The sequence below is a fragment of the Theropithecus gelada genome, chromosome 3 (assembly GCF_003255815.1).
Source record: "Theropithecus gelada isolate Dixy chromosome 3, Tgel_1.0, whole genome shotgun sequence".
NCBI classification, from domain to species: domain Eukaryota; kingdom Metazoa; phylum Chordata; class Mammalia; order Primates; family Cercopithecidae; genus Theropithecus; species Theropithecus gelada.
Genome location: NC_037670.1, coordinates 142461689 through 142533777, shown reverse-complemented (window position 1 = coordinate 142533777; position 72089 = coordinate 142461689). Strand labels below are relative to the sequence as shown.

Sequence of the window (72089 nt, the reverse complement as noted above, 5' to 3'; positions counted from 1 at the left end):
ATTTTCTTCCATTTTACACTGGGGGTGAATTGTAGTGCAGGAGTCTGCTAGTGAATACAGAGGAGAGTTCTAAAAGTTTCTCTCATCCAATAAAACAAGTCAGTGTAAAACATACTTGTCAATAAAAACTATTTTTTACAGACCTAAATAACTGTATACATTCTTGAAAATGAATAACAAAATTTTATTTTAGTTGATGCACAGTAAATTCTTTACAAATATTGTTTTGTTTTAAATTTTATATAATTATTTGGTATATCTTATATCAACTACTATCAACACTGCTTATTTAATGTATTTTTACAATAAAATTAAAATTTTAATGATAGCTTTTCATCTATTAAAATGTCTATATATGTGCAAAAATTTTGTTTTTTATAGCTAGACATGAGACAATGGGTTAAAAAATGATCTTAATCGTTAAGCATATTTTTACATTACATCTTTACATTTTCAGCCAACACAATGTCGGAATATTTTAAACACAAATATTATTTAGAATAGTTCTTAAAAATATTTGACATTTCAAAATAATACAAAATTTCATTTTAAAATTAAATGTTACTTAAGAAAGTTGTTTCCTTTCCTAAAAAATTAACAAACGAAAAGCAAGGAAAAAAACCCTAATCCAGTTAGCAATCTTCTTACCTTCCTTTAGTCACATGTAGTGCCAAGAATAAGGTGTCTATTTAACATGTTTCTTCTTTCCATGACTTGCAGTGAATTGTGGATATCTATCCATAAAGGAAATTATGTGTGAATGCCAACATGCATAGAAATTTAATTCCTAACATATAAGTATCAAATCAAAACCTTAGACACCAGCCAATGCCGTCCCAAGAATGTAACACACTTGAGGACAAGCTTCCTCTTCAGCCAACTCTGTCAACAGACACCACTTTTATTTCATGTACTCCCATTCTCTGGCACCTCTTTTCTTCCTGCTATCACAAATACGATTTTTTTAAAAGCCACTATCAAGGTAGTAAAAATGGCTTTTATACTTGGTGTATTCATTTGCTAGGGGTGCCATAACAAAACACCACAAATGGGGTGGGTTAAACAGAAACTAATTTTCTCATGGTTCTATCGGCTGCACATTTATTGAGGTGCCAGTGGGGTAGGCTTTCTCTGAGGTCCTTAAGGGAAAATCTGTCCCAGGCATTTATTTGCCTTTTAGATAACTGTTCTTTAGATTAGTGATCCCAGGGCACCAGGGACCAGCGTTGGGGAAGACAATTTTTTCACAGAAGTTGAGGGACAGGGGTGTTTCAGGATGAAACTGTTCCACCTGAGATCATCAAGCATTAGTTAGATTCTCATAAGGAGATCACAAACTAGATGCCATGCAAAGCGGTTCACAAGAGGGTTCGCGCTCCTATAAGAACCCAATGCCTCTGGTGATCTGATGGGAGGCAGAGCTCAGGTGGCATTGCTTGCTGGCCTGCGGCTCACCTCCTGTTGTGCTGCCCGGTTCCTAACAGGTCTGGTCCATGGCCCAGGGGTTAGGGACCCCTGCTTGAGGAGACTGCCCTTTAGATGACTGGCTTTTTCATATACATCATCCCTCTGAGCACAAGCACCCCAGTGTCTCTCTGCATGTTCTAACCTCCCGTTTTCATAAAGACCCAGGTTAGATATTAAATTAGGACCCACCCTAATGTCCTCACTTTAACTTAATCACCCCTTTAAAGGCTCTATCTCCAAAAATGGTCACGTTCACAGGTACTAGGCCATGGGCTTTCATGTGTGAATTTTAGGGGGAAATTCAGCTCACAGCACTCAGGTTTAATAGTAAATTAACAAAGTGAAGACAATTAACTCAGTCAGGGACTGAAACACATCCAGTGAGGAATATACTTTTTCTCCATGACAGAAAAAAGCCATATGGCTTCTGAATTTTAATGTGAGAAATGAAGAAAGGCATGGGTTATGTCTAACCATAAAAAAAATACTTAAATATAATTCCTTCATTTGAAAGTGTTTCACTAATTTTTTAAAACTATATAAGGAATATTATCTATGCTTCCACTTTACTAAGCCATAGAATCTATGTAGATTCTACATAGAGAGTCAACAAATGATGCTACGAAGCAGCACATGCTTGAGTACGTTAGATAGGCAACAGCTACTCGAGCAACAAAAGTCACAATTAGAGAAAGCTTAGTTCCCACTGCAAAAGAGAGGCAAATACTGCAAAAGAACAAGGGGAATTAGACTGTAGTTTTGAAGAGTCACTTGCAATTTTTATTAAATGCTGATCATTTCCACATCCTAGAGGTAATTGCTTAATTATTAGGAAGTTGCTGCTCTTCCCTTTCACCTCTTTGAAAAAAAAGAAAAAAATATGTGATTCTCTTAGAATTTTCAACATTGAAAAAGTAAATCGATTAAGAGGACAAAAACTTCATGGTCAATATGTTTTTATTTTTAAATTAATGATGGAGAAATCTACAAAAAGAATTTTCTGTTCTAAAACCATTTGGGGTAGATAAAGGAAGATTGTAAGATTTCCTTCTCATCAAACTATCCAATAATGCCTTCATAAGACTTGCTTACATAGATGTAAATAAATTTTAATATACAAGTACTGTTTTTGACCAATAGATACATTACTAAACAGATACATGTGTCTTGCAGTTTCATATACCTAAGCTTTTTAAGTGATGGAAAAAAATTTGTACATAAAAGAAACATTAGGGATCCCTTTTATAGAGTGAAGAATCCTTTTGTAGTTTGGATATTCACCAATAATTTACGTGTTTATTTCATTTAAGTTTTTATGCATATGATCTGCTTAAACCAAAGTAAAACAAAGTACACATGTTCCATATTACAAAAATGAAAATACTATATTTATTCAATCATGGTTCATACATTTAATAGAATAAAAATTCTTTTGTGTCTAAAGTTAAATTAAGACTAAACATCTTTATCTATATGTGATTATTTTTCTTCCTTCCCACCTATGCTTTTCATATGGAATTAATGATTAACAAGTATTCCTAAAATGTGAATAAAGCAGTGAAAGAAGAAGAATAAAAACTGAAAAAAATACCTACTTATAATTTTAAATTGCTCTTAAAATAAAATTATAGAGAAAATACCTTGTATGCTATTTAACTTCATTAAGCTATAAATTAAGTTAGCTATAAATTATCTATAAGTTAAATTCATTAGCTATAAATTAAATTTCTCTACATCATATCTAATTTTCTCATTAACTATTAAAAATCCGAACTTCGTATTCATACATGAAAATAGTTTTTCTTTTGGGTGTAAATAGAGTGTACTTTAGAATTCTGAACACTTATCAAACTAAAGTTGGCTAATGAAATGTTAACAATAATATTCAAAACATGAATAAAATCCATACATTAATATCTAAGGCAATGAAAGGCTTTGTGTGAATGAATCATCTTTTGTCCAACTCTATCACCTTTTGTTTTTTAATGGCTATGTTACAAGTGTCTAAATCCCTGTCCTGGCAAACTTCCACTGCTCGTGCCTCTGGTAGTTTATTTGCATATTCAGCCCATCTGTAGCCCTTATATTGATTGAACTCACAAACAGAGAAAATCAAGAATCCCTGCACAGATTTGTATGTGGTTACCCCTACTTTTGAGCCTATTCCAGGCTTGTACTTTGGGGTTTAGGCTTTAATCCTTATAATCAAACCCCACACAGTTGTTAAAAGACATGCAGTATCACTTACATAGTAAAACCATTGAAATAAGCATATTCCTCAGCTGTGAATCCACAAATATCTTGGCAAGATAATTCCACACCTTGCTGAAGAAGAAGCTTTACTAAACGTGTTGGTTCATCACTGACAGCAAGAATAAGGGCTGTTCTGGAGCAAGAAATAGAAACGAATGCCCATTTAAAGATCTTAAACATGCCTCATTTAAAAAAGTCAGTCTTCTCAATTTACTACTCAAATGTAGGACCTCTGTCAGAAAGAGTCAAGGCAAGAATGTAAAAAGTACAGCAGATCTGCTCAAAAAAGTGTGCCAGTCACAGATCATATCATGGAGTCTAAACATGAACAGTACCTAGGAAGCAGCTAGCTCAGTCATTTTCAATCTCTTCTTCCTGGAAGCGTAGTGTTTTCAAAAACATGTCTCAAAATTCCATGAAGGAATGTGTCTTAGGACTTTGGGTCCCCTGATCCCATTTAACTACAACAGTTGGTCATCTATGTAAGAGTCTAACGTTAAATTCTAAAAATAAATGATAAATAAATAACAACAATAATAACAAATTAGTAGTTGGTCCAACTGTTTGATTTTACAATGGGAAAAACAAATCCTGAAAGTTCAGATAATCTGTCCAAAAGCATGTGAGCATACATCCTATGGGTCTTATGGTTCTATATTTTCTCATTATCATATACCTGTGTTTTGTGGACATACACACACACACACACACACACACACACACACAATGCTATTACATAGCTCTAGTTATGTGCTATCTTATTTATTAATTATACCTTTGATACTTATCTGAAGCATTCACATCAGCCCCTTTCTCCAGAAGAAATTTTACCATTTTTGGATTATTGTTAATAACGGCAACCAACAGTGGAGTATAACCATCCTGAAAAAATTATTTCAAAATGATTAAAATATTGTAGCAAATTTTCATGCTCTTTAGATTTAAGTTCAACTTAAAATACGTGTGTATAAAAACTTCTGAATATACACTGTAACCCTTAAAAGATTTTAGTACATAAAAAAATGTGATTTCAAAGACCAATAAAACAAATCAGGGTTGAGCCAGACAAAAAATTAAAGTTGCTATTTTAGGCTTATTTCAAATTGTAGGTAAGAGCAGCCTAGAATAAGTAAGTGATGAGCACCTAGCATTTAATGTAAGTATTGCATACCATCAATTCACACTTCATAATATTGTCATATTCAGATTTCCGCTGGGTTTCATTTAAACCTCCAAGGCTGGCACTTATTTTGGATGTCATGTAGACAAAATATCAGTAAAGTATCAATATGCTTTTTAAAAAAATTCATCGGTTATTCATAATGCCTTAATGGAAGAGTTAGATTAATTTTAATATTATGTGATTTGCTATTTCAACCCTATTATTATTATTCATGAGTATATCAATAAAATAGAAAAAAGGTGGGTTTTATGTTTTTATCAATACCCAGTTATAAGAGAATTAAATATTCCTCATTTGTTATGGCCTGTTAAACAATTATAATTGTTAAATATAGTGTTTCTTTGGAGGTCAGGATTACAATCTGCAATAAAATAAAGAAAGACTTTAAGAGAAGAAAAATTTTATCAGTTTTTGATAATCTCTTCTCATTCTCCCCAATTTCAGTTTGGAAAATTCATTCTTTATATAACATATATTTCAACATAGATGAATTATCTGAAATATACTCTTCAGTTGCTTTCTAAAATATAGGATTTTTTTCTTTAATAGAAAACTACCTTATTTTTCGCTTCAAGATCAGCTTCGTAATCAAGCAGTTGTTCAACTAATGAGAAACTCTGACCACAAACAGCATAGTGAAGAGCAGTATTATAACGAATATCCCTCAGATTTGGGTCTGCACCACAGTTTAGAAGAATAGTAGCACAATCCTCATTTTGAGACTGTACCGCCTGTTAATGCAACAAGAGTAGATGAGTAACAAATTTACTATTTGGGATATGATAAATTAATGTTTGATACTATGTTTTAAAACATGAAAAATCAACAAAAGTTAACTAGGAGAACTCAAACACATTCCAATTGAAAAACAAAAATTATGGCATACCTTAATCAATGGGGATTTGTTTTCACTATCCCGGATATTTATTTTGCATTGTTGCTCAATTAGGAAAAGTACAACATCTCTATGTCCATTCGCACAGGCCAGGTGCAAAGGTGTTCTATGTCAATAAAACAAAACACAAAGTTAGAGATAAGTCTCCGTTTGAGAAGTTACTTATTTTACTCAAAAACAAGCCAGATTGTACATTGGTAAAGTACTTGCTGCATGCACATATTTCTATTTAAACAAATGTACATTAATTACAATTACCTTTTATTGAACTTTCAGGGCTATGCAAGTGTGTTGAAGATTAAATATTTAACTGATTTCACTTCAAGGAAAATGTAACTAATTAGATGAAAAATAGATTTTTAAAAAAGTACCAAAATGATGTCTGGGCTTGGAAAAGATAATAAAGTTAGGTATCACAATAAAATTTAGAAATTATATTTAAAACCTGAGATGCATCTAATAGGTAACAGGAGGAAAGTATATTAATCAATGACATGCTATCTCTAATTGTGTGTTTTTCTTTATTTACTCAGTGATTAAAGTTGGCATTTGTATCTGAGAAGTAAAAGGTGAATGCCTAAGGACTCTCTAAGTTGTAGATCTTAACCCTATTTTAAGTTATTATACTAATTTCCACTTCTAAAGAACCGTATTCTAGGTAGCCTGCCAGAAACCAGACACACATTCATGAACTTTGACAGAAGACTAATTAGAGCCATTTAAATTTTGCAATTTTTAGCCTGGACTGGCCCTCAATAAACATTTATCGTCTTCTAAGGTGATATCATTATAGCCTTGTTTTTAGATAATTTTATAATACCAAGGCCACATATAAATAATCCATTTAAAACAAGAAGCTTAAATATATTTTCCTTGTTTCACTCTAGCTCCTCAGAAGTACTCTATGGGTACCTAAATAGACCCGCTATTGACACACAGGAGTAGCAAAAAGATGAACCTCAAAAATAAGATAACTACTTAAAAATAAGGCAATTTTCAAAAAGATAAACTAACAAAACCTATTCACAATAACTTACCATCTCTGGCAGTAAACCAAGAAAATATAAAAACAGTTCGAAAAAATTGGAGAAAGCTAAAAATCTAATTAAGTTTACCTGAATGTAATCTCTGGAAGGCAGAACTGTAATATAACTACAATATAAAAAGCTAAATTTTAACCAATTATATTATTATTTAGCTAAAGAGAGAGCACAGTCAGGAAGAGGACAGTCAGCTAACATAACAGAATAAAACCAGAAGTTATCCATAATTAACATACTTCATGGAAAAGATAATCTGAATTTAAGGAACAAACAAAGAAGAACTTTGTTGTAGGACAAAAGTGATTCATCAAACACCATGGTCTAAATTATGTTTCCCTCAAAACTATCCACCTTACTTTACTGTGATTCTATCCTTACCAAGCATTTCTGATGACTAATTTCTCAGTAATCCTGATACAATGAAGCATTGATTAACCTTTCTGCTCACATTTACAATTTGGTTTAAGGATGAAATTCCTTATGTAATAGGAGTTTTCAGAGCCCTCAATCCCAACACAACACAGGGCTAAATAGCTTTAAGCCCACCAAAGATAAGTCTTTGCAGTAGATAGCAAATCCTGGCAAACATTTTGATGTGTCCCCTTCATCTGCCATTACACCTATCTTGAGAATTAAGTTCCAAGAAACTTTGGTGGTTTCCACCCAATTTTTAGATCTGCCTCTCCCTCCAACTCCAGTTTTATTTTTTACCTAATTTAAAATAAATACATAAAATTACATACACACACACACACACAGAGAGAGAGAGAGAGACTGTTCTTACTAAGAGAAAGTAAATGGATTCCCAATAGGTCCTCCAAAAATAGCTGCTGCATCCTGCTGTATACCTCACTCTTCTACCAACTGAATCTAAAACCTTCAGTAACAAATCTACAAAAAAATTTCATGGCCCATATTAAACTCCAAGAACTTAGGAAATCAGCCATAAATTCAATAAAATAAAATAGCCTTGAAAGATTCCACCTTCAAAGGAGGTATTGAACAATGCAGCCTGGGGTCATTTATACAAAATCTGAAAACAAGAGCTAATCTAGCTTGAGCATGCACAAAATACTAAAAAGTTGACAATATTCGCTCAAACTGTCAGTCTTGTAAAGAAGATTTTTACTTAGAATATTTGACATCCTTTTAAAGCAGTTATCTTAGTTTAAAAAAAAATTTTAAAAACACACAGATTTAACATTTACATTGATTTTATTTTAAATTTTAGATTTAAGTGTAAAATTTTAGAGCTCACAATTGGAGCAAGCAGCAAAAAAAAAAAAATTGTCATGGCCACTTCTCTATATGTTTACACATATAATGTAAATGCCTCAAGGCCAATAGGAATGCTTTTCCACTTAATGTCAAAAACAAAGGCCATTCTATTTTTTGAAATAGTTGAATGCAAAAAGTATATTTACAGATATCTTGGAGAAACATTTTTAAATCAATATTATTCCATTTGTCAAAAATCCTTAACTTTCATCAATACATTATACTCCAAATTTAAGAGTTTAGTTTATATTGTTACTTTTTAACTCATGGTACTTAATCTAACCAGAAATCTAAATTCCTGTGAAGCTTAGTATTGGTTACTAGGTTTTCAGGCTAACTGGTGTCATTTTGTTTCATTCAAGTTCTGTTTTCTCCCAGACTCCCACTCTCTTTTATACCAATGGAAAAATTGTCAGCATAGACTGTGGACAGGTGATGAATGATCAGATACCAGAAATCTCAAATTGAACTTCAGCAAAAGGCATGACTCAGATGAGTGTCAAGGCTGAATGATTACTTTGAAAGCTGAAGTGAAAAGTGTTATCTGCTAGACAGAGTACAGGGTCAGAGCATAGCTGTAGCCTTCAATTGAGTCTCATCATGAGAATGTCCTTTTTAAGTAATATTCTTGGACTCTTGATAACTTAAGAGTTCAGGGTGAGTGAAGGAGAAGTAACCAAGGAAGCTAACTCACCCTAGGTCATTTATTTTCAACTCTAGACTGGGCACTTTCGATGTAATCTAGGTTTGAGTAGTAAGGTTGAAGGTATTAATTTAGAATTGGGCCTCCACTCACCAATTTATGAAGGTGATCTGAAGGGCTTTTTTATTAAAAACCATAAAAGTGATTTTATAGCAGGAGAGATATTAAACATCTCCAATTCATTTTCAAACTTATTAGGCACAGTGCTCTTAAAATAAAAACAAAAATAGAAGCTAACTATGCAGAGCACATTAACAGGGAGCTATTCTGATTTAATAAGATGCCTGTAACAGAGCTTTGAAGATCTTTGTTTAAAAAACACTAATCGAGTAGTAGCTCTAGTTTGAAAGATGAGACTGAAGGTATCTCTGCATTATACAGATGTAGAGAAGGCCTCAAACTCAGATCTTGACTCTCAGAACAATGTTTTTCCTACTAGGCCACTATGGCTTCCTGAACGATCTGCTTATGCTATTTCCCCTGTCCCTTTTTTTTTTTTTTTTTTTTAACCAGAAATTCCAACTTTCAGTATCATTATTTTTACTAGAAAACATATATAAAAATACTACTTCATTAGGCCATTAATATGCACGTATGTTTCAGAGACCTTAAGCACAATGCTTCCAAAATGAGTCTGTGAAACATTTGATAAAACATTGTAATTTACCTCATTAAAAATTCAAACAAAACGAATAGTTCCCAATGACCATCTCACTCTATCTACTTTCCTCTCCCCACATTTCATCTCTTTCAGAAATAGCAATTTAAGTATATGTTCTTTAAGATTTTATCTTTCTCATTTTCGGTATCTCTCTCTTTACACACACACACCCAAATGTTCAAACAGAAATATACAGTTTGAGATTTTTTCATTCAGCTTTATTGAGGTGTAATTTATAATAAAATTAAAGTATACAATTTTATGAATTTTGACTAGTCAATTTACAGTCAATTCTCTGCAGTCAATTCTTTCACCTGCCCCTATATCTAAAACCACTGGTAACTATTAATTTGCATTATGTCACTATCCTTTTTTTTTAGATTCGGGGTGTACATATGTAGGTTTGTTACATGGGTATCTTGCATAATGCTGCGCTTCTGCTGAACTCATTACCCAAATAGTGAACATAGTATCTTATAGGTAGTTTTTCAACTCTCATGACCATCCTAACATTCCCCCATTTGGAGACCCTAGTGTCCATTATTTCCACATTTGTGTCCATGTGATAGAGATAATTTCATATCCTCTTTGACAATTTTGGATGCCTTTTCTTTCTTTTGCCTGATTTTTCTGGCTAGGACTTCCAGTACTACGTTGGATAGGAGTGGTGAGAGCAGACATCTTTGCCTTATTCCAATTCTTAGGAGGAATGCTTTCAACTTTTCCACATTCAGTATGATGTTGGCTGTGTGTTTGTCATAGATGGTCCTTATTATTTTGAGGTATATTTCTTCGATGCCTAGTTTGTTGAGGGTTTTTATCATGAAGGGATGTTGGATTTTATCAATGCTTTTCCTGCAACTATTGAGATGATCATCTGGTTTTTGCTTTTAATTGTTTATGTGGTGAATCACATTTATTGATTTGCATATGTTGAACCATCCTTGTATACCTGGAGTAAAACCCACTTGATTGTGTTGAATTATCTTTTTGATGTACTGCTGGATTTGGTTTGCTAGTATTTTTGTGTCTATGTTCATCAGGAATATTGGACTGTAGTTTTCTTTTTTTCATTGTTTCCTGTATGCTACAATGCTTTACCTTTTCTAGAATTTCATGTAAATGGAGTCATTTGTGTCTGGTTTCTTTCAGTCAGCATGACACTTTCAAGATTCACCCATATTTTTTGCATATATCCATAATTCATTGCATTTATTGCTGAATAGTATCTTTAAGTTATCCTATTTATATATGCATGTATGTATTCATCCTTTCATTCACGTATTTTAAAAATATTGAGCACTTACTACAGCTAGGCAGGGTTCTAGCTGATGAGGATATATCAGCAAACAAAATATGTGCAAATACCTGCTTTTATAAATCATACATGTTAGTAGAAGAGGTAAACAACAAACAATTGAAAAGATGAAAAGTATATCAGACAATATTAAGTTCTAAAGAGAAAAGCAGGGAAGAAGGATAGGAAATGTCAGTGAGGAGAAAGGGTACAATTGTAGGTAAAGAGTAGCCAGGGAAGGCCTCACTAGTAAGGTACCAATTGAATAACACCTAAAGGTAGTGAAAGAGCAAGTCATACGACTATCTGAGGGAAAAGCACCCAAGGCAAAGGGACCAGCAAGTTCAAAAACCCTAAATGCATGTCTTGCATTTCTGTGGAACAGTAAGAAGACCAGTGTAGCTGGAGGTAAATGAATGAAAGGAAGAGTTGCAGGAGGTAAGATCAGAGAAGTAACAGGGTGAGGATGAAGATCATATAGGGTTGTATGAGACACTGGATGGATCTGGCTTTTACCCCTAATAAGATGGGAAGTGATTCTAAGTTATGAAAACAAGGAATAATATCATTTGACATACATTACACAGGATCATTGTGACTGTTGTACTGAGAATAAGCTGAAAAGGGAAAAGTGTAGTTAAGTGGGCACTGTAGTAATTCTAGTTAAGACATAATGGTGGCTTTGACTATGGTAGTACTTATAAAGGTGGTAAGAAATGCTTGGATGTTAGATATATTTTGAAGGAGGAGCCAACAAGATTTCCTGTTTAATCAAATGAAGGATGTGAAGGAATTAGAGGAATCAAAAATATTTTAGAATTTCAGCCTAAAGCAATTGAAAGGCAGGTCAGAAATGAAATAACAGGATCTTAGTTTGGGAATGTTTGAGACCTCAGTTTGAGAAAGCTAAGTAGTGATGGGATGGAGCTCGTGGTTCTTGCAAGCTAACTGTTAAATTTTCAGATTGCAAGCCAGTTGATATCACACTGGTAGCTTAAAATTGGCCACTATTTACAAACCCTATGAATCAGGGTTTTCCCTCTTTCCCTCCCCTACCCATTAAGGGCCTGTTATTAAACATTTATTAGCACACCAGTGAATATTAGATATCCAAGTATAAATATAGGCAGGCAAGAGGTCTTGTTGGCTGGAGATTAAAAGTTGGAAGGCACTGGAATATATATACTTAAAGCTAATCTCTCTTCACCAGGAGAGTGAAGATCAAAATACAGAGAGAAATAATTTCTGGTGGAACTCCTTAAGTGTTTACAAGTCAGGAAGATGAAGAGAAACCAGCAAAGGAGTCTCAAAAGAAGTGTCCACAGAATTAGGAGAAATGCCAGATGGCCCCAGTGTTCTGAAAGACATTAATTCAAATACCGCTGATATGGCAAATAAAATACTTTGCTGACATGCCAGCAAGGTAAGACTGAAAAGTGACCCCTGAATGAAGTCATGTTGAAGTTATCGATTACCTTATAAAGTCATTCAGTGGAGTGGTGTAAGATAAAAGCCATCTAGAAGATTGGACAACACTGTTTTTGTCACAAAAAAAAAAAAAAGACATAATACTACCAGTAAGCTAAATACAAATATTTTTTCTAACCATATAGTTTTCACTTAGCCTATTGTGATGAAAGATGATGCTTTTCATACCCTTTGACTTGAAACTCCCAAAAATATTTTAAGGCAGCCACAGAGAGTACATATTTACTGTTACTAATGCCAAACACATAACTTTTTTTCTTAATATGTATTAATTTTTGCAGCAAGTGGTTGTTAATGGGTTTGAAGATATTAGGTAATTGAGGAAATTTTTCATAAGTGATACACATTAAAAAGATTAACCAGAGGGATGTCAGCAATATGACAGAGTAGGAAACCCTGAAGTACCCTTCCCCACAACAAACACACCAATTCAGCAACAGCATAAGGACAAACTCCCTTTGTGAAAAATCAGAAACTAATTGAAAGTCTCCTGCACCCTGGGAGAATACAAAACCAGAGGTAGTAGAACTTATAGACAGATTCAGAACACCCTCTTGCTGAAGATCCTGCCTCCAACACAGTGCCATATGATCAGAAAGAGACTCACTAGCTCCCAGCTTTACCCAAGGGAGCAAAGGGGGTGGCTTGCCAGCACCCCAGCTTCCTCATAAACTATATGAATACATGTTAATTATGACAACAAAGTTTGTGGAAGAGATAAAATTTAGAATTCTTACATGCTATTGGACTTCAATTGTTAGCAACTTAAACTACTATGAGCTATTTTATGTAAGTCCCAAAGTAACCACAAAAAATCTGTAGAAGTTACACAAAAAAAGAGAGAGAAAGGAACCAAAGCACATCAATATCAAAGCACAAAATCAAGAAAATACAAAGGAAGACAGGAAGAAAGAAAAAGACAAAGGAACTATAAGAGTAACATGAAAGCTAACAAAATAGCAATAGTAAAACTTTCCCTATCTATAAATACATGAAATGTAAATAGATTAAGCTCTGTAATCAAAGAGTGGCTGAATAGATAAAACACAAGGTGCAACTACAGTTGACCCTTGAACAGCAGGTGTTTTAACTGTGTAAGTTCACTTATACACAGATTTTTTTCAATAGCTATATTAGAAAAATTTTGGAAATTTGCAACAATTTGAAAAAACTTCCAGATGAAACAAGTAGCCTAAAAATACTAAAAAATTAAGAAAAGGTTACATATGCCATGAATGCATAAAATATATGTAGATACCAGTCTATTTTATCATTAACTACCATAAAATACCAGAGATACTATGATCAACCCCTCCTCTTCCTCCCCCTCCACCTACTTAATGTGAAGAAAACAGGATGAACAACTTTATGATGATCCACTTCAACTTAATAGTAAATATATTTTCTCTTCCTTATAATTTTCCTAATAACTTTTTCTTTTCTTTTGCTTTTATTGTAAGAATACAATGGGTAATACATATTACATACAAAATATATGTTAATCAACTGTTCATGCTGTTGGTAACACTTCCAATCCACAGTAGGCTATTTATAGCTAAGTTCTGGGGGAGTCAAAAGTTATTAGCAAATTTTTACTTCACAGGGGGTTGGCTCCCCACCCCAATCCCTATGTGGTTCAAGGGTTAAGTGTATATGCTCTCTATCAGAAACTCACTTTAGATTTAAGGAGAATTTGATTAAACAGCGAGTTCAAATGCCTGTTTGGAAGCAGCCATTGTGCTCTCAAGTATGCCAAGATAGAGTCTAAAACTGTAGTTGTTATAAAGCTAACTTGGGTGTGAAGCTATCTGTGGAGTCCCTCTCTTTGTCAACCCCAGCTCAACAGCAATTCTGAGTTTGGAGACTCTCAAAGTCTCTTTTAAATTGCAACTAAAGTAAGGACAGTGGTTTAACAGAGTTCATATAGCTGATTGTGTTGCATCAAGGCCGCAGGGGGCTGCAAGGGACCTTTGTGATTTGACAAGTTCAATGGTAATGAGTGTGGTTAATGAATAGTACGGCTTATCATATTATCCCAGAATCTGACACGTTTATACAGTTATTACACATATTTGCAGCACATATTTGGTGAGAAAATGAAATCAGATTTAAGAAAATTGGTGATGAGTAATGGGTAGCAATGAAGGGAGAAAAAAATCATCCTCTGTCCAAATAAGTTTGCTAAGCATCAATAAACTCAGCAAGCTTCTTTTTCAAAAAATTAAAAAGTTACTTGTTTTGATGTTTCCAAGTGTTAAAATCTGACTAACCAATGTTCTAGGGGGTCGTCTCTACTCTTTTACTATTCTCCAATTAGCAAAATTGTGCATCTTAGTGCCTGGGGACAATCAATTACCAAGAAGCAAAACAACAAGGTGGGGAAAAGATGGACTGCCAGTGGAAACCAAGCCGGTGAGAGGAGGGGATGGATTCAGGAAGGGCAGAAAATATTCAAGTAAGCATTCTTTTTTTTTTTTTTTTTTTTTGAGACAAGCCTTGCTGTGTCACTCAGGTTGGAATGATGCAGTGGTCCAATCTCGGCTCACTGCAACCTCCACCTTTTGGGTTCAAGTGATTCTCCTACCTCAGCCTCCCGGAGTAGCTGGGATTACAGGCACCCGCCACCATGCCCCACTATTTTTTGTATTTTTGGTTAGAGACGGGTTTTCGCCATGTTGGCCAGGCTGGTCTCGAACTCCTGACCTCAGGTGATCCTCCCGCCTCGGCCTCCCAAAGTGCTGGGATTACAGGCATGAGCGACCGCACCCGGCACAACATTTAAAAATAAATAAATAGCCGAAAGTTGGAGTGGGACCCTCTGCCAATAATCACCAGACAATCTTTCTTCTTTGGGAAACCCTGAGTGACAATCAGGGTCAAACAGCCCCTACTTGTCTTATTTCTGGTTGAAGGGCCCAGGCTCCAACCCGTCCTCCCCCGCTGGCTCTTCAATCTGGTCACCTGTATTTTTTGTCCTGCATGTTTACATCGTATTTCTTGAGCTGAAGATATTCCTTCAGCTTCTTCAAATCCCCGACTGAAGCAGCTCTGTGAAGTTTCTTTAAATCCTTTTCTCGAAGGTTGTAGCCCTGGCCTATGGACGGGTCTGAGGAGGTACGGCTGCGGGTCTCATTCTTCCTCTTCCAGAAGCTGAAAAGCTTATTCATGGCGGTGCAGGCTGCAGTCTTTCCGTCAGACCAGGATGTTCCTTGGCCTCCTACCCGTCCGCCCTGCCACTCTGCCCTAGCACCCGGCCAGCGGCTCTCTCCAGTACCTGACGAAAGTGGAAATGCTGGAAGGGCCTTGCGCAGCCGGCCGTTATGGCAGTTATGGTCGTTATGGCTGTTAAGGTCGTTATGGTCCGGTCCCAGGGGCTCGCAGACCTGCTTTCTCACCTAGGACTTGGGCCTGACAGCCACACCTGCAGTCTTCCTATCTTGGAATAGAAACTTACCAACTTTCTTACAAATAGCCTCTTCTCCTTCAAAAGTAGATCTAAGGGCTTGAACTCTTGCAAACTAATATTTACCTTCCTTGTGATGGGGATGGGGATGGGGATGGGGATGGGGATGGGGATGAGGATGGGAATGAGGATGGGGATGGGGATGGATCTCTTCCAGTGATCTTCCCTCCAACCTACTCCCAGCCTCTCACCTCCCTGGCCACATGCTACAAATTGTCTTCATAATAACTGCAATTCCTCAATAACCTCAATTTCATACACACTTTTTAACACCACTTCTCATATTCCAGCTCATTTTGTCTGGTCATAAAACTCCAAAAGTCCTTTGAAAATCTAACTCACTGCGCCTACAGTCCATGAGTCTCATATCCTTTCGCTGGCCTGGCCCACCACACCCTGTGTCCTCACTTCACTACTTAACTAAATTCCACAGTCAATCATCATAATCACTCCCATGCAGATACCTTCAATAAGTTTTCCCCCATTCCCTTTCTTACCTATCTGTGCCTAAACCAAAACCCTCATTAAATCTAAACTGTTTGGTCTGCCCTAAGCCACTGAAATGTGACCGAAGGAAAAAACAGTCCTGCCATCATCTTTCATTTCCAGTTCAGGAAAATCCACCTCAAATTGTATGTTATTCTTCCTCTCTCTTCACACCTCCTTGGTTCATGGCCCTTTTTCCTGATCCATTGAGAAAAAGATCCAGTCAAAAGAGAAACTGTACCTGCTCCCAAGATATCTACCCACTTACCTGCAAAAACAAAACAAAACAAAACAAACAAAAAACCCTTTACCTCTCTCTTGTTCATATAGATGATATGTTTATGTTCTTAGCAAAGGTCAGCACCATTCTTGCATGTACTAGACCCCATCCTCTGTAGCCTATCCAAAAACATTATGCAGTAAACCCTTCTTCCCTGCTTTCATATGTATTTTTAAAGTTTCCCTCTCTGTTAACCAATTCTTATTAGCTTAAACACATGCTAGTATTTGTCTCATCCTAAAAAAAAACAAACAGGAAGATTGACCACATCTACCCCTGAAATCATCACTGCAATTGCTCTCTTTTGTGGCAAAATTCCTCAGTAGGATTGTCTAAAATGTTATAATCTCTGCTACAATTTTTCTCCTTCTGTTCTCACTTAAAGCAGTTCCCATCATCATCTTTTTGCTCCCATCACTCCAATTGACACTACTTTTAAGCCAGATTGACTATGATGTCTATCACATGAAAGCTAATGGTCATTTCTGAGTTTTCATGTAAATACAGCAGCATTTGACACAGCTGACCATTGCTAACTCCTTGAAAATTTTTTTTTTTTTTTTTTTTTGTTTTTTATCTTGGCTTCCAAGATATCACACTTGCCTGGTTTGATTCCTACCTCTTTAAATATTTTTTCTCAATCCAATTTGTTGGTTCCTCTTTATCTTCAATTATTGGAGAGCCCCAGAATCAATCCACCAATAGCTTTTTTTTATTCTTTATAAATCCTTGGAGACATTCTCAAATTTTATCTTTTATACCTACATTTAGACAGCCAGCAAATCCTGTCAATTGTAGCTACAAAATACATTCAGAATTTTTTTTTTTAAATTTTATCCATATTCCCTTCTGGGTTATCACAGTCTTATGGCTTTAAATGGCATCTATATGGTACTGACACTCAAATTGAGAGTTCCAGTCTGGTCCCTGTCCTGAACTCCCAACTGGTATATCCACTTGCCTATTCAATACCTGAATTTGGTTGTTTCTATTGTAGACTCAAAAAACATCTCACTCGCAACAGATCTAAACTGGTCTCCTGACATTCCACTCTTACTGTCTTTCCTACTTGAGATCGAGTAATCCTATTCTTCCAGTTGATCAAGGCAAAAGCTTTGATGCCATCCTTGACTTTTCTCTTTCTCGAAGGCCACATCTAATCAGTTAGCAAACCCTAACTGCACTATTTCCAAAATATAAACAGAATTTGACCACTCCTGTCAATGTATCCCAGACTAATACCATCTCTCCCATTTGCATTACCTTGCTTTAATATTTTACACTAGAATCCTGACTGATCTTCATGCTTCTGCCTTTGTACACTTCCCTTGCCCTGGTCTATTCTCAACCTAGCCACCTGAATTATCCAGTTAACATACTGTCAGATGAAGTTAATTATTTGCAAAAAACTCTCCAATCGTTTCTCAAATTCCTAACAGTAAGAGCTAAATTTCTTATACTGATCCACATGGCCCTATGCAATCTGTGACCCCAATCCCATATGCCCTGCCTCCACTTTTACTTTTCTGACCTCAAGTTCTTCTTACCCAAGCTCAAATAGCTTCAATCACAGTGATTTCTTTATTTCCCAGCACACTAGGCATGTTCCTGTCTCAGGGACCCTGACCTTGTTGCTCCCGTTTCCTGGAATGCTGGTCCTGCCACAATAATATAAGCTCTGAGAAGGCAGCCATTTTTGTATGCTTTACTCCAGGCTACTTTTCAACTCTCAGAACAGGTCTTGGCACATTAAGTGCTCAGTAAATGTATGTCAAATGAACGGATAAGTATATGAAAAACAGCCTCTGCTTCTGTTTGCCCTTTGAATTCTTGGATGCAATTTTGGGCACAGAACTTTTCCTATGCTCAAACTTTTCCTACTATGGAACAACGCTAAAAACCAGGCTGTAGTATTTAATAAAAAACTTGAGGGTATCAGATGCAATGAGACTACAGAATTTAATGTAAAACTGGCCCATCAGATATGTCTACTTTCCAAGACCCCAGACTCCAGTCCATCTCCATAAGTGCCTCCAGAAGGCAGTGTCCTAGCCATGGGAGACTGCCAGTTCCCATTCTACCCTTAGGGTGCTCCTGAGAGCAGGAATCTTTAAAGAGCAGTGCATAACACTCAAGTGATAAAAAACAGTGATCTGCCGGGTGGGAAAAAAGTATCAGAACTTCTTCATACCTATTTCTACATCTTCCTTTGAAAATAATTTTGTGTGCTCTACAATAGACATGATATATTAGTGCACTGACACATGAACTCATATATTTAGTATGTAAATCAAAAAAATACAATCATGTGCCTCATAATGACATTTCAGTCAACAAGGGACTGCATATACAATTATAGGCCCATATGATTGTAGTGAAGCTGAAAAATCTCTGTGATCTGCTGATGTCTTGGATGTCTTGATGATCCTGACCCTCTGTAGGCCTGGGCTAATGTGCACAATAAATAGACAGTTTAAAAAGTTAAAAAAAAAATAGAAAAACCTTGTAGAATGAGGATGTAAAAAAAGAAAGTATTTTTTTACGGCTGCACAATGTGTGTTTTAAGCTAAGTGTTACTACAAAAAGTCAAAAGGTCAAAAAATTTAAGTTTATAAAGTAAAAAAATGACAGTATGCTAAGGTTAATTTATTACTGAAGAAAGAAAAAGGTTTTTCTATAAATTTAGTGTAGCCTAAGTGCACAGTGCTTATAAAGTCTACAGCAGTGTACAGTTATGTCCTAGGCCTTCACATTTGCTCACCACTCACTCACTGACTCACCCAGAGCAACTTTTGGTCCTGCAAGCTCCATTTATGGTAAGTGCCCTATATATGTGTATCCTTTTTTATCCTTTATACTGTTTTTTTTTCTGTATCTCTTCTATGTTTAGACAGCTTAGATACACACTTACCATTGTGTTACAACTGCCTACACTATTCAGTACAGTAACATGATGTACAGGTTTGTAGCTTAGAAGCAATAGGCTACACCATATAGGCTAGGTGTGTAGTAGGCTATACCATATAGGTTTGTGTAAGTGTACTCTAGGATTTTCACATAATGACAAAAGCACCTAACAACATATTTCTCAGATAATACCCTGTTGTGAAGTGGCACATGATTGTACCTATGAATGTGTTTTGTTTTGCTTTTCCAAGGCCATCAACTTAGAGAATATGCCCTCATTCATGTCATAGAATCTTCTGAGTCCAGCACTAAGAGACTAGTGAATTGTTCTACCATGTGATAAAGAGCCGCAACTCAATCGTTCATTTCCTCTTCCAGGATGTCTTTTATTTGGATGATTGCTTTTTAAAAATCCACTATGTTTAGGGCAATTTACCCTCTGCTTGACAGAACAAGTCATCAGAACACAGGAGTCCAACATCCATATGAGGGATATAAAGACATATGGAAGGTTTCTTTCCCTCAGGAGCTCCCTTCCATCTCTTCTACTCGGAAATAGTCTCTCCTATTTCCAGTACCTTAATTTAGTCTCTTTATCTCTTGCCTAGATTACTTCTGTGACCTTTTAAATAGCTTCTGTACCTTCACTTTAAACATCATTCAAACAGTGGTGAGCTGGAGGTCATTCATATCATACCTAGGGTTAGATTGCTAAATATACAAGAACTGTTGGAAGCTTACACTCAGAAATGAGAGTATTTACATAATGAAAATAGGTGGCCAGTCTCGGTAGCTCACGCCTGTAATCCCAGCACTTTGGGAGGCCGAGGCTGGTGGATCACGAGGTCAGAGATCGAGACCATCTGGCTAACACGGTGAAACTCCATCTCCACTAAAAATACAAAAAAATTAGCCGGGCATGGTGGTGGGCCCCTATAATCCCAGGTACTCGGGAGGCTGGGGCAGAAGAATGGCGTGAACCCGGAGCTTACAGTGAGCCAAGATTGCACCACTGCACTCCAGCCTGGGTAACAGAGCAAGACGTTGTCTCAAAATAATAGTAGTAATAATAATAAATAAAAATAAAAAATAAAAATCGGTGTAAATTCCAAATGTATATATTGACTTATATATTGATTTTTACCAGATGACTCAGTCCCAGAGTGGACAGTGTGGACAGTGGTCATCAAGAAAATTGATAAGAACTACATATCAGGGCTTATTTTCAATACTTACAGTATGCCTATTCCAAGAAGTATTAAAAAACAGATAATATAAATTTAGAAAGAATAATAATTGAAATCAACTGTTGAAGTATCCAAGCAAGATTTATGAAAAAAAATGATTCTTAATAAAAGTGACAATCACTTATGTGTGTTTAAAGTGATAAATGGTTGTTTTTCACATTTGTTTATGGTCACTATTTTTATCTTTCTTCATCAATTTTCCTACTTTCTATAATCAACATTAATACTCATATACAAAATTTTCCTAAAAGTTTAGTATAAAGAAATTGTTCTTGGGAAGTACAGGAACAGAAATCTCATAAACCTAAAGATTATATCTCTTTTGTTATAATATTAGTAGTTTCTTTGAATTACTTGAAAATATATAATTCCTTTTCCAAATTAAAGAATGTATTTTTTAGTATACTCTGTAGATTTTACAAAGATTAGAATCAAGTCCTACTTAAGAAAATTGGAAATTAAAAATAGCAAAATTGTGAGATATTTCTACACCAAAATTATTACTTTTCTTTCTGAATTTTCTTTAAAAATAGTCCTCTAAGGGCCTTTATCCATTAATTCTTTCATTCATACATACCTCAGAGGTGAATTGAGCCCTGTTGTGACATTTACTCCCATTTCTCAGGACCTATCTATACTTCTTATATAGATACCTCCTTGCTATAAACAATTTTTATCTACTTCTGATCAGTGTGATTGAAAAATGTAAAAGTGGCCAGGCGTGGTGGCTCACACCTGTAATCCTGTAATCCCAGCACTTTGGGAGGCTGAGGCGGGCAGATCATGAAGTCAGAAGATCGAGACCATCCTGGCTAACATGGTGAAACCCCATCTCTACTAAAAATACAAAAAATTAGCCAGGTGTGGTGGCGGGCACCTGTAGTCCCAGCTACTAAGGAGGCTGAGGCAGGAGAATGGCTTGAACCCAGGAGGCAGAGCTTGCAGTGAGCAGAGATCAAGCCACTGCACTCCAGCCTGGGCCACAGTGCAAGACTCCATCTCAAAAAAAAAAAAAAAAAGTAAAAGTATTAGTACTAAGTGCCAGTTGAAGATTTCTCTGTTTCTCTTCAAAGTAAAGCATTTCTGAATAAAGGCTATTATACTAGACGATCTTTCAAAGCTCCATTTACAATATTATTAAATTCTAAGTGAGTCATTGAAAATACCTGATGTGTGTATATTTTGTGAAATTTCTCCTCTACTTAGTTTAAATGTCACTTGGCTAAAATGATAGTTCCCTGATCTACTGACACTTCCATCCTTGCAGATCACTATTTCTTATCTTCTATATCTGTCTCCTACTCTGATGACTATGTATTTCACTGACGTGAAAAGCCAGCAGAAGGCAACTTACACAGGCTTCCTGGACCACTCTGACCCTCTTGACTGCACCTTGCCCATTGTTCCTTTATTCCTCTTACTGTGGATGAAATGCTCCTGCTCCTAAGTAGGCCAGCCCTTGAGAAACAGGTCATCACCTCTTAACTTCTGAAGGATATTGCTCTACTAATTCTCCCTTTTCTGATTTGAATATGATGTTTTCTTTTTCCTTCATTCAATAGATACTGCAATTTCTCAATGCTTTATGGTGTGCTTATGCACACACGCGCGCGCGCACACACACACACACACACGCACAGCTGCTGCCTAGATCTCATTTTCTCTTAGCACAAAAATTCCTTAATGGAGTTGTGTGGAATTATTTTTCTAGTTTTTCTCCTCACATTCTTTCTCAAACCTGCTTCCACCAGATATCTGTTCCTTCTCTTCGGGAAGATAACACCTCTATCCTATAGGACCGCCCATCAGAACCTAGAGCCCAGGAGATCTACATTTATGTGAGAGGTACACAGACACAGAGAAGGGTATGGACTTCTACCTCTAACGAGCTGTTTTTTATCTTTTCCCTTTTTCCCTTGTCTCCCATTCCTGTTGCCTTAGTCCAGGCTCTTCTTTGTTCCTTAAACTATTACAACAGACATCTAAATGATCACTGAGCCGCAACTTTTATGACTAGTCTTGCCCATCCTCCACACTGCTGCCAGCATTAACTTTATTAAAAACTTTGATGAAAACTTTCCAATATATCTTCACTTCCTACAACTCAAAATATAAACATTAGCCTGATGTAACATAGAGCAATTTCCCCAAGCCCTGTAACACACAACCTTGAACACAGAAGAGATAACACAGAAGAGACAGAGCTGGTTTGGAGTATTTTTCAGATAATTTATTGAGCTCTTGATATCTGCTTATCTTATAAGACTAGGCTGTGCCTGAGAGAAGAAACCTTTTAGATAATTCTTATATAGATCCTTCTTTCAAAATATGAATCAAATTGTGTCACTCTCCTTGCTTAAAATTCTAAGTTGTTTCTTCATGGAGAAAAATGAAAATTTCTTAGCAAGTATATTTAAGCTTCTACATGATCTATGTTCTGAGTATATCTTTAAACCATTCTCCCTTGCTCATTTGTGCTCATGCCACAAACCATTTGTGATCTCAGGGCTCTCACACATGTTGTTCTCTCTGCCTGGGACATATTTTAGCTTCAGTTTTGTACTATCAGTGTTTTTTCTACCATGGTTTAAAAGTGTACATGTAAGAAGCAGCAGCTTTTCCTGGAGAAGGAGAGAATTTTGATTTAGATGATTCCATCCATAACAGCTGGCAGCAGTCAGTCTAAAGTGAGGACTAAAAATAAAATCCTAATCCCTGCAACTGACTGAATGGACCAAGGGACCCCAGAGAAACCTTAAAAACTGAGCTCCCAGCCATGACAGTACAGGAGGCTCAATATGCCTCATTATACCCCCTCCTTTTTGTGGTGCAGACACAATAACTGATCAGCATTAACGTCAAAACAGAGATCATAAGAATGACAGAATGGACTCTTTGTAGCAATAAGATATCAAATTGGAACAAGATACCTAAGCAATAAGATATCTATGTCCTGTTTTTAATTTGGTATCTTATTGCTAGAGTCATGCCAGGCAAGGGTTAAGTGACACACCGCTACACCTAAAGAATAAACTGTTCTGTCAGGAGACGTTTTTTTTCTCTAGCAGCTAAACAAGCACTGACCTCATGATAAGCAATATTCAAACAATTGCATTTCACCAACCGACAGATACTGAATAACTGACTCCTCTGTTCCACAAGCCATAACCTCTGCTTTGATTGGACAAGAGACTGATTTCAGTAACTTTCTTCTGATAAGAGATCGCTGACCATAGACTGGCTCTGGCCAGTTTACAGAGGCTCTGTGCTTGAGTGCCTTTATATCCCTGCTTCACCTTTTGACATATGGGCCTAACTGTAATGCATTTAAATGCAAAGTGAACATGGAATGCATGTAGCATGCATGTATGCTCCTCATTCATGTGTCAGGACCCCTTTTATGATTATTCACAGCTCTTCCTATCACCTGTTAAATATGTAATCTTTAGCCAACCCGTGCAACATAAAGTTCCTGCCCCAACACTTCCTCCTTCAAAGTGCCTGCAAACAGTCTTTGCTAAAGGCTAGGCTTCCCAGCCTGTCAGAATGGCCGGCCAACTTTATAGGCTGCAACCTTTTATAAGAAATAAAGTCTCCTTTCTTAATTTATGCATTTGTGATTCTTATGTTGACAAAAGTGATGCTTGTACACTTTGTACCTCGGGTACCCGATCTGATGGTTGACCTGCTCCAAACACAGATTCTACCATGTGTCCCTCTCCCAATCCCCTGACAGGTGGAAAATCAGAAACAGTACTCAAACTCAAGATCTCAGGATAAAAAAAAATTGACACCTCATCCAGTTTTATTGGTGATCAAAAACAAAGTCTGTCCAAATAGGATGCCAGCCTGGTGCATTCACTGGTCTGTGAGACCAGCTTAAACACCAGGCTTACAAAACATTGGGTATGTTTTATCTTGTGATTCTCCTTCTTATGACAAACAACACTTTAGACAACACAATGTAAAATGAAAGTCCAAATACAGAGCAAGAAGGAATAAAAGAGAATGGCCTGATTTCACCAAAGATGCCAAACAAATGAGAGTCAGTAGCAAAATCCAGATACCAAACGAAGAAACCAAGAAAATCGAAGAAAAAATAGTAGAGGAACTGAACACACACACATAAAGCAGAATGCAGACTTGTGCTGACTTAGTCACATCAGCAAAGACTCAACAAGCCATGAAAAGCAAGGTGCAAGGAGTCTCCACGGGAACCACTGGTTGAAGGATGGGGTCTGCAGTAACAAGCAGTATAGACCAAATCTCGCTGGTGGTCTAGGGAAACTGTGCACATAAAGATAACCCAAATAAGAATATTTATTCAGAACCTATTTATTCAGAGTTTGCATGCCACCATTACTTGCATCTGACAGAGACTCAAAGGCAAAAAGGAAAATGAAAAAACTTTAATGGTGAAAAAAAGAAAAGACTCCCGGTGTGCCCTGATTGGGGGTTTGCTGGCATGGGGAAGCTGGAAGTTGGCGAACTAGAAATGGGACAACTTATGTGATTGGTTTGAGGATCTATTTGGTTTTCTCTGGTTGGTTCTGGTTGGAGCGAGGCAAAATATTGGCAGTCACTGACCATTCTGGGCTGATGGCTTCAGAGGCTGTGAGTCAGAGTTCTACTTTTATACATGGTCTGGCCATTGTCTATTTGTACATTCACTCTCTGACACATATTCTAATATTATGTCTTTGCCTCCTGATTTTTAAGTTTTAAATCTTTGGAAAATGTGTCTATTTAATGAGAGTTATTATTAAAGCTTTTAAATTATTTTTCTGTCCTCTACAAACATAAGAGAAAAACTCTCCATATCGTATGCCTCCTTAATATATTTACTATTTCCATTGATAATCTTAGTAATAGAATGAAAATGATATAGTAGATTCAAATTCCTACCTAGTCACTTAGAAGCATAATAATTTTCAAGCTTCTTAACTGCTAGGGTTTGAATGCATCCCCTCCAAAATTTATGTTGAAACTCGCTTCCCAATCCAGCAGTATTAAGAGGAGAGGCCTTTTGGAGGTGATTAGGCTATGAAGGCTCTGACCTCATGGATGAGATTACTGCCTCATAAAAGGTCTGGAGATAACTACCTTGGCCCTTTTAACTCTTTCCTTCTGCCTGTCATGCGAGGACAGTATTTATCCCCTCTAGAGGACACAGTGTTTAAGACATCATCTTGGAAGCAGGCACTGGGCTCTCAGCAGACACCAAAACTGCTGGCACGTTGATCTTGGAATTCCCACCCTCCACAACTGTAAGAAATAAATGTCTATTGTTTATAAATTATCCAGTCTCAAGGAATTTTGTCATAGCAGCACAAACAGACTAAGACATTAACCATAGCTCCACTTCCCTCGATGTAATATAAAGATGATGTACTGGTCACTTCCCAGGATTGACCTCATAAAGGAGAACCTTTTCTCCTCTACCCTATGTGTATGTTACTTCAGCATCCTTGGAACCATGTATCTTTGATATGAATTGCATTCGTTGGCTACAAATTTGAATTCTTCAAATCTTGTATGTGTATCTCTGTGACTGAATTCATGACACTCATTTGACATTAGGGTTAACATTTAAAGGTAAGGTTTTATGGAATGAGACAGAGCCAGAAGAGGAGAGGAGGAGTGATTCTGCAGAATACCCTTTTTTCTTTACATCTAGACTGCGTACTTCTCTTCTTTCTTATAAGTTTCCCTTGGAGATGTACTGCCACACTCTGAAACCACAGCCGCGACATGGGTTGCGGAATGGGCTCTCAATCATTAATAATCTCCTTTACCTTCTAGAAACACATGCGGAAGAGCCCAGAGGGAAGTGGAAGAGAATATGCTCCGGGACTGAGGTGGCTGCTATTAAAGTGGGATAAGAAGACTCTTTAAAAAAAAAAAGTTAAGTGCGAGATGCCAGGGGAAGCTTACTGCGACGAGACTTTCAGGGTCCTGGAGCCCCGGTCGGCACGGTCCAGGTCCTGTGCAAGCCTGCTTGTCCACAGACATCAGCCTCCCTTTGAACGCCTCCCCACATACTCTACCTCCAGACCTAGCAATGACCACCACCGCCACCCAGTTTAGAGCCTAGAGCCGGCGTGCTTGGTCTGCGCGTGCGCGCTGGGCCTGCGCCGACCGAAAGGGCGCGCGCATGAGCAGACCTGCGGAGTTGTCTGTGACGTCCTTTCCCGCCTCTGAAGCCATGGTTTGTAAGCTGCAGGGCTTTGCTCCGCGCGGGGGGAGGGTACCACAGCGAGACCTGCTTCTGTGACCCAGCGCTAGTGTAGGGGTTCCTGCGAAAAGCAGAGAGGAGAACTGCGCGTCTGGACTTGTCCAGGCTATCCTCAACCCTCTCCCCAGAGACATGAAACGGTTCATTCTCCCGCAGAAGAAAGGGACAGTGGCTCTCTGCTCCTCCAGGGCTAGAGGAGAGGCCTCAGGGCGCTGGCTGGAGACGAGGGATGGGAACCGTGCGCCATGACAGAGCTCGAGAAAATCCACCGGGGTGCCGCTTGGGCAACGTGGCGAAAGTGCAGCACATGTTTTGCTGGGGATCTATGGTCTCAACCTAGGAGTCAAAAAGGACAGGTAACTGGACGGCGCGACAGGAGGCACACAGGCCCCGTGGGTCTGAGCCCGGGACAGATTCTGGGAGAGGCGCGCTCTGACCTCGAGTCCACCGCTGCGGAGCTGGTCAAGTCCTCAAGTTCTGAGAGGCCTGTTCTGTCCTTCTAAGGCTCCTTCAGTCAGGGGCACTGAAGCACCTAAAACAGTAACTGCACACAGACTCCAGGCCAAGTGTGTCTGTCAGTCTTTCATAAATCAAATCTTTACAAACAGCACGAAGAATGGGGGGTGGAGAACCGGGGGGTCGGGGGACAACACACTTTTATCTGGATCCTTGTCTTTTTACAACTCACCATTATAGACCACTTGATTGACAACTTTAAAGTGGTTTCATTAAATATAAATAACAATAGAAATAAAGTATATATACTGTCATTTCCATTTTAGTAGACACACTTCTGATGATCAAATATTAGTATATTATAGAAAAGTATGTAATAAGAGAAAAATACTCCAGTAACATATTCAATTCTGAATTTAAAATATTTTTGACGAAGTCAACATACTTTTTTCTTTTTTTAATAGCCTTTTTTTTTATTTTGAGACAAAGTCTTGCTCTGTCACCAGGCTGGAGTGCAGTGGCGCGGTCTCCGCTCACTGCAACCTCCGACTCCTGGGTTCAAGCGATTCTAGTGCCTCAGCCTCCCGAGTAGCTGGGATTACAGGTATGCACCACCACACCCAGCTAATTTTTGTATATTAAATAGAGATGGGGTTTCACCATGTTGGCCAGGATGGTCTGGATCTCCTGACCTCGTGATCTGCTCACCTCGGCCTCCCAAAGTGCTGGGATTACAGGCGTAAGCCACCGCACTCAGCCGATAGACAATTTTTAAAGCAGTTTTAAATCCACAGCAAAATTGAAAAGAACATACAAAGATTTTCCATATGCTGCTTGGTCTCACGCATGCATAGCCTACACTATTATCACCCCATCAGAGTTGTACATTTGTTACAGTTGATTAACCTACATTGAGACATCATTATCACCCGAAAGTCTGTAGTTGACATTAGGATTCCTCTTGGTCTTGTACTTTCTATGGGTTTGGACAAATGTATAATGATGTATCCTCCATTATTTTAGTGTCATATAGAATAGTTTCACAGCGCTAAAAATTCTCTCTACTTTGCCCTTTCATCTCTCCCTCTCCCCAACCACTGGCAACCACTGATCTGTCTCCAGGCCCTTGCCTTTTCCGGAATGTCATATACTGTAGTTGGAATCATACACTATGTAACCTTTCAGACTGGCTTCTTCCACTTAGCAATATGCATTTAAGTTTCCTCCATGTCTGCATTAGGTCGTTCTTGCACTGCTATAAAGAAATACCTGAGACTGGGTTATTTTTAAGAAAAGGGGTTTAATTGGCTCACAGTTCTGCAGAATTTACAGGAAGCATACCAGCATCTGCTTCTGGGGAGGCCTCAGGAAGCTTCCAGTCACGGCAGAAGAAGGCAAAGGGGGAGCAGGCATATTACGTGGCAAAAGCAGGAGCAAGAGAGAGAGAGGGAGAGGGAGAGAGAGAGAGAAGGGAGGTGCCACGCACTTTTAAACAAGCAGGTCTCATGAGAACTCACTCACTGTCACCAGTACAGCACCAAGAGGGTGGTGCTAAACCATGAGAAATCCACCCCCATGATCTAATAACCTCCCACCAGGTCCAACCTCCAGTACTGGAGATTACAATTCGACATGAGATTTGGGCCCAAACTGTATCACTAACCATGTTTTCATGGCTTGAGAGCTCATTTCTTTGTAATACTCAATAGTATTCCATTATCTGGATGTGCCACAGCTTAAGTATACACTCATGTGTCAAAGGACATTTGGTTTCTTCCAAGTTTTGGCAATTGTGAATAAGGCTGCTATAGAAACCTGTGTGCATGAAATTATAAACCACAAACAATAGGCTACCTAATAATCAATGTCAGGATTTACAACATTTTGTGAAAACTGCAGAACTTTTAAATCATAAAACCTATGTTAAAATAGCCAGTGGGTTTTATTTGGGGTTCTAGAATAGTTTCAGTAGTAAAGCTCAAGAGCAAATTCTTCTGTTACTTCACTACCTCACAAAATAGTAGTATATGCTATCTTGTTAAATCCTTGCAACAACTATTGTAAGTTAAGAAGTACAGATAAGATCTACACCTGATAGAAGACCCTGAGCCTAAGAGAAAATACTTAAACAAGAAAATACAGCTACGTGTAAGAGTCAGGGCAAGAATTACTAAACTATTTTGACTTCAGGACTCTTTCCATCACATCATGCCACCTCCACTTAAAGAGTTATACCAACTTCAGTTTAGGACTACTCAGCCATAATTTTTCAATTGCATACTAATATAAAACTCATACAGCTCAGAAATTTGAAGTGGATAGATATATACTAATGTTATATAATTATTAATATGGTTATGAGCTGCTGTCTCTTCTGTCAGAAATGAGTGTTATGTAATGCGGTTGTTATGTTAATATCAGTATTAAAATAGTAGTGTTATTTATCACACTTTTTTTTTTTACTTAGCAATCACCAAGTAATTTCTCAGGAAAAATAAGAGACTCAAATGTTCTTTTTTTCAGACACAGCAATCTGGTTAAAACTTCTGATATAGGTTTTCTTTTGGTAGTCCTGCTAAAGAGGAAAGTAAGATTATGAAAGTTTTGACAATCAAAGATCATTTTTAAAATCATTATGTAAATTTATTAGTTTCTCTTAAAAGTCAAGAATTTTGGATTATTTAAGAAGTGATTTGTCAAATTATGAAATAATATCTGAAGCCAAACTTACTTTCATAATAGTTGAAGATTTTAATCATTCCTCTCCCAATAAACAACTAGACGAAAGGAAATCAGTAAGTACACAGAAAATTTGAACAACACTACCAATCAGCTAAACCTATTAACATATATAGAACATTACACCTAATGCCTGAAGATTATACATTATTTTTATATAGTCATGAAACATTCACCAAGGTAGACTATTGGACCATAAAACAAGTTTGAATACATTTTAGAGGTCTGAAATGCAACAGTAAATGTTCTCTGATCACAACAGATTGAAATTAGAATTCAGTAAAACATATGTTTCTGGAAAACCCACAAATATTTAAAAATTGTATTTTAAGATCATTTTAAATAAGCCATGGATCAAAAAAGAAACCATGAAGGGAATTAGAAAACATTTTAAATGATTAGTAGTTAAAGCATAACATACGAAAATGTGGGATGAAGCTAATTCAGTGATTAGAGAGAAATTTGTACCTTTGAATATTTATATACAAATGAAGAAAGACTTACAATGAATGACCTAAGCTTCCAACTTAAACTTCAAAAAAGTAGAAGGAAAAGAACGAGAGTAGAAATCAATGTAGCATAAAATGTACAAAAGGTAGAGAAAAATAAATGAAACCAAATGTGGTTCTTTGAAAAGAGTAACTAAATTGATAAACCATAGCTAGCCCATGTAAGAGAGTAACAGAGACAGAGAGAACACAAATGACCAATATCAGGAATGAAAGGGGAGATCTCCATAGACATTTAAGAAATAGTAGTATTATGAAAAACTTAATACCAACAATTTTAACAAGTTAGATAAAGTGGATAAATTCTTTAAAATCTAAAATATACCAGAACCAGAGTGAGTAGAAATATAAAATATGAATATCCATTAAATAATAAATATTTTTTCCATTTTTTCTACCTCATGCCTTTTTTTTCCATTATTTTTGATGCTCTTGTTCTCCTGTCAGTGAGTATGCTTGGAAGATGGTACAACTTTTGTGCTTTTTGAGGTTTTTTTAAGTTTTCAATTAACAAATTATAATTACACATATTTATGGGGTACAATGTGATGTTTTGATGCATGTATTTATTGTGGAATGCTCAAATCAGGGTAATTAACATATCTGCCACCACAAATGTTATCATTTATTTCCGGTGAGAACATTCAAAATCTTCTTTTATCCATTTTGAAGTATAAAATACATTATTATTAACTATGGTCATCATACCGTGTAAAAGATCACCAGAATTTATTCCTCCTGTCCAACTGAAGCTTTGTACACTGACCAACATCTCCCCTTTTTCTCTGTACCTCCCAACCACCAGGAGCATGTGGTAACCACCGTTCACCCTCTACTTCTGTGAGTTCCAATTTTTTAGATGCCACTTATATGTGAGATCATACAATATTTGTCCCTTTGTGCCTAGCTTATCTCACTTAGCACATGCCCTCTAGGTTGTTACAAATGACATCTAATTTTTAAACTATTTATTATACTTATGAATAGTTTTAATTTATAAATTATATTTATATTTATAAATAGTTTTAAAAATTAAATGCCAATGTTGTTTCCTGCTTTTTAAAGCCTGGATAGTATTCCATTGTATATATATACATTTAGAGAACCTCTTAGGTTCTAAAGTTCACTATGTTCAAAAAGCCCATGTAGTACCATTATATAAGTAAAAAACAAATTTAGTATTTGTTTTTACTTAAATTAAGTAAATTATTTTAAATATATACTTTAAAAATAAGTATATTATTTGTTTCTCTATAACATTAGATTTGTTATAAAATGGATCTACTGCTTTTAGACGTGAATTATTACTGATAAATAACCATTAAATATAATATAATGACTTATTCATAATAAAAATGCTTGTCTATTTAAACTAAGACTGTAAACAAACAGAAGAAAATATGAACTACAATAAGAAATGTCAGATTTAAAAGAAAAAAAAGACATGTCAGGTTTAGACAGTGTACATGAATGCCAAATTATATTTTCAGTTTACTCCTGTGGATTCTTATAGAAATTAAAAGCAACTTTTTACTGAAAATCACAAGTTATTTTACACATGGTTGTAACATGTTGTATTAACAGTCTACTAATATCCTTTCCCTTTCATAAGTTGAAAGGAATGATATATGTTGACTCCCATTGGAACAAAATACTTTTATTTCATCTGTTGGTTAATCGTCATGATTTACTAATTTTGTACAACAAAGATACTTTATTGGCATTAGCCAGAAGATGTGCATTTGTTTAATAAATATACAAAGAGACCATCTCTGGACTCAAAGTTTTAAGAGATGTACAAAAATGTGTCACAAAAACAAAAATATAATACTACAGTGAAAATTGTGTCTCCTTAGGTGTGGTAACTTGTGTAGTGCATGACCTGAACAACTGCATGAGGCCACCATGAGTTTAGCCTACATTTAGTGAAACTTCTATGAGTCAGGCATTTTGCTAGATGCCAGAAATGCGAATGTGAAATAGGTGTAGTTCTGATCTTCAAGGTATCCATACAGAACAGTTAGTTTTAATGGTTTTTCAAATTAATTTCATTCACTTACTCATTCAACAAGTAATTATTAAGTATCTTTCAGGGGTACTAGGTTATGACCTAATATTGGGAAATAAAACGTATTTTTCTTACCTAAATATACTTTTAAAATTACTTTATGTATTACATATGCTTCTACTTTGAGAGTGATATCTGTGTTCCCTTACTTAAATCTTTAATTATATTCACTTTTCAAGGCAACTAAGTTTTGTTACAATATACCATAATAGAATAATCAGCAAATCGCTTTTTCAATAGTTTAAAAAATTAAATGCCAATTTAATGGATTATAGCCTTTCAAGTTTGTTTGTTTGTTTTTGTCCTTTGGCATAGGTCTTGTCATAATGCTTGATAAAGCATGATTATGGAAAGGGTTAGAAAAGTGACATCATATGTTGCTAACTCTTTGAACCATCATGCCATAAGAAGTAGTCCAGACAGTTTCTCTGCCACCTAAAAGAGAGAATCCCAAGAGATCATCACTGAAAACAAGAATCACAAACCCTTTATTAGAAATAGAGTTCAGGGCTGGGCGTGGTGGTTCCCACCTGTAATCCCAGCAGTTTAGGAGGCCAAGGCAGGCGGATGACCTGAGGTCAGGAGTTGGAGACCAGCCTGGCCAACATGATAAAACCCCATCTCTACTAAAAATACAAAAATTTGCTGTCATGGTAGTGCCTTTCTGCAATCCCAGCTACTTAGGAGGCTGAGGCAGAAGAATCACTTGAACCCTGGAGGCAGAGGTTGCAGTGAGCCGAGATCTCGCCATTGCACTCCAGGTTTTGCGACAAAAGCGAGACTCCTTCTCAAAAAAAGAAAAAAAAGGTGCAGTTTTGCTTACATGATATGAACAAACATTTATCCCACTGTGGGAGGGACAACTGATGACACACTCTGGAAGCTTGAACATGTTGATATGAGTTGCATCTCCAGATGATCCCACTCTGGCACATGTTTCCACTTTCTCAGAAGTTCCTCTTCAACTTAATTCATTCAGTGTAACCTCCAAGTCGTTCAGAATATATGAATTCTTAACATGGGACTTTTTCATTTGTTCTTTCCGAGAGAGAGAAATGGCCACGTTTGCAGGATTCAGTCAAAGGATAGATAAAATGGCTAGGACTAAATGAATTTATGAACATCTTCCTGAGAAGAATAGGGAGAGTAAGTAAGTACATTGGTCTCTCTTGCACATCTCTCCCCGGTACCTTGAAAGTTTTTGCAAGGGTCATTATCTCTTACCTGTTTTCTATCATCTGCTATTTTGTACAATACAGTGCCTCTAGACCTTATAATGGATGCTTTCTGCTACACTCAGTGGTGTCTACCAATATTCCCTCCTTGGACTTAAGGATTAAAGAGCGAAATAAGTATGCTCTCTAACCCTACTGGAATAAACTCAGAAACATCACACTATTTAAATTTGTCATTGTCCAATTGGGACACCAATTCTGTTCATGATGACATTTTCTGTTAGTTTGATAGGGTCAGGTTAGGATTGTGATAACTGTAATTCACTTTTAGGTATCAAATTTTCATAAATCACATCCTCCCTTGCATATGATGGTGTGCCACGTGAGACATTTTAATGCATTAATTGCCTAACAAGAGTATAATGAATATTCACTCTGGAATATTGTTCAAGTATGTTCCAAGGGTTACTTTGTAGCAAAGCCTCAGAACATTATATTCTTAATGTTGTTATATATTTGTTTATTGTTTAATTGAATTCCTTATACTTTTTAGTAATGGATGAGAATTCTGAAGAATAGTCTTTAAGCTGGCAAAATTTTATGATTCTTTTATTATCTTTTAAATAAGAGAGTGGGGAGACACGGAACTAGTATCTATTCAATGTTTTACTCCGGGTTAGACACCATGTTATGTGCTAAGCGTATCTTCTCTGCATAATTATAATCACTCTACAAGGTTGCCATGCTGTTCAGAGAGATTGATTGGCCCAAAATTCTACAGTTAAAAAAATGGTTAAAGCATAATTTAACTCCAAGCCTGCCTGGCTCCCAAACCCATTCTCTTTCCTCTCTCCATGGTGTTTGTACAGCAATAGTATCAAAATGTGGGATCCAATAAGATCCACTTGAAGAAGTGAGATTTAGTTATGTTTTCACTCCAGTTGAAATATGTATATTATATATAAACATATTTATATATGTAATATATATATTAGTAATTATATATATAGAGAGAGAACTCTATGTATATAAAGATAGAACTTTTTCTCTATCTTCATTACTGGTTCTATACTTCGAATGAACAAAATCTTAGAAATATTGCTTATCTTGTAAGACGAATTTAAATTATCTTCCCCAGACCAATATTACAAAGGAATTTCCCTGTACTTCCTAAATATATTCATTAAGAGTATGGTAAAAATTCTTCATCCAAATCCCAGAATGCAAGCTCTGCTAAAATAATTCCAGAAGCAATAGCTCTTGATAACCACATTCTAGAGCTCCCCAACCTCAGGAATTTTTGTTTCATAGTTATTTTATACCCATTTTACATTTCCTGCATAATTTTAGGCTGTTTGAGATCAGGAGTCATATTTGTAGATTTCCTGGAGTACCTGGAATAATGTCCAGCACATAAAAGGCATTAAAATGCAATGTTACAATAATGTAATCTGCATAATATGCCTAGCAATATTTTTGAATTTCTAAATGTATGGCATACGTTTATATTCCCTATTGATGTTTATGATGTGTAAGTTCAATTAAGTTATGTTGAAGAACTGTAAATAAAAAAGAAGAACACAGTATGTTCTCTGATATTTTTTAATTGTAAGCTTATACAGGGAATTTTAGACCATAATTTCTCATTTTTTAACCCATGCCTATGTATCATTAAATATATATTTCAAACCATATATAGAGAGAAGTATCAGATTTTATTTTAATAAGTTATCTATTTTTGCACCTCTCTCTCTTCTAGCTCTGTCCAGTAATCTACATCTGTCAGGTAGTAGTAATAAGCATATGACAATTTATAGTTATAAAATTAAGCTATTATTATTTATTACAATAAGTGTTTATAAATAAATAATTGTAAAATAATATACATGACTTTAATTATAAATGTCTATGAAAAAAGTTTCTGATATGTATTGTCATAGACTTTATTATTCTTACCTTTTTCTTTTACTTCCTTGGTTTAAGCTCATACCTAATTGGTTTGTCCTGTCACACCTCTGTCTCTACCACTCCTTCCTTCCTCTTTCTCACTTGCCTCTCTTTCTCCTCTCCTTCTCTCTCTCTTCTTTTTCTTTGATAATTATTATAAGCGAAATGTCCACCTCACAGAATCCATTTATTCAATGTCTAACTCTCTCAGTTCATCTCCTTTTTTTCATCTCCATTGTCAGTGTATTTATTTACAGCTTTCTACTTAGTAGCTATATGTAAGTGCAGACACTCTCCTATTGCCCCCACAGCATGTGTGTGTGCTTTTTTTTTCTTTTTCTTTTTCTGGGAAGGACCTGAACTTACACAATCATTTTTCTTTAGTTTTTTAAACAAATCAAAGCAACCTGTACCATTTATAATTTCACTTATCTAAATGACTTCCTACCAATAATTACATTTAACTATTTTTTTCTGCAAGAGATCATTTGGATGGCATGAACCTGGCATTTCAATGTATAATGAATTAGATTCATTTCCAAAAACTAATATTCGTCAATAGTACTCTAAATGGTAACCTAATGAATACCCTATTCTATGTATAGTCATAAAATAGGGGGAAGGAATGTAATCTTTTGTGGATTATGTACATTTAATCTCATTTGATCTATACCCTAGCCTTATAAAAAGGAGTTAGTAATAGACAGAACATGGAATTGATCTCAAATATGTCTGACCCCAAACCTGTACTCTTTGAATTAGATCACATAGCAAAGATGAATATTATTATTTGGCCCAATTTGATACTCATTATTCTTAATATTTTTCCAGAATATACCAAAACTAAGTTTATCAAATTAATAACTACCTCTCAGCCATATAGGAAAGTAAGGTATTTGAAATCTGTCAGTTGAGTTATGTAACAATTTGAAATTTAAATTTCATATACTTTTTTTAAATTTTAGATTCAGGGGATACATGTGCATGTTTATTACATGCATATATTGTGTAAAGGTGGAGATTGGGTTTCTAGTGTACTCATCACTCATAGAGTGAAAATTACCCAATAGGTAATTTTTCAACCCTGAGCCACCTCTTATACTCCCCCCATTGTAGTCCCAAGTGTCTATTATTTCCATTTTTGTGTCCATGTGTACCCGTTCAGCTCCCACTGATAAGTGAGAACATGTGATAGTTGATTTTCTGTTTCCAAGTTAGTTCACTTAGGATAATGGGCTCTAGGTCCATCCACGTTGTTGCAAAGGATATGATTTAATTCTTTTTTATGGCTTCATAGTATTCCATTATATATATAATTTTATGTATTATATATTATATATTTATATATTATATATATCATGGGATGTGTGTATATATACACATAAACACATTATATATATACACATAAACACATTATATATATACACTATACACGCTATATATACAATATGTATACAATAAATGTTATTGTGTATATATACAAAAATGTTATATATGTGTGTGTGTGTGTGTGTGTGTGTGTGTATGAATGAAACATTTTCTTTATCAAATCAACCACTCATGGACACTTAGGTTGGTTCTATGACTTTGCTACTGTGGATAGTGCAATGATAAGCGTACATGTGCAGGTGTCTTGTTTATAGTTTCATATGCTTTATTTTTTACTGTAGTAAATGAAAAATATAGCCCCATCAAATCAGAAAATTGAATCTTGCTTGAGGACAATAATTAAAATTCTTCTTATATCATCAAAGTCCAGGGCTTTCTTCAAATGTAAACTTCTGTTTTTTAAAAAAGTGTGTCCTTGCCATTTTTACATACCATCCCTTATCCCCATAATTACATATCACCCTTAAAATATGGCAAGACTCTCAGAAAAAACATGGACATTCTTAGTAGCCTCTGTAAAATAATTTATTTTTAGATGTAATAATTAACAGCAATACATCTATAATATTAAAATTTACAAATCGTTGTTAGAACTAAACAATTCATAGGTAACCAATAAGGGAGGAAAGGAATTCGAAAGCAAGCAAGAAAAACAGCTATAAGAACATGGAGATATACTTCATATTCAATAAGGTGGAAAATTATTCAAAAAAACATGATAAATATAAAGGATGAGTATGTTATACATGTGCACATATTAAATGTTTGAAATCACAAATTTTGATTTATTTTCTCGACTCAACAGTTACCACAGAATCATAAGAAGGAAGAGAATCTTGATTTTTCCATTAGAGTATACCATGTTAGATCTGGCAGATGACCTTTCACTTTTTATAGTGCTCAAAAAAAATGGTACACTTCCCTTTGCCTTTTGGAGACATCACTGACTTTGGTATTCAGGGTGGTAAAATCATGATATACAAATTCTTCCCCATTAAAACTCAATTATCCTATTTACTTGATTTTTGGTCCCTTTCTTCATTTTCCTTATTTAGATATTAATCTCTACTAAACAACAACTAATCTCTACTAACATACCATGTTAGATCTGGCAGATGACCTTTCACTTTTTATAGTGCTCAAAAAAAATGGTACACTTCCCTTTGCCTTTTGGAGACATCACTGACTTTGGTATTCAGGGTGGTAAAATCATGATATACAAATTCTTCCCCATTAAAACTCAATTATCCTATTTACTTGATTTTTGGTCCCTTTCTTCATTTTCCTTATTTAGATATTAATCTCTACTAAACAACTAAACAACAGAAAATTCTTATTGGTGGAAGAAGGACCTAGAAAGTCTTTGTGTCCTGAAGAAGTTTGTGACCAGGAAATTTCATCAATATAAATGTGTTTTAAAGAAGGGACAGACATCACTGTCCAAGGAGTAAGCTTTTAGATGTCACTGATTACTTCATACTGCTATCAGAGTCAAAAAAACCCAACTGGACTCATGCTTTTCCTGTAAAATTACTCTATTTTAAAAATTTAAGTCTAAAGCTTGAATAATCACAGCTCTATTAATATTGGATATTAGGACCTCCCCTCAATTTTTACTCCTATGTCATATCAAAAATATTAGTATCTTCTTTGAGGGAAATGAGAAAATTATATGAGTTTTAAAAGGGGTTTATATTTCTTTCTTAAATTAGTATTCACAATGCCCCATAATTCTGTACTCATATATGCATTTCTCCTGTACAATTTTAAAATCTGTTTTTTAAGATTAATTTTTTTAATGAGTCTTCTTAGAATATCTTGCTTTGGAGTTTAGGAGTTAAATCCTTTCATTAAATGTTTTAAAAGAATATATATTCTGAAGTCTTGGGATAGAACGTTCTATAAATGGCAATTAGGTCAAGATGGATGAGAATATTGTTCATGTCTTCTAAATCCCTACCGATTTAAGGCTACAGTTTTAAAAGACTGATAGGGAGGGACTCGATGCCAGAATCCTGAGGGATAAAGTAAGGTAAAAAAGTGTGTAGAAAGACAGTATAGATCAGTGCTCCTCAAACTTTAATGTGCATATGATTCACCTGGGGAATTTATTAAAATTCATATTCTGCATTTTATATCAGAGATATAAAAAGAATCCTGTTTGGGCATAGAAGTTGTTTTCACATGCCTCTGAGGTACTTGCTCCTATACTAGCACAATGGCAGGCATTGCTGGTTGTCCATCCCATCCCCATTCTTCTCTTTTTCCTAACAGCAATCCTTTTTTTATTTGGAATGGGAAAATGTCACTATAAAAGGAAAAAAGTCCCTCACCTTCCTAGCCTCCCTTGTAGTTAGGGTGACCATATGGCAAAGATCTGGCCAATGGCATTCAAGCAGTGTATTTTGCCAGTATAGTCTGCTGGTTATAGTTGGAAAAGCATTTATTTCTCCCATGTGATAATCTCACTTTCCTATTTCATCTTTCTTTATTCTCTCTAATTAGATGGAAAATATGAGTCACGAGATGTCACAGACAAATTATTAGAACAAAAGGATGGCAAACAGAAAATAGTGGCCTGGGTACTGGGTAACTTCTTTGAGTAGCTGCCCCATTCTGAACTGCCTTGCTTTTCACTTTTCTATTCTTTTTTCTTGAGATAAATGAACTTCTGCCTGTTAAAGCCACTGGCAGTCAGAGTTTCCAGTGGTTATAGCCAAATACCATTCTAACTGATGTACTCACCAATGATAATCATAACTTCCTTTCATATGACACTTTATGGTTTCTAAAGTACTTTCCATACATTGTCTCATTTAATCTTCACAACAACCCAGGGAGAAGTCTGGGCATTTGTCTAATTTTTTACAGGTTAAAAATTTGAATGTTTATGAGCTTAAATTATTTGTACATTTAAGTGACACAGCCAAGATTAAAATCCAGTCTCCTGTTTGAAGAGTAAGCCCACATTCCATCTCTAAGAGTCCCCTACCTTCCGTATATCATGTAACCCGAGAAGCAGAAATGATAAAAGGCGAGCAAGGAATAATCGAAAACCTAGATAAAACAGTATTCACACGTGAAGGCATCAGAACTTGAGTCACCAGTGAAATGGATCCATTAAGAAGCTATCCTGGACCTTAATCTAGGAGTGCAGATGCCCTTCTGTCCAGCCAAGAGACCTCATTTACAGACTTCTCTATCCTCACCCCAGAAAAATCCATAGAGGTTTGCAGAAATATTCCTTAGTGGGTTTTCAGTTCACAGCCTTATGCATGAAGAAAGGCATTGGCTGATGCATGAAATACCACTACCAATAGGCTTTGCTTGTTTAATGAAACAAACCCATCAGGAGCCCGAAGATAATTCACCATATTGGTGGAGTGATGGTAACAAAGGCTAACTGTCTAACACCCTGTAACAGTGGCAGAGCTGAAAATGCTAGAGGCCCATTAAGAGGGTTTGCTGACAGCCAGCTGTACTTGAAGACTTTCTGCAAAATGTGAGCTGGCGAAATTTCAGCAATGCCCCCAGAATCAGAAACCCTGAGACAGAGTCCTAAGGATAGAAAATTCTTATTGGTGGAAGAAGGACCTAGAAAGTCTTTGTGTCCTGAAGAAGTTTGTGACCAGGAAATTTCATCAATATAAATGTGTTTTAAAGAAGGGACAGACATCACTGTCCAAGGAGTAAGCTTTTAGATGTCACTGATTACTTCATACTGCTATCAGAGTCAAAAAAACCCAACTGGACTCATGCTTTTCCTGTAAAGCCATTGACTCAGGAAGACTGATATATGACTCCCACAAAGAACTTGAAATTAGCTCCCTAGAGAATCTTTTATTTCCTAGAATATCTGAGTTTGCTAGAGTATCTAATGCACTCAACTTATTAGGTGAGTGCAAAAGTAATTGCAGTTTTTGCATTGTTGGAATTTGCCGTTTGATATTGGAATACATTCTGAAATGTCGTTGTTATACATCATTTTAATGAGCTTTTCTCGCTTTATGTTTGTTTGCTAATGACTTATTACTTGTTGTTTATTTTATGTGTATTTTAGACTATGGAAATGATGTTAGACAAAAAGCAAATTGAGTGATATTCGAATTCAAAATGGGTTATAATGCAGCGGAGATAATTCGCAACATCAACAGTGCATTTGGCCAAGAACTGCTAACAAACATGCAGTGCAGTGATGGTTCAAGAAATTTTGCAAAGGAGATGAGAGCCTTGAAGATGAGGAGCACAGTGGCTGGCCATTGAAAGTTGACTGCAACCAACTGAGAGCAATCATCTAGCAATCCTCTTACAACTAGCTAAGAAGTTGCCGAATAACTCAATGTCAGCCATTCTTTGGTCATTCTGCATTTGAAGCAAATTGGAAAAGTGAAAAAGCTCAATAAGTGGGTGCCTCATGAGCTGAGCGGAAGTAAAAACAAATTGTCGTTTCGAAGTGTCTTCTTATTCTATGCAGCAACAACGAACCATTTTTCGATTGGATTGTGATGTGCAACGAAAAGTGGATTTTGTATTGCAACTGGCAATGACCAGCCCAGTGGCTGAGCTGAGAGCAACCACTTTAGGAAGCTCCAAAGCACTTCCTAAAGCCAAACTTGCACCAAAAAAAGGTCATGGTCACTGGTGGTCTGCTGCCATTCTGATCCACTACAGCTTTCTGAATCCTGGCTAACCCATTACATCTGAAAACTATGCTCAGCAAATTGATGAGATGAACTGAAAACTGCAACTCCTGCAGCCGGCATTGGTCAACAGAAAGGGCTTAATTCTCCACGACATTGCCCGACTAAATGTCACACAACCAATGCTTCAAAAGTTCAACGATACCACTGCACTCCAGCCTGGGCGACAGAGCGAGACTCCGTCTCAAAAAAAAAAAAAAAAAAAAAAAAAAAAAAAAAGTTGAACGAATTGGGCTACGAAGTTTTGCCTCACCGCCGTACTCACCTGCCCTCTTGCCAGTCGACTACCACTTCTTCAAGCATCTGGAGAACTTGCAGGGAAATGTTTCCACAAACAACAGGAGGCAGAAAATACTTTCCAAGAGTTTGTCAAATCCTGAAGCAAGGATTTTTACACTACAGTAATAAACTTATTTCTCATTGGTAAAAATGTGTTGATTGTAATGGTTCCTATTTTGATTAATAAAGACGTGCTTGAGCCTAGTTATAATGATTTAAAATTCATGGTCCAAAACTGCAATTACTTTTGCACCAACCTAAGAAAAAGGGATATTCTAACAAGCTTACTACTAAGCAAGTAGATTGCTTTGCTGTCGTATTCATACTATTTAATTTCTTAATTCATCCTATTGTAATTTTGATAATTGCTTTGCTTTGTATTTTGCTATTGCTCAAAGAAAAATAGATATGGCAAATGGCATTATTTAGAAAGTTATGTTATAAACTAGTAACAAAATGGGAAAATTGTAAAGGTAAAATGGTGAGATTTTCTTTGAGGAGAAAGGCTGTCTACCTTCCTCTTATTAGGGTATCTCTTTGAAAACATACTAGGCCCAATAGGAGACATGACCTTTTGATTTTACAGTGCAAGGTATGGACCTTCTGGCCTTTGGAGGAATAATCACATTCCTCCAAAATGAACTCTTAAGAGGTGTACAGGAGACTATCACGAGGTGCATCTATTTGTCTCCTGAGAAATTAAGAGAAGATTCAATTGTTCTTTCTTCTACCTTATTGTATAAATTTGTTTGGAATTCTGTCCAGACTTGTGGACACCTTTGTGCTATCTTTTTATGCACGTAGCACTGTAATTATTACTAGTAAAGAGTTTCCCCTCTCTTTAAATGTCTCGTTTGAGCCTACTTATTTAACCTACCCCAATACAGCCATTAAGGATTTATTTTACAAAAGATCAAATAAATCTGAGATTCTAGCCCTTGTTTAGAATCAGTATGCATATTTTCTTAATTGTGAAACTTGTACCCTAAACAAATTTCAGAATTCTTAATCAGCATTATGTGTGAGACAAGCAAAAACAAAAACAAAAAAACTGCCAATGTATGTATTTCAAGACATCCCCAGAATTCTGCTATTAGATAGCATTGATGTGGCAGTCAGCCAGAATGTTTAAGCTGTCCTAAATTACTGCCTCCTCTGTGTTTAGGGAGTCTGCTCTTGGTCTTACAAGTCCAAAAGCAGAATATCACAAATTCACATAGAAGTGATCAGGATCTAGAGACTTGATCTATGCCATGCATATTCACAGGGCGTTTGTTTATAAAATTTGTGCTAGAAGATTACTTGTGAACTAGGGACAAACCCTTAATTATGAATAGGGAAACCCAGAAGATAAAGCTGCATTCAAAGTCTGCTTGAAGGAAACAGAAATATCAAAAGATAGCCTTACAGGGAAAAAGTTAAGGTGTTACCACAAATGTATACATGAAATGGCCAATAATTTTATTTTATATTTCAAATAACTAGAATTGTACAGAGTTTAATTTTACAGCTTTAGGGCAAGGATAAACTCATTTTTATTTTTGCAGTAAAAGGTATAAATATTGAAAATTATGTAGGTTTAAAACTTAACTATGATACAGACACATTCTCAAATTAATGAATTTTACTGAGATTTTTATATCAAACTTACTGATATTTAATGCAAAATAATAAATATTAAGATTCTTGGTTGTACATTATAAAATGCATCACAGAGCAATTTATTGACACAAAGGAACCATTTTGGCTCATGTAACTGAAAAGTCTAGGAGTCACATCTTCAGGCATTGCTGGATCCAAGTGCTGAAATGATGTCATCAGGCCCAAAATGTGTCTTTATTGCTTGATTCTGCTTTCCTGAGTTGGTATCACCTAGGAGACCCTCTCTACTTGCTCCATGGCTGCTCCAGGCTCATACATACTTAGTATTAAGATTTTCTCCTCCTCTTTAATATAAAGGAAATTCAGCTAGATGATCTTTACCTTTAGTTCAAAATTCTGTAATATATAAATAACTCGAAATAACTGGTAACAGTTAATGAAACATCTCCTGATTCAGTAAAGATAATGGTTATTTACAATTGAGTATTTCATATTAAAAAGTTCATTAAAGGTTTATTCTTATAGTTATTTCAAATTTGCCCTTTGCATTTTTAGTAATTCTTTATGAGTGATACAAGCAAAACTACAACCTAGCACAAGTTGAAGTATCACAAATTTCAAGTCAATTGCTACCATATTACAGAGATTTTAATATAATTTAGATACTAATATTAGTGTGTAGTGAAAAGTGTTTGCTAACGGGAAACTTGGCCCATTAATTGTCAATCAAGAGTCAAGATTTAGAAACCTCCTTTTTTACAAGAAACAAGTAAAAACTGGGATGGGAGAATAACATTAGCAATTGCAAACCTCAGTTCATTCCATTAAAATGTTGATTGCCTTGGGAATAGATTCTGTTACAGGAGGAAAAAAAGTGTAAATTCAAACACTTAAGGAATAAACTACTATAAAGTACAATGTGCTTTATCAATTAATTAAATTTGAATTTCACGGAATGAAATACAAGTCAAAAAATATGACAGTTTATGTTTGTTTAATTATTATGGAAGAATCATTAATAATTTGATAATTAAATGGCCCTGAATGGTTAGACATGTTCTCCGCATTTAAATAAATAGTATGAAAATATTAAAGTAATTTCAACTTGATAGAGACCACTTATTTTTAGTTTAGGTAGAGTTCCAACCTAATGGTAATAAGATTCCAGATCCTAAAGATGTCATGTGAATATTGCTCTGAAAAACCAAAATTAAAGCTTTCTTAAAGATGCTATGTAGGGCTGAGAGGTTTTTCACTTGTACCATTAACAGTCTTTAGTTCAGCAAGTTCTGCCTCTAGAGAGCACCAGAACAGCTACTTATGATTTATTTCATGACTGAAACTATTACTCCCTCCAAGGGCTGTACAAAGCCAATATAATGTGCACTTGGATACCTAATCCCTCATGGCTACTGCACAATGCTTAGGTTGTTTATATTTGGAAGTCAGAAAAACATGTTGCTTGCAAGGCATTAAGATGCATGAGGTCACTTAAAGCTACTGATTGTATTTTCATTATCTGTTGGCACTTAGGGAAGGCATTTCCAGATAATTGTCTTCAGTATGGCTGGTCATTAGTTCTCTAATCTGTAATTTAGACACTGCTGTCAAACTAAAACATCCAGTCCTTTGTTAAGCTCTGTTTTTTATCACTTGCCCTAAGCTATGAGCAAAATGCCTACAGTGGCAATAACACGTTTATTAAATTGCTGTATCAACCCATTCACCACTCAGTCCAGCCTAGTGTTGCTATTAAACTTTCTCTAGATGTCTATCCTATGGGCTCTCATATCACCCAATACATATCTTCACCATGTCAGTACCTACCTGCTAGGGAGGTGGCCTTACCCTACACTTGAAAATTTCTTAAAGCCTGTCTTAAAGACTAGTATCTTGTAAGTCTTTGGTTACATCTAAGTTCCCAGCACTTAGCAGTGTCTGGCATTTGGTAACTCTCATTGTTTTTTGAACAAGATTGTTGCAAAGTTAGTTGTTTTTCTTCCTTGGCACCAACCTTAAAGGTTAGAATCACCATTCCAAAATTTCCTTTCCATAAATTTATATACGTCTTTTGAAACTCTGTACTGCCAGCCTTTATCATACCTGAAAATGTGTCAGCTCAGTTTAATTACTGCAATCGCCTCCTAACAATTTGCCTCCAGTTTCTCTTTCAGGTTACCAATACTGTTCAATGCATCCAAATTCATGTTCCTTTAACACACCTTACATTTTTAATCCCCTAAAAGCAACTTGCTGCTCTAAGAATAAAGTATTAACTTTGCACTAGTATTGAAGGCCATCTTTCCCCTTCTCACTAATTTTCAAAAAAAAAATTTATTTAGATAGTGAGTTGGGGGTCCCCAAGATCATACTGAGGTTCAATGATACACTTGGAATCATAGGACTCAGAAAAGCTGCTATGCTTCCAGTTACAGTTTATTACAGTAAAAGGATATAGATTAAAATCAGTAAATGGAAAAGGTGTGCAGGGTGAAAATCAGGAGAAACCAGGCACAAACTTTAAGATGTCCTCTCCCAGTGGAGCTGCACAGACAGCACCTAATTCAGCAACGGTGTTTACCAACACATGCAAAGTATTGCTAATGAGCTCTCTTGAGCCTTGGTGTTCAGGGTTCTTATCGGGGTTCAGTCACATAAATATTCAGCTCCCTCATAACTGACCTTAGCTACTGAATCTCCAGTTTCCCAGAGCTTAAACTGTAACAGCAAGGCCCATGGTCTCAGGCGTACAAAAGCACTTGTAACAGGTAAGATATCCCAAGGACTCAAGAGGTTTTCTTCCAGGAACTGGTGAAACACAGGTCCTTTCTTTGCAATATAAAGGATTTGAGCCTTTACTGTACAGAGAGGTCAGTCTACTCCTTATTAGTCAACCACATCTTACTCCTTCCTGCCTTCCTGTCTGCCAATTTGAAGTTTTCCTAACCATCTATGGAAATCCTTACTACCCTTAGACTCCAGCACAAGTCATCCATTTCCATGAAGATTCTCCTCCAACCTCTCCTATATTGCTATGCATAGAGGCAAATGCACCTTTGCCATGCATGGGAAACTTTTATATATTGCCTTCAAACACCACTTTACCGGGCATGTCATCTCTGTTATTGTTGTCATGCAGTAAATACTCAGGAAATGAAGGATTACTAATGAGTTAATTTATTCTTCTTTCTTTAATGTAGAATTTCATTTTGACCTAAAATTATCCTTCCTGTCTTCATAGAATATTTGGTTTTAACATACAAAATTAGATATGCAAGCTTCTTATCCATTCATTTCAGATATCTGGCATATCTTATTTCTCATTTATCTTTTCACACCAAAGAAATCTTAACCTTTTTATAATTTAATCACTTTGACTTTGGTTGCTCCTTTCTGTACTTTCTCTGCGTCGTGTTACTTTTAAAAATTTGATCAAATTTTTAATTTTAAAAAGTGTGATAAAACATCACATTACTTTGCACAAGGGAAACATACTTTCATTTCCAATACATTTCTAAGTCTGTCCAGAATTTTCATAGTTTTTTTTTTCATCAAAATTATCAGGGAATGCTATCAATTACTTCTTAGTACTTTTCCTAGGCCACAGTAAATAATTTGGAGTCCCTCATTCAATATCAGGATAATTGTTAGCTATCATTAATATTGACAAATTAGTATGTTCTAGGGAGTGCTAACGCTTATCTTAATCTTGACAGTACAAGGAGGCAGGTACTCATTTTCATAGCAACTAAGACACGGGAAGATTAATATGCTAAACTCTACAAACTAAATCTGACTCCAGAGTGTGTACCTTTCACTGCCATGCTACACTGGACTAGCTCAAGACCCTAATTAACAATTTCCTTTTAAAAACCATACCTCCTATTAGTGTGAATTGAAGTGTCTCTGTAATTGGCAGAAGCACAATTACAACAATAAAGCTTATCCAAGTCAGATTGAGAAAGCTACTTTTTAAAATAAAATTTTAAATTTTAAAATGCAAAAATTTAACTTTTAACTATCATTGTGATCACTTTCAGGGCATTTGTTTTAAAATGTTAAATAAGCCATAGTGCAGCATTTTCTGGCAACTTGTATCAGTTAATGAGTTTTCTAGAGTATGATTTATTATAACCATCTTGATATGAGATGAAACATAAGATAGCTTGTGCATATTTTCATATATCAAACAGAAACACATTAGTTTCCTGCCTGTTCCCCACCCCAACACACACTAATTTTTAATACAAGACACAATGTATTGTGTCCCCCTGGAGATGTCTCCCACCCACCCTGACTCCTGGATTCTTTTTAGCATATTTCAAATGTAATAACAATTTGGTACCATAGTAATTATATGGCATTTGTAAAGCCAGTATATCCGGGGGGGGGCGGGGAACTACGTAAAAGCAAAATATTTACAGTATAGTTGAACATTATCCTAAAGAGAAGAAAGCATATCATATATGGTTGAAAGGACATTGATGGGAATTTGATACTAGTTGTAGCAATGCTTGATCTGTGCCACTTCCGACAAGTAATACTCTGTAAAATAAAAGGACTTTGGCTGGGCACAGTGGCTCATGTCTGTAATTCCAGCACTTTGGGAGGCCAAGGCGGAGAGATCATGAGGTTAGATCGAGACCATCCTGGCCAACATGGTGAAACCCCGTCTCTATTAAAATACAAAAAAAATTAGCCGGGTGTGGTGGTGCGCGCCTGTAGTCCCAGCTACTTGGGAGGCTAAGGCAGGGGAATCGCTTGAACCCAAGAGACAGAGGTTGCAGTGAGCCAAGATCGCGCCACTGCACTCCAGCCTGGCAACAGAGCAAGACTTGTCTCAAAAATGAATAAATAAATAAAAATTAAAGGACTTTAAAAAAAAACACTAAAAAAAAGAAGGAAATAAAAAGGCATAACAAAACCTAATACAAAAATTGAGTTTAAAAAGAAACTTAATGCCAAAACCAACAAGAGGTCTGAAAGATACCTGGCAGAACAATTGTCAGCTCCTTCATTCCACAAATGACGCCAGTAGGCAGCAGATGGATACTGTTAACTAATGAAAGAAATTCTCCTGGTGAAGTCTTATTTCGCCTTTATCCTTAGAATTATGCAACCTACAGACTTAGCAATCTTAAAAGAAAAAAAAAAGATGGGGAAAATAATTGATTTGAATTATATTCATTTAAACAAGACTATTTCTAGTTGTTTTGAATGAATCCAGAACCCATAAATTATATCCCAGAACACTGAAAGAATCTGATGAAATAACACATGACCTTGGACAGTAAATCTGAGTCAAGATGATTTGGTTGAGATAGATACAGATAGGTAGAAGCTTCACAAGGTGAAGAATATTGTTCCCTGGCTTATCCACAGCTTTGAGCGCACTGCCTGGCATGTATTAATGGCTTAATAAATGTCCCTGACAAAATTCCAAAATCTAATTTTTTGAAGCTTGTGGACAGGCAGAAAAGAAAGCAATGGCCACTAGGAGGCAGCATCGATTTACGAAGACTAAGCACGTCTCATAGTTTCTCACTATACAGAGGAATGAAGATCACATCAAAGCATCTGACCAAATCTCACATCAATAATCCCTATAAACAGGATGAAGCATAAGTACTAGATATCTCACAATTAAATGAATTTGTCGCTAGTTTAATGGGAGCACCATGCTATTTAATGGGTATCAATCTAAATGGAGATAGCTTTACCTTGTCATTTTTTTCAGTATTACATGTAGACAGAAAGCAATTTTTATCAAATTTGCCCATGACTTAAAACTGAGATTCACAGCCCAAGTTTTTTTAAACCCAAAATAAGTAAAATTTAATTTAATAAAATTAAATCTATATGAGGTAATGACTATACAAGTACAGAATGGAGAGGTTCCGCTTTACACGTGAAAGACCTTTGAGTTTACACTTTCAAACTCCTTGAGTCAAGAGTATATGCTGACATAGAAACAAATTTTATTGTACATTTGTTAAAATAGTGTAAACTTATACATACTTCCCATACAACCTGTATTCTTCATCTGTTCTCTTGTAGAGATATGGTAGTCAGTGGGACAGACATTTAAAAAGCTAAGCTGACAAGACCTGTATTTGTAACTTTTATACATTGGGCCTTTGACTACCTGGAATAGTATTAAATAGCTGTTTACTGTTAGGTCCTCAAAATCATACCAAATGTTTAAAATGCAGCCTAATGTTACTTTCTACAACCCAAGAAGATAGATGTCATTATCCTTATCTTGAATAAGATCCTGTGTTTGAATTCAATTCTGTGGGGTTAGAGACTCATGCTAGCACATAAGTGCTAGGTCTTTTAATAATTCCACCATGCTTTCCTTCGCTGTTTAGTGACTATTCCTTTTTCCTCCATTACACAGCTGCTGAATCACAACGAGTAGAGCCCAAGAAAATTTTTAAAGCACCTTAGGTAATTAAAATGAAAATGACCCACAATGCAGGTTTGGGAACTGTGTTAGATCATCTGAATATTTCTCATCAGGCTTCTGATAGATGCTTGATAGCAGATTTTGAGATTATACTTTCTGATAACAGGCAGTATTGTATAAAGAGCTGAAAGACCTAGTTGAATTTGAGTAGTTACTTACTAGTGCTACCTCTTATAAGGCACTTGACCCTGCTGAGCCTCAATTTTCCCATATATAAAATGATCATTGTAAGCACTCGGCATCAGGCTTGGCACATGATATGCACTCAATAAATGCTACCTACTAATTTGGAAGATGAAGGCCCAGAATATACTATATTGTCAGTTAAGAGTTGCTTTACAACCCTGGCTACTAAACTGTCTGGTTCACATGCCATTATAAAGGGACTTTACTTTCTCATTCACATGATGAATCTTAGGTTACACGGCTGAGGAAAATGCTGACATCGTTATTCTGTATTTGCATTAAATAACGTTCAAAAGTTGTTTTTATCATACTTGTATCTCACATTATTAGCTTAAAAATTAGGAAGGATGTTAAACAGGATGTTTAAGCAAATATTAGTAAAACTTTCTCTCTTGTTCTTCTGGGATCAAGATTTGTAATATCTAAGCCAAAACTGTCAGCATGTGAGGCCAAGTTACCAAAGTGCTTTGACCTAGAAGCAATGTTATTTTAAACTATTATTTTAGATAGTATCTTGTCAGTCAAAAAAAAAAGTCCTTTTTGCAGTTAATTGCCCTTTCCAAATAACTTTAATGAAAATATCTTGCCAAGAAACATCTCTTTGATTCATCAAGCTGGGTTCAGATTGTGCCCGAGTCACAAAGCACAAAGGTAATTACAGGTTGAAATTGATTTGAGCCTCTTTATAGATAAAAACTGGTTATAGAATAAATGTCTCATTAAATGTATCTTGACACTGTATATTAATTATGTTACTACTCATGGTTGTGGCTCCCTTACAATTCTCATGCAAAAATAAATCCAATTTTAATCAGTCATGAGCATAAAAAGTTGACCATGTGCTTGTACCCAGGAATAAAGAATTACATAGATCATCTGGCATATTATCATTCATAACTATTCATAAAAACAATAATTCACATTTTGGGAATGCTTTTTCCAACATCAATCAGGAAAATACAGCTTTATAAGGTGTTTCAGATAGCCAAGAATACATCACATTAGAAACTCATTATCATGAGGGACAGGACTGGTTTTTATTTACTTGTTTATGTGTAATTTCTGTTGATATGCCAAGGATTTTGAGAAAAGATCTGACTCTGGACTTCATTTGTACCATGAGAATGCATTTTTCTTAGCAATTGAATGATGTGTATTCTTATTTAATTTTTGGAATTACTTTACCAATTAAAAATGCCACATACTATTTCATTCAGTCCCTAAATTTGCCGGTTTGCCTTACCCACTTTCCATCATTTTATTAATAAATTGATTATAAAACATTATACTATAAAAGCCAAACATTTATGAATAGCCAATACTAGCTAACTTCTCGAATCCTCCCAGAGACAGCCCTTAACATCAACCAAATAATTCTAGGGAATAGTGCTTCTCCCCTTACAAGGCTGATTTGAGTGAAGATATTTTCCTCCCCCAAAAAGCTATTATGTTTAATAAGTATGGACTTTAAACTGTTTTAAAATATGAATGAAACCCACCTCTAAACTCTCTATAAGGATCTATTCCAGAATTTATACAAATTGTTCATTTTTTATTGAACTTGTATTGTTTAAACCAAGGGACAGCAACTATGCCTTCAAGCTCAATCCAGCCCCCACCTCCATTTTTATAGATGAAGTTTTACTGGAAGACAGCCACTATTCATTTATGTATTATCTATCGTCATTTGTATGCCACAATAACCGAGGTGAGTAGCTGTAACAGAGACCATATGGCCTTCAAAGCCTAGAAGACTTACCATCTGGATCTTCATAGAAAAAGTTTGCCAATGACTATTTTTAAGCACTTTCATAAAAACAAAACAAAAAAACTATTTAAATTTGTTTCAAGTACAAGGATGTAAATATTTTTCTATTTTCTTCTCATCACAAAGATACACACTTTGGCCTATACATGAGTTGATCAGAAATTTTGTGGACTAGCCTGGATATCTAAACACTACTTACAGCATTGTTTCTATCAATTATTTAAAAAACTAAGTTGACGTCTTCTGAAATCAGGTTTATGGATAATGAATAATGTAAAATTGCTGACAATAATAGCTAGCACTACTTCAATACAAACTTCCGAGTTTATTTACTCACATTTATAAACATTAATATTAGAAATTCTCCAATTCTTAAAAATTAAAAATTGAAGACTACACAGAATCAATTTTTTTCAGATAATATACTGTCTGTGAAATTCAACATTAATGTGTTCATATTACTTTCATACCTAATCAATTGGGCATCAAGAGACTTTACCAATCATCTCTGTCAATTCTACCATTGCTAGTCATTCTTAATATTCAAGTTGGAATTTTGGGCCAATCTATTAAAACCTTGTCAGCATTTTTGCTTTTCACAAGCAAACACATTTTTACCTACCCACACCTCAAAATGCTAGGGAGCAATTTTTAGAAGCACTAGCAAAACACTACCAGTGGAATTGGATAAATGCCGATGATTCAGATAACTCCAGGAAAGATTTGCCCTCCTGTGATTTTCCTAAATATCAGGGAAAGAAAACACACATATCCTGTACTACTAATGTTATTTGAATGCCTGATTTATATAGCACACTAATTTCTCTTTTCCACTAGTTTCCATAAATACTAAAGTATCAAAAAGTACTACTTTTTGCTAAAAGTTTTCAAAATGACCACTATATTTTCACACTATTTAATTAAAAAAAAGAAACCGAGCTACCAAACTTATATTTAGGCAAAAAAAAAAAAAAAAAAAAAAAGGTTTTTTCAATAAAATGTAGAAATATTTTAATTTACACATTACAATGAATCAACAAGGAGTCAAAATCCAGTTACGCATTCATAAAAATTCCATATATCATCCTCAGAATAATCAGTTTCTGTACAAAGATTTACAGATGTCCAAGTATGTAGTTTTTCCTCAGTGTGCTACAGAATTTAAAGGCTCTGCTCGAATATTCCCCAAATCAAGCGCAGAATCTGTTTCTTCATCAATTTCTCCAATGACTGCACTAAAAAAGTCAGAGTTAAAACAATCACATTTCTGAAATAAATTTACATGTGTTTCAAAAATCTTATTAATCAAATCAAAGCACTGAGTACCATTATTCCAAAACATAAAACTGAGAAAGCATAGTAAAAAGAACTAATTGAGGTAAAAAGCAAACATTGGCATGAGTCAGTGAACTGCATATTTAAATCACAAAACTCAAGAAATAATTTGAAGGCACATTACAGGAACCAATATTAAAGGACACATTGTACATAGTGATTATATCATGAATCTTTAAAGGAAACAAACACACAGGGACAGATACAGTAAAAAACTCTCAAACTTGCAAATCGTATTATTTCAATTCAATTCTAGGACTGCATTCAAAATAAATATTGCAAAATCACTCCTAAATTAATTAGTAAATAAAAGTATCAATTATTTGAGTAACTTTGATGAATTAAATCAATGATACAGATAACAGCTATTAGATTGTTTTCCTAAGTTTTCAGTTAAATCCAAAGCCAGTTCTTCATATACAAAAGTAATAGTAGGACCAAGTACTTTGGTATCTAACAAATCATTTTTGATGTGATTGGCTCAGGTTAAAGCCAGAAAATTTTTTCTTGTTCAACACTAACATAATATCTCTAACTTTAAATTCATTTATACCATGCTTGATAACCAACCCATAGCCCTCTAACTGGAAATATTCAATGTTATCACTCAGACCACAAGATGACTATGAAATATTATTTTTAAAAAGTACTTGTTGGGTTTACATTTGTTTGGTTTTATTGAGAGTAAAATTTATTTATTTTTTTTCTTTTTTTGAGATAAGAGTTTTGCTGGTCGCACAGGCTGGAGTGCAGTGGCACGATCTTGACTCACTCCAAAACCTCCGCTTTCCAGGTTCAAGCGATTCTCATGCTTCAGTCTCCTGAGCAGCTGGGATTACAGGCGCCCGCCACCACACCCACCTAATTTTTGTGTTTTTAGTAGAGACAGGGTTTCACCATGTTGGCTAGGCAGGTCTCCAACTCCTGACCTCCGGTAATTCGCCAGCCTCGGCCTCCCAAGTGCTGGGACTACAGGTGTGAGTCACTGTGCCTGGCCAAATTCTCAAGACGAATACTAGTAATAAGCGATTTGCCCAATTTTGCTTTAAAGTATATAAAGTCTTAAGTCCTCTAATAAATGAAAAATATCAAACTCTGGTAGAATAAATTAAGTTTTCTCAAAATAAACTAAAGACCCCAATTCCACTCTTAAATATTTAGTATCATTTAAAATCCCTATGGTAAGCAGTGAAATGCTGATAAATGTTTAAAAAACAGCTCTCTGGAAAAAAAAGCGGTAGCCTGATTTGCAGCATTTACTAATATCCCTTGTGCAAACACTCCTACCACAGCCAATTTCAAGCTACTAACAAGACATTAACTACCTTGTAAAATTCCTTAAAATATAACAATCTGCTTTCATAAGCCAGTACAAGCTGGCTCTAGCACACCATTTTTTTCACTGAAGCTCAAGAAAAAAAATTGTTTTAAGTAGGAGAAACCTTAAAATCAATTATTATGCACAGCTCCTATATAAACAGTGTTGTTCTGATTCAGAGACCTGGGCCCCATCTGCTCTGCCTCTCTCTCATTACTTATAGCTCACCTTGTAACTCCATCTAAAAGTCATCTCTATAAAATATTTTATAAACTCTTGATTTTTGATTACAGATCAAATTATTTATTCATCTAAGGGTGATGCTAACATAAACAACTTAAATGAGTAAATTATTCCTACACTTTTTATTTTAAGTTATTCCAGGGGACAGTTAGTCCCTTAGAATGTGTTAATGTATCTAGCTTAATGTATCTTAGCTTAAAATTGCTAATGCATCTTTTGCTTCTTTCCAACTATATTTTGATTCAGTGTAGTACTCACTAGAAAATTGATTTGGCATTCTTCTAGCCTCTATAACTATTCTAACACTGGCCACATGTAACTATTAAAATTAATTACAATTAAATAAAATTTAAAATTCAGTTCCTCTGTCACATCAGCCATTTTTCTTTTTTTTTTTTTCAAGATGGAGTTTCACTCTTTTTGCCCAGGCTGGAGTGCAAAGGCGCAACCTCGGCTCACTCCAACATCCATCTACCAGGTTCAAGAAATTCTCCTGCCTCAGTCTCCCAAGTAGCTGGGTTTACAGGCATCCATCACCACATCAGGCTAATTTTTGTATTTTTAGGAGAGATGGGGTTTCACTATGCTGGCTAGGCTGGTCTTGAACTCCTGGGCTCAGGTGATCCACCCACCTTGGCCTCTCAAAGTGCTGGGATTATAGGCGTGAGCCATGGCACTGGAACCACATCAGCCACTTTTCTTTTTTTTTTTTTTTTTTGAGATGGCGTTTTGCTCTTGCTGCCCAGGCTGGAGTGCAGGGCTGTGATCTTGGCTCACTGCAACCTCCACCTCCCAGGCAAATTCTCTTGACTCAGCCTCCCAAGTAGCTGGGATTACAGGCTTGCGCCACCATGCCTGGCTAATTTTTTACATTTTTAGTAAAGACGTGGTTTCACCATGTTGGCCAAGCTGGTCTTGAACTCCTGACCTCAAGTGATCCACCCACCTCCGCCTCCCAAAGTGCTGGGATTACATGCATGAACCACTGTGCCCGGCATTTTTTTTTTTTTTTTTTTTTTTGAGCAGGTATCTCAATCTGTCACTGAGGCTGGAGTGCAGTGGCATGATCTCGGCTCACTGCAACCTCCACCTCCTGGGTTCAAGTGATTCTCCCACCTCAGCCTCCCGAGAAGCTGGAACTACAGGCGCACGCCACCAAGCCTGGCTAATTTTTGTATTTTTAGTAGAGACAGGGTTTTGCCATGTTGGCGAGGCTGGTCTTGAACTCCTGACCTGATCCACTTGCCTCAGACTCCCAAAGTGCTGAGATTACAGGCACCACGCCTGGCCAATTACTCTTTTTTTTTTTTTTTTTTTTTTTTTTGAGACGGAGTCTTGCTCTGTCGCCCAGGCTGGAGTGCAGTGGCACAATCTCGGCTCACTGCAAGCTCCGCCTCCCGGGTTCACGCCATTCTCCTGCCTCAGCCTCCCGAGTAGCTGGGACTACAGGCGCCCGCCACTGCGCCCGGCTAATTTTTTCTATTTTTAGTAGAGACGGGGTTTCACCATGGTCTCGATCTCCTGACCTTGTGATCCGCCCGCCTCGGCCTCCCAAAGTGCTGGGATTACAGGCGTGAGCCACTGCGCCCGGCCTACTCTTAAACTTTTATATCTGTCTGTCCCAAGTAAACTGAGGCCACAGGGACATCGTAAGTGTGTCAATGATACTAAAAAATTAAAAGAAAATGAATAACAAGTAAGTACTTATTTACAAATACATCTACGTTATTGAGCATGAATTAGTATTGTTCAAATGAGAGATTTCAAAACCATTTTTCAAACTTTGGCCTTGGACTCTAGAAATATGTTCCTCTAAAATTCTGGGTATTTCTAAGAACATTTTCAAGAAGCCTCTCTAATGAAGTATTTAATATAAGGCAGGGCCCTTTCTGGACTCTACCCAGGCTACTTAACTAGTAGAAAAATGGGAAAATCTCAGGTAAAAGTTTAATTTGTAGAGAGAAAGCTTTGGTTGAAACAAAGTGTTGACATAAAATGTATAGCTATGCCTTACTTTATGCAAATATAAGAAACGCTGTATTTACGAAAGAAATGAATGCAAGATTCTATTAATTATGTATGGATAATACAATAGGGTATTTTGGGGAAAACCTCTTCTCCATAAAGTAAGGCAGTATCATTTATAATTTTAACAGATATATTTTACTTACACGTTGTCACCTCTTACAATGTATAATCCTAGTACCACTTGCTCTACCCCCTGTGAAGAGCTGAATACTCGCTCATGGCTTTCATCCAAAATCAAATTAATGGTCTGGTCAAAACCTTTCAGTGTTCCCTGTAAAGAAAATATTCAGGAGAAAAAGAGAAATATTCTGGTTTACCTGAAAGTGTAAATTCAACCTCACAATCATTTTAGTTGCCAGGTATTCCAATACAAGGAACAATACAATGTCAAATAAAATACCTTTTTTATAACCAACAGTATTCGAGGGTACACAATTTACCTCTTGGTTGTTTGGCTGGGGTGGGGGTCCTGCACCACACATCTCACTCATATGCAGAGTTGACGGCAGTTAGAAACGACAACTATGTACTAATTTGAGTATCTCCAAAAAGTAACTAGCATAAAAGCTTATGAAGACCAGCAGCTAAAGGTATAAACTAAAACAAAGGAGATTTAAGGGAAATTGATGGGCAAATATACATAAATAAGGAAGAACCATACATACCAACGACAGCAATGTAATAGTATCACTATATGCTATATACCAGCACTAAGCAGTGTGCTAAACACATCATACACATTGTCTCAACTCATCTCTACCCTTTAATACTATAATTAGCCCCATTTCAAAGAAGAAACTGAGGCACAGAGTGGTGTGTCTTATGGGCACATGGGTAGTAAGTGGCAGAGCCAGGAGATGAACCACAAAAGGCCAGCTCCTGAGTCAGACCACTAAACCGTTAACATTCTATACTATTATACACAAGTAAATATAATTTGCCATTTTTCAGAGATTCAAATCAGTCCCATAAATATTTTAAAAATTTAGTAGTTACATATAACAGCTAATGAGTACTTACTAGTTACCGGTGTTCCATCTGTCTCACATGTATTGTTTAATGTGTATCAAATCGATGTATTGTTGAACTCTCCCAGTAAGGTAGATACAAATGTGACTATACTAATTAGAACCAGAACTTGAAGGAAATAATCAGGGAGAGTTTTTTGAAAGCTTAGAATTGAATAAAAGAAGACATGGGTCTAGCATAACAGAGTAACTCAGATGGTATTCAAGTTTCTGAAGAATTATCAACTAACATTGGTTTGGATGGTTAAATCTCTCAAGCTCTTAAACTGTTTTATCCTCTGCAAGTCAAAATATATAAAATGAGAATTAAATACAAAGAAATCTATAACTTGGAAGAGAAAATATGGAGTATTTATTGAACTAGTTAGCAAATGGTTATTATCATAAACACCCATTCATAACTTATTGGCTTCATTTTACCCATTAACTATCCCATCAAATAAATTATGTGTCAAAGAAATACAGAACTATTGAACTTTAGAACTTAAGATGCTCTTTTTATATCGCTTTCCTTCTTCTTTAAAATTAAAAATAATTTCCCAGTTTATTATCTATCCTGTTAACAAAAATAAGAAAATTTAAACGTAAGGTTTTCACCAAATAAAAAATAATGCAAACATCTATTAATAGCAATAGGCTTCTTGAAGTGTTGAGATTAAAATATGTCAAACTGTCCACATTTGAAAAAATACAATGTGAGGTGCCTAAGAAAACATGATTGCTTCCTTAAGAAAGAAGCCAGGCAACTGGCCTTGGCTTTCATGTCAAACCAAATTTAAATCCCAGTTTGGTTCTGTCACCTGCTACCCTTGTGACTCTGAGAAAGTGAGTCACCTTCTCTGAACTTGTTTCCTAATCTAGAATACAGGGGTACTTATTCTTCACAAAGTTGTATGTACATTAATTAATGTAACACATATGCACCTGGCACACGATATAAATTTAGTAAATGGCAAAGCTAGAACTTTGACTAACAATAGTCACTAAGAACAAACGAAAGCAAAACTGCAGAATGGAAAAATAAGGGATCAAATTATTTAAAGAAACTAGGTAAGGTTAGAAAATAAAGTTTAGTAGCCTTAAAATTCTTTTGAAAGCATTCGGAGTATGAATTATAAGTGAAGAAATAATCAACTACCCAAAAATCTTGAGATGAATTCCTCAGATCAAATTCCAAATACAAGTATCACCACAGGAACGTTTTATCTTTGTTATATGACATAAATTAGCAAGGGAGAAACAACTTCAAGGAACAAGCCAATTTTACGTAAATATGTGTATATAGAGAGAGTCAATCATCATAATGTGTCCTACAGAAGACATGTCACACAACCTAAAAACAAAGAATGTTAAGATTGTATACAAGCCTTAAATGTTGATATGTAGATATTAATAGTATCTAAATCATTAAAAAGTTACTAAGCATATGCAAAATTTCAAAAAATTCTGATTCATGTGGTGCCGAATGAGGAAGGAAATAAAAATGGAAGAAGAAAAGTAAGTTTAATGAAGGTCTGCAGACTAGGAGCTCTCTGAGGGCAGAATCTATAACTCTAGCTCCTAGAAGCCTTGTAGGTAACACGCCACGTTTATGAGTGAGGAAAACGTGGATTGACAGCAAAGTGATAAAGAGCTGAATTATAATAAAACTGCACTACAGGTGTAATGTGCTGTCTAGGCATTAGAGATCAGAGGTTTCACATAAAACTTGCAACCAATAAACCTACAGGAAAGCAGAGAATGAAAATTCCGAAGACTTACCACAATCATTCTCCCATCAGATGTAATAACGGCAACAGTTCCTGATAACTGAATAAAGGAAAGTGTTTCTTAGGGAATGCAAATTGAAAACAGACTCTGGCAAGGTAATGATTTAAATTATTAGAACAAATATGACAATTAGGTAAAAGTGTTCAACACAGACACTAAGTTCACTACATAAAAACGTTGAAAGATTTTGGGACGCCAAGGCAGGAGGATCACTTGAGGTGAGACTAGCTTGGGAAACACAGTGAGAACCCCCCATCTCTACTACCCTGGCCTGGTGACCTATAGTCCCAGCTACTCAGGAGATAGAGGCAGAGGCAGGAGGATAGCTTGAGCTCAGGAGTTCAAGGTTGCATTGAGCCATGATCAAGCCACTGCACTCCAGCCTGGGCAACAGAGTGAGACCCTCGACTCAAAAAAAGAAAGAAAAAAATTTTTTTAAAAGCTTGTTTTAGTTTTGTGATAATTACATGACTAAAAAAAGGAAAAAGTAGAAAAAGAAAACCTCTTTCTGTATGTGATCGGTGTATCTTATCTCAAAATATCCTGGATTTTTGACACTTTTCTACTAGGAATGCTGCCAATCTATTATTTCGGACAGGATATTTCGTTTCTTGGGCCTGTTTATATCTAAAACGAAAACTGGATGAGTACTAAATTAATCGATGTTGGACGATTTTCAAGCATGTTAAAAAACTGTCTTCCGGGGCAGGCTTCTGTAATTCAAAAGTAAATAAGCTATATAATCAGTGTCACAAGGTACTAACAATGCCTGTAACATTAAAAGCATTCGGTATTTAATTTTTGTCACCCAGTTTGTACCTGAACTTAACATAGTGTTTTTGTTCTGAGACTTTAAAACAGTAACACTTGTAAAGTCTATTTTAAGACTTCCCGTGGGGTTGTTACTTGCTCCTCACTATAATCCATTACAACAGCAAGCATTTTTTTCATTCCACCACCAGGTAGGGACTTCAAGTGGTAAAGGGACAGAAACAGTCTGTGAACCATCGTTAAACTTTCTGCTATCCTCGAACTAATGAGCATATTATGTGAATAAAACAAGTACACAGATTCGCAAAACTGTTGTCGCAGCCAGGACGACTGTTCATCTTATTTACAAACTTGAACACTTATGCCCTAGGGAAATAGTAAGGAAGAATCAAGAGCGTAATTTTTTTTAAGACAGAAAAGTTCGGAAAAATCACACTGGGTTTTTATTTGGCTTTTGCAGACAAAATGGAAAGGACCCCTGGGCCCGCAGCAGCTGGCAGGCTCTAGGCGCCGTCGCCGAACTCTGGGTCATTCCGGGGTCCTCATCTCCTCGCCCGCCCCCAGGATCCCGCCGCGGCCGGGCCTCCCAACCTCCCACCGATCCCCGAGCGGCGGCCTCTCCGCAGCCCCGGCTCACGCCCGCGGCGGCCAGCTTGAGGATACGGTTGATGTAGTTCTCCAAGGCGGACGTCATGCTGCTCACACCGGCAGTTCCGGATAACGCAGTGGTGCCGGCCACAAGCAGAACTGAAAGGGCGCGCCAGAACCCGGCAGCGGTTCGCGTCTGCGGGCCGCAGCAAATATCGTGAGAGTTGCTGCGCCGCAGCCCTTTGACTCGGAAATTGGGACGAACTAGCCAACCAAACAGAAGCAGCACAGCGCTGACCAGAGAGTGCGCGTGCGCAGTGTGTTTTCGCTGTAATTCTGGGCCGTGTTCCGGAAGCCGTGTAAGACAAAAGCGAACGAGAGGCGGAAAAAAGGAGGACGCTTCTTGAAGGTGGGGTACGAGACAGAAGTTGGGGGAGAGTGGGTTTCCAATCCGAGTAAAAGCCAGTGTGGTGGAAGATAATAAGTGAAAATGTTGAGGTAGAGCAGGCAGGAAGAAACGGGATAAGGCGTTTTTTATTAGGAGTGAAGGAAGAGAGTAGACGAGCGCTGTTGTGTGAAATGCAGGTGCGGGTAGGTGAATCCCTAGTTTTCTGCAGCAGGAGCCGAAAATAACACTAAAAATAAGTCCAGTTGGCTGGGACAAAGTTGCGCACGTTATAACCACACGGTGTAAGCGTCTTAAGAACTCAACAATGAAATGCACGTTCGTATGTTCTGCTTTTGTCTCTAAAAGTGGTCCAAAATGGAGGTGTTTTTACTTTTTAAAGAAACTAAATGCAAATAGACAAAGGTGTGTGACCATCCCTTAGAAAACGAATGTTCACGCTTCTACCACGCCGGGATGGTCTACCGGAATTCTCCAGGGTGAAATTAATAAGTAAAAGGCTCCTGCAGCACCAAGAAAGGACTGATGCAGGAAGGCAGCAAACTTGGCTCTAATCTTGGCTCTGCTAACATATTGGTGTCATTGCACAGATCACTTCAATTCTTCTGGGCCTCAGTTTCCTTATAGTGCCATAGGTATCGTTTCAGATATTTCCCAATGTGATACTGTTCCCACTTTATTTACTGTGGTGCCCTAACTTGAGAGAGCTTGAATTTAGAAAGAGATTTATACACAAAACATCAGCAGGAGCGATTTCCCTTTTTTACAAAATATCTTTATGATTTAGGTTAAACATGTATTTTCTTAAGAATTGTGGCTTTGGAATAACTCTTGCAATGTCAGCAGTTTTCCTGGGAAGAGGAAGCATTTCTTAATTAGAGCATACCCACAAGATACCTACAAGATGACTCCCAAATAGTTAATATTTTATATTCTGGAAGTTATTCCGATCTGTTTGAAATCAAATGTAGTCAGGAATTAGATTGTGAATGTCTCATATTCGCAGGGTAACAAATGAAAGTGTCTTCCACAAATGAAATAACAAAGATAATTGTGTGATTTGCAAATGTTAGGAGTTGAATCAAAACCCAAAGACTAATTAATGATTAACGAGGTGTTAGGAGTTTTGTTTAAAACAAAAAAAGTTGCTGGGAGTGTTGGTGTGTGCCTGTAATCCCAGCTACTCTGGAAGCTGAGGCAGGAGAATCGCTTGAACCCGGGAGGCGGTGGTTACAGTGAACTGAGATCACGCCATTGCACTCCAGCCTGGGCGACAAGAGCGAAACTCCATCTCAAAAACAAAAACATAAAAACTAACCTCTGTGTGATGTTATAAAAATAAAGCCGGGTACAGTGACTGATACCTGTAATCCTAGCACTTTGGGAGGCCGAGACGGGCGGATCACTTGGTCAAGAGATCAACACCATCCTGGCCAACATGGTGAAACCCCGTCTCTACTAAAATACAAAAATTAGCCGGCGTGGTGGCGGGTGCCTGTAGTCGCAGCTACTAGGGAGGCTGAGGAAGGAGAACCACTAGAACCTGGGAGGCGAAGGTTGCGGTGAGCGGAGATCGTGCCACTGCCCTCCAGCCTGGGCGACAGAGCGATACTCCATCTCAATAAAATAAAAATTAAAAATAAAAGTAAAAAAATAAATACTCCCTACAGCTTGTCATCACTAAGAGTGTGCTTTTGTTTTGAAAATGTTTAACATTATATGGTAGCTTACGAAACTACTTGCATCATAAATACATTGTAAGTCTATGGCCTTGTGTAGTTGTCATTAAAGTAATATGCCAGATAAATAACAGATGTACAGTGTTTGTGGAGCATCACAAAATCTCTGGCTGGAAACTTTTTTGCGTGTGTCTTAAAACTGCTATATTTTGTGTAGTCTATAAGGATCACAGATGTAACGAGAAAGCCTCTGGATAGATAAAAGTCCAGTTATTAAGACAAAAAATGAATTACATCTGGATGCAAACATTACATGTATGATTTATCTATATTAGCCGTGCACCCTTGGGAGTACGTGAATGTAGAGAGCTTAGCATCTCATAAAGGAGAATTATGTTAAAGCTCCAGCAAGGGAAAACTGATACATATAAACATCTGACTACTAAAAAATTAAGAGTTAACGGTGAAACTTGCCCCTTAAGTCCAAATCTCTCAAAGTAATGCTTATTTAAGTGACATATCACTGATAAAGTATCAACCAAAGTATGCTTGTAATAGATAATTTTATTCCATTACTTCTGAATCTAAATCTTGAGCAGAAAACATTAACCTAAAGGATCAGACTTCTGGTAGAATCTGAGGAAACTGAATTTGCCCTTCTCTGAATAGTTTATGGAAAACTATCACAATTTTTTAAATAAAATTTTTAAAATAAAATAATATTTTTAACCTTATGGGAACTTGTATTTCCTTTTATGTGTTTATGCTTTACTTCCCTGCAAGTTGCAAGGGTGTTAACCAATCAGTAATAAATATTGAATTGATCTAACCAGAGTTCTCCTAGGCAGAAAAGGACATAAGTAGATCATGCGTCTCTACTTACAAGGAAATTCCTGAATAATTACAGACCTTTACGTATAAAAATGAAATAATTATTGCATAAAAAAATGAATATTACAAATTATAAATAAAGGTTATTAATAGTCTCCATTTAACACTATGCATTACAAAGTGCTTTACTTATGTCTTTCATTTAGGGTAATAAAGACAGGTAGATTTAACTCCATTACTTAAGGGACAGGAAAAATCATATATAAGTGATTTGTTAATCGAGAAGCAGTTTAGGATCATTATTAAGAACACTGACTCAAGAACTGCCTGAATTTTTATTTGTGTGACTTTGAGCAACTTAACTTTCTGTGCCTTGTTTCCCCATCTGTAAAATGGGGAAAACTACATCTAATTGTTGAGGAACTAAAAGCAATACTTGAAGAGCCTGATACATAGTAAGTATACACTATTATTCAAGGACATAGGGTATACCATAAAGAACCTTTTTTTTCTTTTTTTTTTTTTTTCAAGTCTCAAAGCTTATTCCAGTACGGTGTTTTGTTCACTGCCGTTTTTTATGATTGGACAGATGCAGCTGTGCACATTTTAAGTGCTTAAGGAAGGGAAAGATGGATATGAGTTTGAATCTTAGAAGGTTTTACAAAAAAGGTAAGACTTAAATCAGTGCTTGAGAAGAAGTGCAAATATACTTTAGGAAAATAACCTGACATTAATGCTTGGTTGTTTTTGTTTTTGTTTTTGTTTTGAGATGGAGTCTCATTTTTTCACCCAGGCTGGAGTGCAGTGGTGCGGATCTCGGCTCACTGCAACCTCTGCCTCCTGGCTTCAAGCGATTCCCCTGCCTCCGCCTCCCGAGTAGCTGAGATTACAGCCATGCACCACCACACCTGGCTAATTTTTGTATTTTTAGTAGAGACGAGGTTTCACCATGTTGGCCAGGCTGGTCTCAAAATCCCAACCTCAGGTGATCCGCCCACATCGTCCTCCCAAAGTGCTGGGATTACAGGCGTGAATCGTTACACTTGGTCCTGACATGAATATTTAGCGGAGGTAAAAACTGAAGATAAAAAGGCCAGCAGGAGTTGAGGTATGAGTTTCTGATTTGTAGCAATAAGAATGGAGAAGCGTATTCTGAGCTCACAGAGGTTATTAAGTAAATAATAATAAAAGAATGGAGAGGCAGAAAAAAATGTGATGTGAAGACAGAGCCTAAGAAAGGTAATGAGGCCAGACCCAGTGACTCACATGTATAATTTCAGCACTATGGGAGCTTGAGGTAGGAAGATTGCTTGAGTCCAGGAGTTTGAGACTAGCCTGGGCAAAATGGCAAAACCCCATCTCCACCAAAAAAATAAAAAATTAGCTGGGTGTGGTGTCATGCACCTGTAGTGCCAGCTACTTGGGAGGCTGAGGCAGGAGGATAGCTTGAGCAGGGAGGTTGAGGCTGCAGAGAGCCATGTTGGAGCTACTGCCCTCCAGTTTGAGTAATAAAGTGAAACCCCATCTAAAAATGAAAAAGAAAAGGCAAACAGCAAATCCTAGGTGGCATAGTGATGGCAGTTGGTGAATCAGAAGTTAGCAAGATTAGGGAGACACAGGAAAAGGCAAGACTGCTTGTTAACAAAGTAGATGGGGCCAATCTGTAGAACTATGTAAACATAATACACTTTGCTCACTAGCCAATGGCGAGGCCACAGAACATACTGGTGATACATACATGGGCATATACTTTACCTTAAAGATCTGGAGAGCCAGTATATCTTAGGAGGCCCTCTGTTTCACCTCATACAGGGCAATATATACTAATAAAATACATATGCTTTTATGCATTCTTTATGGTGTTTTTAAAATTGATTTTTATTATTAAAATTTTTAGACCAGGTGCAGTGGCTCACACCTGTATTCCCAGCAGTTTGGGAGGCCAAGGTGGGCAGATTGCTTGAGCCCAGGAGGTCAAGACCAGCCTGGGAAACATGGGGAAACCCCATCTCTACTAAAAATACAAAAATTCGCTGCACATGGTAGCCCACACCTGTGTTCACAGGTACTTGGGAGTCTGCAGTGGGAGGATCACTTAAGCCCAGTGAGCCGTGATCATGCTGCTGCACTCCGGCCTGAGCGACAGACTGAGACTGGTCTCAAAAAAAAAAGAAAAAAAATTTTTTTTTTTAACCAGCCATTTTCACTCCCCAAATCCTGCTCTCCCTTTACATTATTTTTATTTTGGAAACTGTTTGGGCTGCTATAACAAAATACATTAGATCGGGCAATTTATGAACAGCAAAAATTTATTTTTTTCAGTTCTGGAGGCTGAGAAATGCAAGATCAAAGCAACAGTAGATTCTGTGTCTGATGAGGGCCTGTTCCTTATAGATGACAGTTTCTTGCTGCATCCTCACATGGCAGAAGGTGGCAAGGCAGCTCCTTTCAACCTCTTCAGTAAGGGCACTAATCCTATTCATGAGGGCAGCGCCCTCAAGTCTTACTTCCCAAAGACCCCACGTCTTAATGCAATCATATTGGATATTAGGTTCCAACATATGAATTTTGGAAGACACCACTATCCAGACCATAGCAGAAACCAAAAAATGACAAAACATTCTGGCTATAATATGCTATGTATAATACATTCCTGAAGATCTTCACATTTTAAGAAAATGGCTCACTTAAGAGCCTAAGGGAAAAATAAGTCTGGGAAAGCCCTCTGAACCTCAGAACAACTGAGCGGTGGTTCCCAAACTTTGCTACTTACTGATACGATCTTTAAAAACTGATACCTGGCTCCCACACCCAAGACATTCTGAATTAAATGGAATGAGGGGAGAAGCTGGGCCTCAGTATTCTAAAACATCCCTAGGTAACTAATACACAACAAAGTCTTGCAACGACTCAACTGTAGTATTAACAGACAGTAACAACCCAAATGAAAATAGTAGTTCATTTAAAAGGACGTGTAAAACTCCTAACAAATAAAGCAATGTTATATTAACTTAAAGAGTTTTACCTTTTTTAAAAAGTTGAAGGTTGCTTAAAGAATGACAGTTTACAGAAGGGTAGACACTGATGAGTGATGGAAACAAGGGCAGCAGATCATCAGAAGTTGCAGATGGAAGCAGTTGCAAACTTTGCAGGAAATGTAGAGTTGCCAGAGATGGATGGCTCTGACTCATTGTCTGATGTCGCTTTTGCCCAAAGATGTGAGGGAGCTGCAAAATAAGCCCTATCAAAATGGAGCACGTGGCTGAACCAAGCCCAGGGAAGAATGGGGTCCCGCACCGTGAAAGGTCATCATTTGAGTGCTGTATTCCCCCAGGCCTGGTGCAATCACAAAACTAAGTGCAGTAGTTGTACTTCAGCTATCGTGTCTTTGTACTACAAAGCATTAAAGTGCTATGAAAAATTATGTATGAACCAACCCACTTTCCTTATTATTCTAACATTACTCTCCGATTTAACGATCTCATGTGATTTCATGTGTACTCTAAAAAACAGTGCTCGGCTGGGTGCAGTGACTCATGCCTTTAACCCCAGCACTTTGGGAGGCCAAGGCAGGAGGATTACTTGAGCTCAGGAGTTCCAGATCAGCCTGGGCAATGTGGTGAAACCCTGTCTCTACAAAAAATTAGGCATGATGATGCACACCTCTAGTCCCAGCTACTCAGGAGGCTAAAGTGGGAGGATGGCTTGAGACCAGGAGGCAAAGATTGCGGTAAGCCAAGATCTTCTCACTGCACTCCAGCCTGGGTGACAGAGCAGATCCTTTCTCAAAAATAAAAAATAAAAAGACAGTACTGTAGCGTAACAGACTATGTTGGTATTCCACTGAGAATCTGGAATTTAAATAACGTCATCCTGCCCCTGTTTTACTTACCTCCCTCTGTGGTTCACACTGTCCTTTAGCACCAAGTAATTCTTTAGGTAGATAGTTCTTCCACCTCTGACTTTGCCCTAGAAGGGTACTTCAATTCATATAAGTTGGGACAGCTTTATTTAAATAGCACATACAGCATATGACTAATCCAAATGGAACACCCACACCTGATCATTTTTCAATATTTATTTTTAAAAAATAAATTACCATGTATGTGTTATCACTATAGTGAACCAGATTAGGGAACTTTATTTTAAGCTAAGTACATTTGCTTTCTTTTTTTATTGTTTTGCTTGGCCTTTTAAAATTGTCTCTAGTAGCTTGGATTGCAGTACAGGTCAAATTATATTGTCATTTCCATTGACTTTTTGCATGCCAAAATTGGAAAATAATATTGATGTCAGAAATTACTTAGGTCGCTAGGATCTTCAGTCTGAATTCATTCCTTAATGTTATAATCCACACAGAAGGAATAGATTGATTTGGACTTGTTGCAGATATTGTATGGCAAGGGAGAGCAAAGCTAATTTATTGTTTTTTTTTGTTTGTTTGTTTTTTTGGAGAAAAATACTGAGGTTAGGCAATGAGATGAATAATGTAAGAAGGTATAGAAATGCAAATGGAATAGTGAGAGTGAAGTATAAGAATTATATTGACAAAAGCTAAACATAAATAACCTTGAGTGATCAATGGAAAGCAAATGCTTGAAATTACCTTAAAACACATGGGGAGCAAATGAGGGTTGAAAATTACTTATTGGGTACAACTCTTACTACTCAGGTGACGTGTGCACTAAAAGCCTAGATTTCATATATGCATGTAAGAAACCTGCACTTGTACCCCCTAAATATTTTTTTTAATTTAATTGAAAACATGTGAGGCAGAAAAAATATCAGAGCTTTCCCTTATTTCTGATAAATTCTCATTATATAAGTTTTGTTTCATTTTTGTAACAAATCAGAATGACTCTCCCACCTCCACCCTTTTTCTTTCAGACCATGGATCACAGATATTTAGAGCTAAAAGGGAACCTAGGAATTTTCAAGTTTACATTCTGTATCATGTGGATTAGGAAACTGAGTCCCAAATAAGTTCAGTGACTCTTTTAGGGTTACGTAGTAGAACCTACAATCAAGGCCTCCTGGATTCTAGTTCAGCGCATCTTACAATAATTAATAAAAGTAACTGTTCTACTTGAAAGACAGAATTTTGAGTTTATATGTACATATGATCGGTGCATATCCATGGATATATCATTGCAGTCGTATGTAGACTTTTTCAGAAATCTGAAGGAATATATATACCTTTGAGTCCAAATACTCAAAGGTAGGTTGACATTTTTCAGATGTCACTACCGATGGGAAGAATAGGAAAGGCAACTAGGATATTGTGGAAGGTAGAATAATCTCTCCTACCCCCCTAACCCCCAAAGATGTCCACATCCTATTCCCTGGTAACTGTGATTGTTACTTTACATGACAAACAGCACTTTTCAAATGTGATTGAGGGTAAAGACCTCGAGATGGTGAGGTTATTCTGGATTACTCAGGTGGCCCCTCTCGTCATGAGTCATTAAATGCGGAAGAGGGAATCAGAAGAGTGGGTCTGAGAGATGTGACATGAAAAGACTTGTCCTGCTGTTGATGGGCTCTGAAGTTGGAGGAAGAGGGCTGTGAGCCAAGAAATGTGGTTATCTTTAGAAGCTGAGAACAGCTCCTAGTTTATAGCCAGCAAGAAAACAGGAATCTTGGTCCTACAACAGCAAGAAACTGAATTCTGCCAACATCTAAGTAAGCAGGAAATGGATTCTTCCCTAGGGCCTCCAGAAAGGCATACATTCTGCTAACACCTTGATTTAAGTCCAGTCAGACCTGTATCAGACTTACAGAATTGTAAGTTGATAAAGTTTTGTTGTTTCAAGCCACTAAGTTTGTGGCGATTTGTTATGGAAGGAATAAAAAGTGATACACGTATGCAACCTCTTAATTTATTGTCTTCCTGGATAAAAGTCACTGACCAAAGTCACCGAGAAAGTGTACTGTACATAGGAGATTTTGAACATTTTTTATTCATTCTAAACAACTTAAGTACTATTGCTCGTGGCAGTCTTTCTCTGTGGCACAAAGCCTTTCTGAATTCTAAACTTCTACCCAGAATTTCCTGTGTGGTGATATTAAGTAAAAGGTGAGTTTCTTCAAAGTATTATTTCATGTGTGTGTTTTTCTCATTATACTGTCATTCTTATGAAGTGGATGCTCCACTGTCAAGACAAGTAGGAGTGGTACATGTTCAGTCTTTACCTAAATCTTAAGTCGTCTTCGTCAAGTACCTACTGTGTTCCACACCTCTGTCACTCCAGTGGTTTCTGCTGGTTTTTTCTTTAGGTTTTGTCTCTTGCCAGAAGTCATTTTGTTGGTAATTAACAGAGCCAGTCTTTGAACCTAGACAGTCAAGCTCCAATGTACTGCACTGCCATTGAGATTGTTGCCCAAGAAGAATTCACAGTAGTGTCAAGAAATAAAGAACTTATATAGACAAAGGATCACTTAAGGTTATTCAGATTTGAGCAGTTGTGACTGTTTCTTCAGACTCCTGGGCCTAACTCTTTACAAAGAGGAAGAGACAGATTCGACACTTTTCTGCCTCTGTTGCATTTTTTCCATTTCTTTAATATTAAGTATCTGTATTATTACTATTTTCTATAACAGGGGTTGGCAAACTACAAACCTTAGGGAAATCATTCTGTTAGTAAATATTATTGGCACACAACCACAACCATTAATTTGTATATCATCTATGGCTGCTTTGGGGCTACAACAGCAGAGCTGAATAATTGCAACAGAGGCCCACAAGACCTAAAATATTTATTATTAGGCTCCTTACAGAAAGTTTGCAGACCCCTGTTCTCTAATGTCAACAAATGAGATTTTCAGAGCTTTTATATTACCAAATTCATCATTCTGACCAACCTCATGTATTCTCATAATGCCCATTTTTGACTAGCTTTGAGATATGATTCTTCCATTTTTCTGAACATGACCTTTTGCACTGAGAATAAACCAGACATAACAAAACCTCAGAGGACTTCAGAGAAAGCCTGTATTGTTTCCTCCCTACCTACCCTACTTCCTATTGTATTTAGAACTTCTATCAAGGATATGCAGGAAAAGAAATGAAAAACAATAACAAAAAGAATATGCGGGAACTTTTCCAAGAGTTTACCCCAGTGATAATAACTCACATAATGGAATTTTTCATGCATGTGGCATGATCAAAAATAAAGAATGGTCTGCATTTTAACATATGCACCAGAAACTAAATTGAAAATCACCAACATGTCAAAATAATGCAATGAATTGAAACAAAATCTCAGTAGAGATTTTTTGAAAACAAAAAGATAAATCTAATTAAAGACAGCTATTTGCTGGGGACATTAGTCATTGCCTTTTGGCTGCTTAACGTCAGTCTTTTTATTTCTTGAGAGTTCCCTATTTTACAAGTTTTGGTGATAGAGCTCAATATATCAGGCACTTTTTTTCCTGATGTTTCTTGCAGTGAAAGAGGCCTAGGCTCTGCTTATGACTGCCACAGATACTGAATTGAGGACTGGTGCTGCATAGCAGCAAATCCTGTAGAGAAACAACTCTGATGGTCACACCAGTTGTAGCAAGAGCAAATTCATAAAGGAGCATGTCATTGATGCCTGTGGTGACATCCAGGGCACAGTGGGCAGTGTCACTGTGTGTTGGGTCAGAAGCTTCAGTCTGATTGTTTGACAGTAGTGTTCAAAGGTTCAAAGCTGGCTGACCCAGTTTTACTGTGCATTTGACACCTGCCACCCAGCTACCTAACCTCTGAATCTTACTCTCCTTTTTAAAAGGATATTGAGTAGCTCACATAATTGTAAGATAATTATAAGCTATTTTTGCTCATATGGCTTCTAAATTTTAACTAAAAAAAAAATTTAAGACCCTTTTATGCATGCTTACTTTAAAATGCTAAATTTTTATGTAGTAAGTTTATTAAT

At 36.5% G+C, this 72089-nt stretch overlaps 2 protein-coding genes across 2 annotated transcripts; both read right to left on the bottom strand.

Annotated features, from left to right (window-relative positions):
- Positions 1-3662: 3662 nt before the first annotated feature.
- ANKRD7 (ankyrin repeat domain 7) lies at positions 3663-15435 on the bottom strand. Its single transcript, XM_025379623.1, has 5 exons — positions 15230-15435; positions 5790-5904; positions 5461-5634; positions 4496-4602; positions 3663-3853 (listed from the first exon to the last, which is right to left on the bottom strand). The coding sequence occupies exons 1-5, from the start codon at positions 15433-15435 to the stop codon at positions 3712-3714; spliced, it is 744 nt and encodes a 247-aa protein (XP_025235408.1). The 3' UTR covers positions 3663-3711.
- A 34274-nt stretch (positions 15436-49709) lies between these two features.
- Positions 49710-61546, bottom strand: LSM8 (LSM8 homolog, U6 small nuclear RNA associated). Its single transcript, XM_025379624.1, has 4 exons — positions 61330-61546; positions 59887-59927; positions 57241-57368; positions 49710-53408 (listed from the first exon to the last, which is right to left on the bottom strand). The coding sequence occupies exons 1-4, from the start codon at positions 61358-61360 to the stop codon at positions 53318-53320; spliced, it is 291 nt and encodes a 96-aa protein (XP_025235409.1). The 5' UTR covers positions 61361-61546; the 3' UTR covers positions 49710-53317.
- Positions 61547-72089: the final 10543 nt, after the last annotated feature.

What these genes read in the sequence shown, in the direction of transcription:
- ANKRD7 (XM_025379623.1), bottom strand. Translation starts at nt 15,435, where the DNA reads ATGAATAAGCTTTTCAGCTTCTGGAAGAGGAAGAATGAGACCCGCAGC. An exon ending in ACAAATCCCCATTGATTAAG is followed by an intron (nt 5,635 to 5,789) that starts GTATGCCATAAT and finishes TTGCATTAACAG; the next exon opens with GCGGTACAGTCTCAAAATGA. An exon ending in GCTTCAGATAAGTATCAAAG is followed by an intron (nt 3,854 to 4,495) that starts GTATAATTAATA and finishes TTCTTGCTCCAG; the next exon opens with AACAGCCCTTATTCTTGCTG.
- LSM8 (XM_025379624.1), bottom strand. Translation starts at nt 61,360, where the DNA reads ATGACGTCCGCCTTGGAGAACTACATCAACC. An exon ending in CTTGGAGAACTACATCAACC is followed by an intron (nt 59,928 to 61,329) that starts GTATCCTCAAGC and finishes TTCAGTTATCAG; the next exon opens with GAACTGTTGCCGTTATTACA. An exon ending in ATTGTAAGAGGTGACAACGT is followed by an intron (nt 53,409 to 57,240) that starts GTAAGTAAAATA and finishes TGACTTTTTTAG; the next exon opens with TGCAGTCATTGGAGAAATTG.